The sequence below is a fragment of the Harpegnathos saltator genome, unplaced genomic scaffold (assembly GCF_003227715.2).
Source record: "Harpegnathos saltator strain DR-91 unplaced genomic scaffold, Hsal_v8.6 scaffold88, whole genome shotgun sequence".
Taxonomy (NCBI): Eukaryota; Metazoa; Arthropoda; class Insecta; order Hymenoptera; family Formicidae; genus Harpegnathos; species Harpegnathos saltator.
The window spans coordinates 1-72,089 of record NW_020230715.1 but is presented as its reverse complement, the minus strand read 5'-3'; the positions used below and the strand labels follow the sequence as shown (position 1 = coordinate 72,089).

The 72,089-nt window shown below is 38.8% G+C and overlaps 2 protein-coding genes and 1 long non-coding RNA gene across 3 annotated transcripts; 1 reads left to right on the top strand and 2 right to left on the bottom strand.

The window, feature by feature from the left end:
• The first annotated feature begins 45,445 nt into the window (after positions 1-45,445).
• Positions 45,446-46,078, top strand: LOC112590557 (histone-lysine N-methyltransferase SETMAR-like). The gene is made up of 2 exons (XM_025307470.1): positions 45,446-45,536; positions 45,723-46,078. Exons 1-2 carry the CDS (start codon positions 45,446-45,448, stop codon positions 46,076-46,078), a joined length of 447 nt encoding a protein of 148 aa, XP_025163255.1.
• A 3,570-nt stretch (positions 46,079-49,648) lies between these two features.
• Positions 49,649-50,288, bottom strand: LOC112590556 (uncharacterized). Its single transcript, XR_003114310.1, has 3 exons — positions 50,225-50,288; positions 49,935-50,067; positions 49,649-49,722 (listed from the first exon to the last, which is right to left on the bottom strand). It is a non-coding gene; the product is annotated as an uncharacterized LOC112590556 (long non-coding RNA).
• A 34-nt stretch (positions 50,289-50,322) lies between these two features.
• On the bottom strand, positions 50,323-52,113 carry LOC105190000 (uncharacterized). Its single transcript, XM_025307469.1, has 5 exons — positions 52,027-52,113; positions 51,472-51,678; positions 50,924-51,051; positions 50,474-50,837; positions 50,323-50,370 (listed from the first exon to the last, which is right to left on the bottom strand). The coding sequence occupies exons 2-5, from the start codon at positions 51,499-51,501 to the stop codon at positions 50,323-50,325; spliced, it is 570 nt and encodes a 189-aa protein (XP_025163254.1). The 5' UTR covers positions 51,502-51,678; positions 52,027-52,113.
• Positions 52,114-72,089: the final 19,976 nt, after the last annotated feature.

Below are 72,089 nucleotides of genomic sequence, written 5' to 3'. Positions count from 1 at the left end.
CGAGTGATCTCTCGAGCTGTTCGCTCGCCGGTATTTATACCCCCGGATAGGCGGTTTCGGGCGTCTTCGGTGGCTCGCTCGGCTATCTTCGGCTGGAAGCTCGCGTGCTTGCGCGATGCTTCCGGTGCTTATGGCGTTCCGGCATCTTCGACTGTTTTCGGCCGCGCCGGGTCTGCTCGACGGGTTGCCGGCGCTCAAGGGCCATGTCCTGTACAGCGGTTTGCCGCCTATTTGGCGGCCGTACCCTTAAGCGCGTAACGAGCGAGCATTTTGCTCACTCGTTACACATTCAGAGATAAAGCAATCACTGAAAATGGAAAAGTAGAATATTACAGTTAAATTGACATATAGTATCGACATAAGTAAGAGACGGATCATTACGAACTGCAATAGTGAAGCAATTGTCAAAATTTAACAAAAAGAAGAAAAGTTCAGAGGAGCAGCTCATCGGTAACGAAAAGCAACGGTTGGCGGAGGAGTTACCCGCTCCAGCGAGAAGAAATTTTCCTTATAAACGCGTCATAGTGCGTGGATACGATGATCTTTGGCAAGCTGATGTGGTGGAAATGCGTCCTTACTCGCGATTCAATGGAGGCTATCACTACTCACTATTACCGATGTACTGAGCAATGGCACGCATGGGCTGTGCTGTTAAGGAGCAAAAGCGGAAAGGAGGTAGCTAAGGCATTCGCAAAGATAATTCGAGAGGATGGAGGAACGGTTGGCGGAGGAATGTGTGTCCGAAGAACTTGCAAACTGATCAGGGAAAGGAGTTTTACAATACAGAGTTGTAGATACTTGTGAAGAAATACGTTGTCAATCATTATTCGATTTATTCAGTAATGAAGGCATCTGTTGTGGAACGATTCAACCGCACGTTAAAGAACGACATGTGGAAAATGTTTACGTTCAACGGAACTTACAAATGGATCGACTCGTTACCGTGCCTTATCGCGGAGTACAACACACAAAAAAACATCGAACTATCGGCATACGTCTCCTATCGATGTGACTCCTACGATTGCTAATAAGCTCTTAAACACAGTCTACAGTAACATAAAGATTGCAGCGCCTGCGAAATTCAAAGTGGGTACGTGTGAACAAATTCAAAACCATCTTTGAAAAAGGCTATACACCGAATTGGACAACCGAAGTGTTTAAAATCGTCAAAGTGCAGACAACTAATTCTGTAATTTACCTACTCGCAGACTCGCGCGGGAGACTTATCACCGTTGTACGAACACGAATTACATAGTGTCGTTAATCCAGATATACTTAGTAGAAAAAGTGTTGTGCAGGCAAGGTGCCAAGATATATATAAAATGGTTAGGATTCGATAATTCACACAATTCATGGATACAAAAGGATAATGTATTGTAAAGAAAAAATAATGCAGTGTTATTATAACATTTTAATAACATTTTTATTAAAAAAAAATAGTCTATAAACAATTATTTCATTATATTAAACCGCCATCATACTATATTAAATTATTCTATTGGATAAATAAGAAAAAACAATATATTTATAAGATAAATGTATTTATTATCCCATTTGAAATGTTCTTTATTATATTAAAAAATATACATATGTCCTAACTTAATCTATTATAAACTATTAATCTATTATAGTGGTATATTATAATGCCTACATGGTAATGTATTTATCGAGTCAGACATGATGTATCGCTTATCATCGTACGGACTCAGATCGGTTTTCGTTTCGAATATTGTGTATACCTCATGCAACTTGGATCTTATGCATGATTGACATCGACTCGTTTCAATTTCTTGTCTCAAATAATGCGTGTAATCATCAAAATTTATTGTTCGCGCTATGACATTGCTCTTGACACCATTTGTCTTTTTAACATCTTTTTTACTTTCTACTCTCAGGGCGTACATTTTTGCTCTGAGCCCGACGAATTCTGTCATTATACGATATTGCGTATCTACCGGAATATTGACTCAGATCACCGCGTATACCGCGTTCGATAAACATTACCATATCAATATCTGTGAGCAGCTCAAAATTAATTTTTGTATGTTTTAACATTGCGTCCCACGTGAAACCTGGCAATGTATAATAATACGTGGGATCTAGACCGTAACTTTTGATACAACTATCGCGAAAATTTTCGAAAATATCAGCTAATAACAAAATATCAGTCTTCAAGTATAAATCGCTATATTCGCCCAAGGTTTGAATAGAAAACTGTTCTCATATGTTCACAGTGTGTGTGTAATCGCTTTCAGATAATCTATCACCTGTCAACGAACTGTAGAATAGCTCGCGTGGTGGCAAATATTGATCCTGCAGCTTGGCAATGCAATCCACATATTCATACGGAAAGATACCTTTTCGCGTTAATAAATCGAAATCTTTGGATAAGTTTTTAAATTCGGATTGAACAATTTTTAATTTGTCTTTGCTAAAAAACGATGCTAATTTATCGAGATTGGTACTGAGAAATTTATACGAATCGATGAACTGCAATTTAATATGATTTCGCCAGTCTGATGTTTTACTCATTGTATCTTTAATATATTTGGTGAATGAAATATATTTTTCTTTTGTTAATTGTAGAACGTTGATGGAGCCTTCGAACGCGGTGACTATTTCCCTAATTATAAAATGGGCGTCATAACCTGACAAATTATGGAAAATTACCGGAATGTAGTAAGAACTTTTATAATTTAAATTGCAATTGTAATGTGCAGGGCCTCTGTACCGTCCGGTTAAATGACAATGATCGCGTACGCGTGTATCTTTAGCTGTAAATGGTTTTTTGCATATGTGACAATGCGTCGCGCTATAAAATGCTGAACATTGTTCTTGTGATAAATTTTCCATAGGGATATTAGTAGACAAAATAACTTTTACACGATGCATCAATTGTTCAAGTTCCTCGACGAACCATGAAATACAATTTGGATCGCAGCAACACTGATACGCGGATAATGATTCATCGTAGGAACATCGTACATAATAGGCTATACTATGTACCTTATGATGCTGATATAAATACGATTTTTTCTCTTCGTTTGACGTCTTTTCCAGAATACATTCCAGATCGATACACCACGAATGGAACCCGCTCCTTTCTGCTACAGTTAGTAAAGTTGAATCACTTGTTGTCCTCTGTTAGTAGGATGATTGCACAGTCATTCAATTTGCTGCAATCTATAATGCGACTCCAGTTTTTCGTTTGAATAAAAATAATGCAAACAACTGTAATGAAAAACTGATTATTATGAGTTTTTCTTTTATATTGTATTTTGATATATTGTATTCATAAAGTATCATTCATAAAATACCCTTACCGATCACATATATATATTTTGCATTTTTCTTTACTTAGTTCTGAGCTCACAAGGCGGGGTAAATTCTTAATCCATATGAAGTGTCCCACGTTGTGGTCTCGTGGATCTTGCATATATAACAAATTTACATGCTTTTCCTTCTTATCAGCGAGACGTATCGGAACGATCGCAGATTTTCCCTGCTTCTTTTTATCTTGTACAGTGTATATGTTGATAGAGATATTGTTTAGCTGTTCAAATTTTGTGACTTGTTTGAATTGTCATGGGGAATTCAATATCCTGAAGATTGAATATTCCGGTGTAGTGTAGATATGAAGATTGCCGATCTCCATGTCTTTCAGCTGGATATAATGCTGCGACCACCGACTATGCGAAATATGCGTTGTCTTTAGTTCGCACGTTTATCACAGTTTTCTTTAATTTTATATCGTGTGACAACTCAATGTTGCATCCCGCATGCAATGGATTGTACTTGTTCACATTGACTGTGAGATCAAGTATGCGCAACATAGTGCCCACCCACTATCACGATCTTGAGATTCTTCCAAAGATGCTAAGGTGGGCTCGATGACGCGTTGCTCGTACCATTTTTCCAAATCCAAAGCAGAAAAGAGTTCACAGTTTCTCGTGTTAATGCTTTTGAACGTGTGATTGTCACCCGCGATGAACTCACCATTGAATACAGTGTTCACCTTAAGATTGTTATATCTTTCCATAGCACTTCACACATGCGCGAGCACCGTACTCTTCGCATCTTGGAGAAATCGAAGAGATTCAAAATCGTTCGCATTGATAACCGCGCCGGTTGATATGCGGTTTTCGAACATCGAATTTAAAGATTTTATATTTCTATTTTTGTGCACGTACACATATGGTGCGGAATGGCTTACGTAACACTAGTTTATATTCATTTTGCAATGAAAATAAGGCTTGGATGAAAAAATGTTCAAGAATAAAAGTTTATTATTTTTAGTAGAATCGATTGCCATTATTTATTTTGCAAAATCTTGATTTTTTATACAATTTGTTTATAAAAAAGGGTTTAAAGCAATGTAAATTGAAAAAGAAAAAGACGGGTATTTTTGTTTCTGGTTACGACACTTTTCTGATATCAAGTTATGTATTATCATTATTCACGGAAGCATGGCCCGAAGCCGCTCTAATTTGTTTATGACCATTTTGCAATGAAAATAAGGCTCGGATGAAAAAATGTTCAAGAACAGAAGTTTATTCCTTTTTTAGTAGAATCGATTGCAATTATTTATTTTGCAAAATCTCGATTTTGTATATAATTTGTTTATAAAAAAGGGTTTAAAGCAATGTAAATTGGAAAAGAAAAAATACGGATATTTGTTTTTGGTTACGACACTTTTCTGATATCAAGTTATATATTATCATTATTCACGGAAGCATGGCCCGAAGCCGCTCTAATTTGTTTATGACCATTTTGCAATGAAAATAAGGCTCGGATGAAAAAATGTTTAAGAAAAGAAGTTTATTCTTTTTTTTAGCAGAATCGATTGCCATTATTTATTTTGCAAAATCTCGATTTTTATACAATTTGTTTATAAAAAAGGGTTTAAAGCAATGTAAATGAAAACAGAAAAAATATGGGTATTTTTGTTTTTTATTACGACACTTTTCCAACATCAAGTATTACGATATCATGGCTGTGGTAGCTATGATCTTTAATGGGTTAATAACTGCGTCGATAACTGCGTTGATATGCTTTCGAACACCGTATCAATTTCTCTCCATACTAATTCTGCATCTCTTGATGCATGTTCAGCACCCACGTGTATGAAGCGTTCTTGTATAAAGATTTTCAATCCCACGAGTCGCGCAATACGAGCCACCATTGATTGCGCTGTGTTAATCAACAATCGCGGTCGTTTTGCTCGACTTTGTTCTTCCAAACATCTGATACATTTGTCACACTTTTGCACCCACGCGTCGTAAGCCTCTCGCTAATTCAGACAAGTGGATTGCTCCAACAGTTCTCGTTCGGTTTGAGCGAAGTTTTTCATTTCTTTAACTATAGAGATCTTTTTAACTACAGAGAATATTCTACTTTTTGGAATATTTTACTTTATATTCCTTCCACTAGAAAAATATACACTCAAACGTAAAAAACTCGGTACACTAAAAATTTGGGAAAAAATTACAAAATTTCAAATGATCATAACTTGGTAAATAATGAAGATACAAATATGCGCAGAAATGCAAAATGAAGCTTGAAACGTCCTCTTTAAGAATATCTGAATGGCAATTATGCTCGGCCATTTTTTTCAAAATGGCGGATGATAAAGTGAGAGGATGCAAAATTGATAATCAAAGGTCCGTGTTTGCGATGGTACATGGTGTGCATCAGGTATCGCAGCGTAATGGGACCAAATGCACATGAAAGTATAGAGTGTTATCTTTAAAAGGCTACTTTACCGAGCTCGATGTGATCATTTTTCACTGAGTTGTTCCAAATTTTGCTAAAAATGCGGTTTTCTTGTTAAATTTGCATAATTCAGTGAATAAGTATCGCATCAAGCTCTATAACGAAGTATTTTAAAGAAAACATTCTATACTTTTAAGTACTTTTCGTCCCATTGAGCTGCGACACTTACTTTGCTCCATGCGCCGTCGCACGCTCGAACCTTTTTTTTAGCAACTTTTCATGTTCTCCTTTTTATCACCCGCCATTTTGAAAAAATATCGTTGCGCACAATTTCGATAGATCTTTCGAAAAGTACAGTTTCAAAGCTTTCAAACCGTTTTTGAAATTTGCTGCTAGGATATTTAGGTGTCGAGATATTCAATTTCGAATTTGCAACAAATGTCGATTCAGCGAGACCTAAGGGGCTAAGAGGCTCTGCGGTTCGTTTGGCTCTTTCATAACTTCAATAGCTGTGTTCATGTTTCTCTATGTAATAATTTACACAATTTTGCGAATTGGAAATTTAATTTTTATCAAAAGTTATCATTCTTTACCCTTCAGTTACATGATCACTGTGGTATACACTTTAGTTCGCGAAGCTGTCCCTAGCTTTCTACCTTCTCCGTACGATTGGCCATTATGGTACACAGCTTGAATATGCTGTTTAGGATCGCGCCTGAATTCGCGACACACGGGATGCCGAGTCGCTGGACGCCACCTGAACGTCGAAATTCCCTGTCGCTCCTAGTCCACGGAGCCGCCGCGACGCGACGATCTGGGTTATCGCGCGCGCGAGCTCCTCGGCTCGCACGCGAGTTCGAGCTGCCCATGGCATATAAGAGTGCCCGCGGAGACGATCAGAGATTGCCTTCATACAGCTTTTGGCCTTCGTATGGCCAAACGTATGGTCCACCGCCGATAGTGGCACTATTTCTTGTACGCTGGACTTCGCTAGTTTGTCAGTACGCCGGGCTTACGTTCTGGCTTGATTGAGATTCTGTCGGTGCGCCGGGCTTTAACGCCTGGCTTGACTGGATTTTTCTTAAATGTACGTGCCAAGACAATAAACAAAGACAAACAATTTTCCTTTTCCGAACGTGTTCACTCCGATAAGCGCTGCCTCGTGCGACTTTTCTTTTTCCGTAATCTTTTCCTTTCGAGGCGCGTTGCTTCGTGCAACTTCATCAATTTAAACCATAATTGATTGTTTCGCATCGAAATTATTGCGTCGATTATGGCGACGATAAATCCTGAAAAGGCTGGTCAAGTTATTGCTTTAATTGAAGATGGCAGAAGTCGAAGGTACGTTGCTCAGGCACTTGATTTGTCAGTGTCAACTGTGCAACGTGCTTATGTCAGGTACTTACAAACCAATTCTTTCCATAGAAGGCCTGGTTCAGGACGTCCTCGATGTACCAATCACAATGATGACCGATTTATTGTTTCAAATTCGTTAAGAGACAGACATCGAACATCTGTTCAAATTAGAAACAATTTAAGGGATGTCCGCAACATTAATGTATCCGTTAACACCGTTCGGAGAAGATTAAAGGAACAAAATCTGCTTTCGCGCAGGCCAGCAGCTGTACCTTTGCTTAAATGTCACCATCGCGTAGCTCGACTCAATTTTGCAGTTGAGCATAGAGACTGGACTTACGCAGACTGGAGCAAAGTACTCTTTAGCGATGAATCTCGTTTTTGTGTCTATTCTCCAGATGGACGAGAACGAGTTTATCGTCGCGGTGGAGAACGATTTGCAGACTGTACGGTAAGTGAGAGGCATAGCTACAATGGAGTGTACTCTGTAATGATTTGGGCAGGAATTTCAGCTAATGCTCATACAGATCTGCACTTTTTTGACAAGAATATGAACGCAGATGTATACGTGGAAGACATACTCATTCCATATGTTGTTCCGTACGCACCCTTCATCGGAGAGAACTTCTTGTTTATGCAAGACAATGCTCGACCACACACTGCGAGAAAAGTGCTTGATTTCTTCGATGAAGTTGGCATAAATCGACTCGATTGGCCAGCAAATAGTCCAGATTTAAATCCAATCGAACACTTATGGGACAACGTCGGCAGGAAAGTACGAAATCACGTACCTGCTTCTCAGTCACTGCGAGAACTGCGAATAATTCTCGAAAACGAATGGAATACAATTACGCAGGATGAAATTAAAAGAGTAATAAGCAGTATGCCTGATCATATGAATGAGGTAATACGCGCACGAGGCAGTCATACCCACTATTAGTACACACACACCACACACACAGCAGAGAGGGTTTGGAGTCATTAATTACTGCAGGAGTGACGAACTGCGGGGTCCTCATCTCTGCTGTAACACCACACACACACACACACACACACACACACACACACACACACACACACATACACACCACAAGGAGGGTGTGAAATCTTGAAATACTGTGGAGCTGACGAACCACGGGGTCCTTATCCTTGTGGTATACAAACACACACACACACACACACACACACACACACACACACACACACACACACACTATATACAATGGGACTTTTCCTACCAGTAAAACTCCATGCGGTTTACATTGGGAAGACTTACAACCATAATTTGAGCTAATGACAGCGGTATCTTAAAACGCAATTCATCTTTATTACGTAATATCGATTACGCAAAATGAAGAACCTAAATTGAATTTTACTTTCATTTCCCTGGCTTTCAAAATAATAAATGCAAATCATTGAATATATTGTGCAGGTTATGTAAATTATTATATAGAGAAACATGAACACAGCTATTGAAGTTATGAAAGAGCCAAACGAATCGCAGAGCCTCTTAGCCCCTTAGGTCTCGCTGAATCGACATTTGTTGCAAATTCGAAATTGAATATCTCGACACCTAAATATCCTAGCAGCAAATTTCAAAAACGGTTTGAAAGCTTTGAAACTGTACTTTTCGAAAGATCTATCGAAATTGTGCGCAACGATATTTTTTCAAAATGGCGGGTGATAAAAAGGAGAACATGAAAAGTTGCTAAAAAAAAGGTTCGAGCGTGCGACGGCGCATGGAGCAAAGTAAGTGTCGCAGCTCAATGGGACGAAAAGTACTTAAAAGTATAGAATGTTTTCTTTAAAATACTTCGTTATAGAGCTTGATGCGATACTTATTCACTGAATTATGCAAATTTAACAAGAAAACCGCATTTTTAGCAAAATTTGGAACAACTCAGTGAAAAATGATCACATCGAGCTCGGTAAAGTAGCCTTTTAAAGATAACACTCTATACTTTCATGTGCATTTGGTCCCATTACGCTGCGATACCTGATGCACACCATGTACCATCGCAAACACGGACCTTTGATTATCAATTTTGCATCCTCTCACTTTATCATCCGCCATTTTGAAAAAAATGGCCGAGCATAATTGCCATTCAGATATTCTTAAAGAGGACGTTTCAAGCTTCATTTTGCATTTCTGCTCATATTTGTATCTTCATTATTTACCAAGTTATGATCATTTGAAATTTTGTAATTTTTTCCCAAATTTTTAGTGTACCGAGTTTTTTACGTTTGAGTGTATATAGATTCGTGAAGGTATAATTTATTTCAAACACGAAACCCTCGATATGGTATCAATATTTTGAAAGATTTCAGGTTTAGACATGTGTGAGTCAGATGGGTCTAATCCAAAAAAATAGCCATATCTTATCACATGATGCAACACTAAGTTCTTCAGAGGATGTGACATACGATATGACACAAAATTTTTCCAACACTGACACATGTAGATCCTCAAACACGAAATCTTCGATGTGATTGTAACATTGTTCTAGCCATATCTTATCACATCACGCAACACTAAGTTCTTCAGAGGATGTGATCTACGATATGATACATTTTTCTAACGCTGACACATAGATCCTCAAACACGGAAAACCTTCGATATGGTGTGAACATTTTTCATCGATTTCAGGTTTGGACATGCGTGAGTCAAATGGATTTAAACAAAAAATGACTATATCTTATTTATTTTCTCGTTTTAAGAATGCATCTGCACATGAGCTACAAATGTTGATAACTTTGAAGAGTAAAAGGAGGGCATGTACTATGGCTATAATAATACTATAGCTATAATATTAAGCTTCAGAAAAAAACTTCTGTTCTCTCAGTCGTTCTGTGAAGACGAGATTCATCGGTTATGTGTCTGTATAGTATAGTTTAAGTGTGTCTACATAGTAAAAATGTACGCTGCCGGTGCTAAAGTGAACGCTATGGACATGAAATATTACATACCGATTCAACACGAGGACGAGGCACCGTGCAAAAGAATGTGTGAGAGGTGAGTATCATAATGTTGTTTCTTTTAATTTATTCGTAGTAATTTTTTTCCGAGATTCAGACCTGTAAATTTTCTATTATATCTTTTCAGTATTCCACGATCTCCTGCTAAGCATATCTTAGGACGCCGATATGCTTTGACTGCAACTGCTTATAAATATTTGGACATTGGGATCAGCGTAGGACCTGAGCCAGTCGTAGATATATTCATTGTTGATAATCGTGGCAACCAACTGCTATTACCGTTAAAAACTTGAAATGCGCTAATGGGACAACGTGTTGACATCCAAAGATATCTGCAGGTCAATTTTTACAAATCATCGTCTTCCTTGATGCGGTAAATATTCACCTTTACACAGCCTGCGTGAAATGACCTCCGGTTGACCTTGATGTTAACCTTGATCCTTAAGGATGTCAAAGTCATAAACTTTTCCCGTCACTCATTCTTAATTAAAAAATTATTAATAAAAATTAAAAATTAACGTTTTTGTCAATTATTTTATCAAATACTGGAAATTTAAAAAAATGTTTCAAGTAAAAATTGTAAGTCTCTTCAAAATATAGATTTTGTGTTTTATGCATTTTTACTATAGAAGTAATAACTTCTGAGAGAAAGAGTGATAAAGATTTTAAACTTTATACACATTTATTTAACTTATTATACATATACATATCTTGTATCATACATACACACATGCAGTGTGTGTATGTATGTAAGATAATGTATAATAGAAGATATGTGTTTATAGAGTATGAACCTTGACATTTTTATAACTCCAATTTTTATAACTCCATTGGACGTGAAAAGTAACAGCGGTAGCTAGTTTTATAATGATTGTTGCAATCTATAGTGTGTCTCTCCAATTTTTCGTTGGAAACGAAAATAATGCAAACAAGTGAAACGAAAAAGAAAAAAAATGATTATTACGAGTTTTTTCTTTTATATCATATTTGTTACACATTGTATTCATAGAATATCTTTACCGATCACATAAATATTTCTTGCATTTTTCTTTACTTATTTGCATGCTCATAAGGTGAGACATGTGCGTTCTTATCGGCGAGACTTATCGGAACGATCGGTCATGATTCTTCCTGCTTCTTTTTACCTTGTATAGTGTATTGGAAGAAGTTTTTGTATCGTATATAAGAATTGTTTTAAATATGTCATATTAGTGCATACATATTGGACACAGATTGCATGTCGGTAGACGGGGTTTCTATAGTTTGAACAAAATACATCATCAATCGCATCGTGTCTTTCGGTGATATGTTCTCGCACTACAAATATTTCTGTCACTGTGTCGCGTATGCCGTCAAGAAAACATGATGCGCAGAACCGTAGACGGCCTCCAGTATTATATGAAAAATAAGTGCAACACATTTTTGTTTGACCATTCAAAGTAAAGGGTGTCCCAAAATTCACGCAAGATTTGAATTTTGCGCCATTTGTGTAGTAAAGCCAACGAAAAAAAAGACAGCTTGACAGCTGACAGTTCAGGGTTTTTAAAATGAAGTGCTACACGAAAGAACAACGCGTTTTCATTGTTGAGCAATATTTTAAAAATAATGAAAGTTTGGCAGCTACAGTTCGCAATTTTCGCACAAAATATGGTCGGAATAGTGATTTAACTTCATCAACTCTGAAGAGATTAATTAAAAATTTAGGGAGACTGGATCAATTAGTAATCATAAACACTCTGGCCGTCCTTCAACAAGTCGTTTAACACAAAACATCGAAGCAGTTCGTGAGAGTGTTGTTGAGAGTCCAGGACAATCAATTCACATCAATTCGGCACCGTGGTCAAGAATTGGACATATCGAGAAACTCTCTACAGCGTATTCTCACGAAAGATTTGCATCTTCATGCTTACAAAGTTCAATTGATTCAATAACTGAAGCCTACTGACCACGCACAGCGAAGAGAGTTCGTTGAATGGATTATGGAACAAGTGGATGCTGATTTTTCGAACAAAATCATCTTCAGCGATGAGGCTTATTTTCATCTTGATGGCTTGGTTAATCGACAAAATTGTCGCATTTGGGGTTCAGAAAATCCACGAGTGATTGTTGAGAAACAAATGCACCCACAACGTGTCACTGTTTGGTGCGGATTTTGGGCTGGAGGCATCATCGGACCATTCTTCTTCGAAAATGCGGCTGGTCAGGCAATAACAGTTAATAGTGCTCGCTATCGCGACATGATAATCCAGTTTTTTATGCCTAAATTGCAAGATATGGATGTGGACGGCATGTGGTTTCAACAAGACGGTGCCACATGCCATATAGCTCGAGAAACAATTCAATTACTGCATGAATCATTTCCTGGTCGTGCAATTTCCCGTTTTGGTGATCAAATTTGGCCGCCCAGATCATGCGATTTAACGCCGTTGGACTTTTTTCTTTGGGGTTTTTTGAAGTCTAAGGTTTATGCCAACAAGCCCACGACCACCCACGCCTTGAAGGAGGAAATTGAGCGCTATTAAATATGATCATCGAACTGCTCTGTATCACTAGTAAACGCACACTGCTGCTTGCTCTACTGACGATTGTTCCGACGCTCGAATCATTTCGTCATTCCTAACGATCGTTTAGAATGACACAAAGGAAGTTTTTGGAGAGGGATTGCCAGAAGAGATAAAGAGCTTTAACACAATATAGAGAATTGTAACAGAAACAAATATTTTATATATTACGATATAAGATTACGAAAAATTATCTCATACTAGTTTATCTCATACTAGTTTATCTCATACTAGTTCATCATAGTTTAATAGCACTCCTATACAGGGTGAAGAAAAACCCTGGGACCCCTGAAAATTTCGAAAAATATACACTTTATAAAAAAATGTTTCAGACAGAAGTTATAGCATTGAAAATGATCTATTTACCGATTTTAACTATTTGACCTTGGTGGCGTCATCAAGGTCAGGACAAGGTCACCTCGGATTTCTTAAATGGAACTCCCAACTTTTTATTACATATTCTTATAGCCCTTCTTCAGACCTTTTCAAAGCGCTATGGCTTTATCCAATTTGAATAAGCTGTTCCACAGTTATCGAGTTTTTTAAAGTAAGATATCTAGCCAACTAAGGCAAGATCAGAGGATGATCCGACCAACTAAGGCAAGGTCGTAGGATGATCCGGCCAACTAGGGCAAGATCGGAGGATAATCCGGCCAACTAAGGCAAGGTCGGAGTGATCGAGCCAACTCGTAAAAATAATTGTGCAATTAACTTCCAGGTGTTGGCCCCTATTGGCTTGTCTTAATTTCGTTGATTACTTTAATTCAGTTATTTATTTATTTGAACTATTCTGCTGTTCGATGTTTATTTCTTCCATTTACTCATTTAATACTCATTACAGTTTAGTGAATCGCAAACTCGACTGAAATTCCTCTATTTTTTTGAAAATTATTAAGAAACAGTTTGAAGCTAGTTGTAAGCTGACATAATTGCACTTCATTCCGTACTCATTATTATTCTTTAGCACTGTCTTTAGAATAACTTTAAATTGATTCAAATATTAATTTAATCAATTAGACTGAATCTTACCACTTCTGCCTGTCAATATGGCAAGTCTTTCAGAAAGAGAACGCATATCTCTTTTGATGATGAGAGGATGGGATGATCGACTAAGGTCGTATAATGATGTGAGGTGGCTTTTTAATGAAACTTTTCGTAATCAGGGCAGTGTCATTTCAAAATCTACCGTTGAAAGAACGATAAGGCGTTCTCAGGAAACTGGAAGTGTGAAAAATCGTGCAATACCAGGTAGGCTAGTATCAGCAACAAGTGTAGAAAAATCATTAGATGTTCTACAATCCTTTATCGAAAATCTGCATGATTCGACCCGCAAAGTAGGACAGCAACATGAAATAGATCAAATGCCTGTGCTTAAAATATTGAAAATGAATAAATTTCATCCTTATAAGATCCATCTTGTACAAAAGCTAAATGAATGATTTTGATAGGCGCATTGAATTTTATGATTTGATGATGGAAAAAATAGCCGAAGATCCTAACTATTTATCAAATGTAGTATTTTCAGATGAGGCAATATTTCAGTGAAATGGCCACGTTAATCGACACAATTGTAGATTTTGGTCAAATACAAATCCTCACTGGATTGAAGAAACACACGCAGTATCCACAAAAAGTGAATGTTTGGATAGGCATTTTGAATAATGTTCTCATAGGTCCACTCTTTATTGACGGAAATCTAACAGCGATAAAATATGAGAATATGCTAAGAAACGAAATAGTTCCAGCGATACAAGCAATCATGGATGACAACTTCGAGCATGCATGGTTCCAACAAGATGGTGCCCCCCCCCACATTACGGGAGGGAGGTACGTAATTATCTGGACACAGTGTTTCCTCATCGATGGATAGGTAGAAGAGGACCTATAGAATGGCCTCCTCGATCACCCGACTAATCACCTAACGATTACTTCCTGTGGGGCCATTAAAAAGATAGAGTTTACAAAACGAAACCACAAAATTTGGATGTGTTGCCGCGTCAGGTGGTTGAACGGCCGTGACGCAGGGATGCCAGAACACCATTGTCAGAAGGATCGGAGTTAGAGATGCTAGTAGACTCGGATCTTGTGCGGCCTTTTCGGGTCGTAAATCCGAACCGAGAAACCCGAGCAACGCTCGTACGAAATAGATCGACGAGCGCTAATGTGAAACGACCTCCGTCGTTTCAGAAGACTTGCCCTTTCGGACTCAACGGCCAGCAAGATGCCACGGTAAAAAGGAAACTGTGGCCAAGCACACGAAAGTGCTGAGCTCTGTCACGCTAGAGGCGACTAAGTCGTTCCTGTGGCGAAACGCCGATGTCCTGTAGATGCTTGAAACGAGAGCTCAGCATGCTCAAAGGCGCGATCGCGTCGCTTGTCAAATCGCCAAGATCCTTGACGGATACTTGGAAGAGAGAGAGTTCGCAAACTCCGAAGAAGACGGCCCCGCCGCTCCTGAAAGCCAAGTTCCTCGACGGACGCTTGGAAACAGAGAGTTCACCTGTCCCACACGGAGGCGACCAAAGCCCGCTCCTGAAGCGTGGCAACGCAGAGAACTCACAGCTGAACACAGAAGATTCCAACCATAAAGCCTCAACCCAGCAGGGTATATTAGCACCGCAGTCAACTCAGCAGAGTGTAGAGTGCATTGGTTTGAATCTCGACTATGCACTAAAACTGCTCTAGGAAAGCCTAGAGAGAACGTCGGTAAAGACGGGCGCTACAAGTTGCACAGACCAGACACCATATATTGCCACAATCGGCGTTGGGCCATGCGAAGACACGCTGCTCGCGATCGCGCTCGGTTATATCACCCGGGCGGCCGATTTTTAGCTGCAAGCAGCGGAATCGGTGAGCGCGTCATGTAGCGGCCATGAACGGCACTAGTGGCTCCGCGCGGAGCGTCGGCGGGAGCACGGCGTGCTCGCCTGCGAGAAACCAACGGGAGCCAGGCCGTCCGCCACGCAGCCCCGACTCGATGACAATAATGATGCAGATTGTGGCAACGTGACGTTATGTCATTGCTTGCACATTTCCGAACAGGATGACTTACGAAATCGAATTCTTGATGAAGCTGCTCTCATCCCTGCTGATTACATTCAAAAAGCCGTTTCATCTTTTTACGATAGATTAGCTTATTATCAAACTGTTGATGGCGGACATTTTGAACAATTATTTTAAAGCTATCCAGTATTGCCTTAGTCGGCCGGACAACTTCCGACCTTGCCTTAGTTGGCCGGATCATCCTACGATCTTGCCTTAGTTGAGTGGATCATCCTCCGATCTTGCCTTAGTTGGCTGGATCATCCTCCGATCTTGCCTTAGTTGGCTGGATAATCCTACGATCTTGCCTTAGTTGGCCGGATCATCCTACGATCTTTCCTTAGTTGGCTGGATCATCCTCCGATCTTGCCTTAGTTGGCTGGATCATCCTCCGATCTTGCCTTAGTTGGCCGGATCATCCTACGATCTTGCCTTAGTTGGCCGGATCATTCTACGATTTTGCCTTAGTTGGCCGGATTATCCTACGATCTTGCCTTAGTTGGGTGGATCATCCTCCGATCTTGCCTTAGTTGGCTAGATATCTTACTTTAAAAAACTCGATAACTTCGGAACAGCTTATTCAAATTGGATAAAACCATAGTGTTTTGAAAAAGTCTGAAGAAGGGCTGTAAGAATATGCAATAAAAGATTGGGGTTCCATTTAAAATATTCGAGGTGACCTTGTCCTGACCTTGATGACGCCACCCAAGGTCAAATTGTTAAGATCGATGAATAGATCTTTTTCAACGCTACCACTTTTGTCTGAAACATTTTTTATGAGGTGTATATTTTTCGAAATTTTCGGGGGTTCAGGGTTTTTCCTTCACCCTGTATATTATTCACTACATGATAGAGACAGGGACTTCGCCTATACGTCTAGAGGCGGGGTCTCGGGCCAAAGGAAGATGTACTGCAGTGTCCCGCAGGGGTCGGTTCTGGGACCTCTATTATGCAACATCGCGTACGACTGGGTGCTAAGGACTCTCTCCCCCCAACCCCCCAGCTGCCATCGTTTGCTACGCAGATGATAGGTTAGTAGTGGCTGGGGACAGAAACTAAGGGGAAGCCTGCCTCCTGGTGGAGACGGCTCTAGTAGCCGTTGTGGGCTTTATCCGGAGCCTGGAACTTACAGTGACGCCCCATAAGACCGAAGCATTATACTTCTGATACGGACGCGAGCCGGAGTGCAGCGTGCGAGTTTATAGCGAGTGGCACTGCTTTCATTTCAGTTATCAATTTCTGTATTGGATAAATGTTGCGTGGAATTTATTTTCTTTATGTATTAGGTTCTTATGATAAATGATTCGAACGGTGATTTCACATATTGTGTATATAATTTAATTTCTGTTCAATTTGGCGTGCAATGTTTAACGCCTGGTTTAAATTAAGTCCACCGAACCACCCACCTCCTTTACATTAGTTTTTATTTTCTTTCCAGCACTCTCCAATAATAACAACCGAAAGATCGTAGCCGTTAGTTCGAATGTAAATAACGTGGCTGACGCGTCTCACCATATAAGAAAAGGATCTTATTGTGTTTCGGCGCGCAGCGAAATAAGTTCTAAGTAAGAGATCGGCGATCGACGAGCATGATTGCTCGGTGCAGCGAGAGGAGTAGAGCGGCGCGACGCACAGCGGTGAACAAGTCGCTTCGTTGTATACGTTTCGTTCGAAATGTCAGTGCGATTAACGTGTCACGCGGGAGAAAAGAGGTCTTCAATACTGACCGATCGAACTTTACTGATCTGGAGCGAAAGAACTCATAAGTGTTCAGTTGAGAGTCGGCAAGCCAAAAAGGATCAGGGGCATCAGACAACAGTCATAGGGAATTTCTGAAGCTGGCCTCCGCGACCAATCGGAGGTTGTCAGCTCCGAAAGGAACCGATGCATCCCAAAGCGAAAGTAATACGTCTACATTTGAAAAACCTTCATTGACGGCGGGCGCGATCATCAGTTGGAGTCGCGCTTGGGTCAGGAGGAGAGACGTTTCCGCGATCGGTATTCACTGATGGTCACTTCGAGAAGTTCGTCGAATTTGATAAGAGTCTCTTGATTGCGAAATTATATTTATTCGTCGAATTTCGATATAAGAGTTGAACCGGAGTCACGCGTGACAATCATCTTTCTTATGATTACATAACTGTGGACTCAGACGAGATAATAGAGAACGTTAAAATTTATTTTTGTTATTTGTAACCTGCCTCCCGCGCCCCGTACTTGGCGGTCCCAACAGCCGCATTGGCGAGAAGTTGACAAAGGATTTCGGACGCGGAGCGGCTGCCATGTACGACTGCGAGACAAATGTCTCGAGTCGTCGAAACAACTTCCATGATGGAGATCGCGGGGTACTACTTAAATCCTGGTTGATGGTGGACAATGTGCGCGTTCCCATCAAGCTCCACATTAAATAATTGAATGGTCCTGGACGGCCATTAGGATTTCGGACTGCATTTTAAGTGGCTGGCCTTCTCTGGCTGAGAAAGGTGGGGCTAGCGTTAGCCAGCCTCATGCAGAACCAGGGAGGTTCTGGATAGCACGCTCGCCACCTGTACGTAGGGGTAGTTGCGTCGGTCGCACTCTATGAGGCGTCCATTTGGGCACCCCAGCTTATATAGCTTATATAGCTTATGGCCGCTACTTTCACCTGATGCGCCAGACAATGTGGTCGGTAGTGGTTGCGGTCATGAGGACGACTCGCTGTTTTTGCACCACCTCCTACATGGCGGCGACGACCCTGGCCAGACTCCCCTCCGTGGAGCTCCTGGCGCACGAGTCGTGTACAGGCGCGTTATGATGCTCCCCGGGACGGCCGAATCAATGTCGGCCAGGGACATTGCGGCCCTAAGATCCCAGGCCAGAGCTTGGGTCATAGAACGGTGGTCGGATCGTTGACCGACTTAGGTCGCGTATCCAGGCTCCGAACGGTTAAGGCCTTCCAGCCCTGTCTCAGCCCGAATGGGCGAGCAGGTGCGGACGTGGACTCTCGTTCCACCTAGTATAGGTACTGATTGGCCATAGTTGTTTTGGCCGGTATCTGTATCGTATTCGGAAAGAGCCCATAGCACGGTGCTACCATTACCAGGAGCTGGAGGACATGGCGGAGCATACACTGGCGAGATGTGACGCATGGAGCCAGCAGCGTTGTGTCCTCGCTCGGGAAATCGATGGCGAAGACCCAGACCTTTTCCTTCCTGTCCTTTTCAGGGCCATGTTCGGGAATAACTATGAAGGGAAGAAGTCTTGTCGGCGGCAGTCTTCTTCGCGGGGGATGTCATGTCTTGCAAGGAAGCCGCCGAGTGGGAGCACCGCCCTCGTCGAGTTCGACGAAACAAGCGGCGCTCCCCATAGGAGCGATTCTGACTGGCTACTGAGGGCGGACTTTTCCGTTTAATCGGAGACGCACCTGGCTGTCCAAGGCTAGCTTTCGTCCAACGACAGGAGGGCGGGTTATCGGCCACCGTAGTGAGGGGGGGGTGAATTTCCTCTTCCCCTGATGGGGCCTGGACTTTCCGCACGTTGGTCAGGACAATAAAGAGGAGTGAATAACTCGGTTTTGGCCGAGTCCCAGACCCCGCCTCCCTCAACGTCACCAAGGAAGGCCGGGAAAGAAGGTGGGTGTCCCTTCTCTCCCTTCTACCAGAAAACCAGGACGGTCAACGCGGCCGCGCAAGCCTGCCTAGCTGGGACGGCGAGCCCCTCCTTCCCGCGCAATGCGGGGAAGGGGGAGCACTTGGACGAGGGGCAGTGCTGCGAAAATGTGCCCGAGCACACCGCAGCGTGCGAGGGGAAGTGTCCCCTCCATGCGCCTTCTCCGCACATAATGCTACTGCTCCGTCTATCGGTGTGTCGCCTCGCCGAGCCAGAAAGAAACTGATCTTCACTCCTTCTCGCTCCCTCTCTCTTTGACTGAACTGCGTTTAACGCGCGTCCGAGCATGTTTTGGCTTTCTTGGCGTGGATCTGAGTCGTGAGCGCGATTATGATATATCGTCGCTATCGTGAAAAGATCACCTATGTAAGTTTTTTTATTAAATCAAGATGTTTATATCAATATACAGGGGCTGGACAAAATAATGTGGACACCTGACTAATATACAATATTTGTTAATAATGTGTAGGGCCACCGTTTGCTTTTAGGACAGCTGTTATTCGTCGCGGAATAGATTCGTAAAGTGTACTGATAGTATCCAACGGAATGTTGTCCCATTCTTCCACCAACATCTCCGACAATTGCCTCAATGATGATTGAGGTGGAAATCTGCTCCTCATTCTCTGCTCCAAAACTCCCCATAGCGGCTCAATGATGTTGAGATCTGGCGATTGACCGGGGCAGATGCTTGATAATATTTCGATGTTCCTCGAACCAAGACTGAACTTTTTTGGCTGTGTGTATGGGCGCATTATCGTCTTGGAATATGGCAGTGTTTGGCAACAATACACTGGTCATAGTAAAAACTTCATCATTGAGGATGTTTACCAGGTCTGTAAATATGAAACCGGAATTTGCCCATAGATGGCCCTAGCTGTCAATGTAGTTATCGTCAAACCGCGTCATTGGCGCCATTTCCATTTGTTGACATCTGACAAAGATTTTCAACTCACAACAATACAAGTTTCATACAACAGCATAGTTTGTAATAGCGTTGGACATGTCGAATTTTGTGCCTGGAAGCTACGATTTGCGGACAGCATTGATTTTCTGTTACCATTTGAAGAAAACTGCTGCAGAATCGCATCGAATGCTTGTTGAAGCTTACGGTGAGCATGCTCTTGGTAAATCACAGTGCTTTGAATGGTTTAAAAAATTCAAACGTGGCGATTTTAACGTGAGAAACGAAGAACGTGGATGACCACCGAAAAAGTTTGAAGACAGCGAATTGCAAGCATTGTTGGATGAGGATGACGCTCAAACGCAACAACTCGCGGATCAATTAAATGTGACACGAGAAGCCGTCTCCATACGTTTGAAAGCCATGGGAAAGATCCAGGAGATGGGAAAATGGGTTCCACATGAACTGAATGAAAGGCAGCAGGGAAACCGAAAAACCACTTGCGAAATGTTGCTCGCCAGATACAAAAGAAAGTCATTTCTCCATCGAATTGTGACTGGCGATGAAAAGTGGATATATTTTGGGAATCTTAAGCGTAAAAGATCATGGGTAACTCCAGGTGAACCATCGACATCGACTGCAAGGCCAAATCGCTATGGACGGAAGACAATGCTCTATGTTTGATAGGATCAGAAGGGTGTGATCTATTATGAGCTACTAAAACCTGGCGAAACCGTTCACATTAAACGTTACTGACAACAAATGATCGATTTGAATGAAGCTTTTCGTGAAAAACGACCAAAATGTCAAAAAAGGCAATACAAAGTGATTTTGCTTCATGATAATGCACCATTACACACAGCAAAACTGGTTAAGGAGATGATTGAGGCGTTTAGTTGGGAAATACTTTCGCATGCGGCTTACTCACCAGACTTGGCTCCGTCCGATTACTACTTATTTGCATCGATGGGATACGCATTTGCTGAGCAGCGCTTCACTTCTTACGAAAATGTACGAAAATGGCTCGATGACTGGTTTGCCTCAAAAGAGCAACAGTTTTTTTGTTGTAGCATCCACAAATTGTCAGACAGGTGGGAAAAATGTATAGCTAGCGATGGGCAATATTTCGAATAAAATATTTTTTATCATTTTCATACAATAAATGTGTATTTTCTATACAAAAATTCCGGTTTCATATTTACGTACCTGGTAGATATTCATTCACAGTAATACGGCCATTGAGGGTAATAATCGGACCAACAGAATACTATAATATTGCCGCCCAAATCATCACAGAGCCGCCCCCGTGCTTGACAGTTGATAGTAAGCAGTAGGATCATAGGGGCTTCTTTGGGGGTTCTCCATTCATAAACCCGGCCATTTGTAGGGAACAAAATAAACGATGATTTACCAGACCATACTACATTCTTCCAATCATCAATCGTCCAAGTTTTATGATCGTAGCACCACTTCTTTTGCAGCTATGCGTTGGCATCCATTGTAAAAAGTTTTGAAATCGCAGCCCTGCCATAAATGTTACTTTTGTGAAGTTCCCACCGCACTATTTTTGTTGAAACAGGATTGTTCAGGTGACTGTTGAGTTCTGCTGTCACCTTTGCTGCGGTAGTTTTATGTTGCTTGGCTGCAATCCTTTTTAATATTCGGCGGTCCCTGTTTGTTAACGTTGTTTTGCGCCCACTCCTTCTCTTCGCAGATGTTGTTTTGCCATGTTTTGTATAGGCTGTCATCACAGTGGATACTGTCGCTCGTGAAACGTTAAACAATTCAGCCGTTTTTGTCACAGATACTCCTGCTAACCGAGCACCCACGATTTGTCCTCTTTCGAAGTCTGACAGGTCGCTCATTTCACCGTCTGATTGGTAACACGCAGAACATCGCAAAACAAAGCGAGTAGTATACTGAAATATAAACCAAAACGGTTACTACGTAAACTGCGCCACATATACGCGCCGCACCGTTCATACCTTGGCAGGGGGTCCAACTTAAACAAATATGTAATATTTAGAATGGTGTTCCCATTATTTTGTCCATCCCCTGTATATTCACAATTTTAATGTATTAGGTGTGTAAATTAATTCGGTCCATTTGGCGATCAATTGTTGTACTATGTAATTTTCTAACCTCTAATGTCTGCAAAAGGCTTTATTTTTTGGTTTTGATATCTGGCAATAATATTCAGTTGATAAACGTTTGGGTTTGTAACAATAACATCGTATTTATCTGATTCGAAAATGTCAAAATTCGAGTCAAAAGAGCATTATTTCCGGGAAGTTCTCATTTTCTGTTTTCATTTAAAGAAAATAGTCGCTGAACCTCATCGAATACTCGTAGAAGTTTATAGTGAAAGTGCTTCCAACGATAAATCATGCAGAGAATAGTTTCGACGTTTCAAAAGTGATAATTTTCAGTGTCGATGACAAACCTCGTCCAGAGCAGCCGAAGAAGTTCGAGGATGAGGAATTGTAGGCGCTAATCGATGAAGATCCGTCTCAATCGTAACATGAGCTTGCGCAATTGTTGAATGTTGATCGATCAACAATTTCTGTGCATTTGGCAGCCATGGAAAAGATTTACAAAGAAGGGAGATGGGTGCATACGAACTGAAAGAAAAAGACATCGAGAGGCGAAAAGCTATGTCTGAAATTTTGCTTGCCAGGCAAAAAAGAAAAGGTTTTTTGCATCGTATTGTGACTGGAGACGAAAAGTCGATATATTTCGATAATTCCAAACGAAGAAAATTAGCGACCTAGGAAAACCATCCACATCGATAACAGAGCGGAATATTCACGGCAAAAAAGTAATTCTTTGTACGAGGGTAGTCCCAGGAGTACCTGACCTAACAAAGAAAATACAAAAAATTTGGGAAAAAATATCTATTTCTCTACATAGTCTCCTTTTAGCTCAATACACTTTTCCGATGTTCAATAGCTTCGATACCTTGTTTATAGTGGGAATCGTCGAGCTCCTCAAAATAGCAATCAAGCCACCTTGGTCCATTGTTTTGACTATTCCTTCGTCTCAGGTGTGAAGTGATGGACCCATGTTTCATCTGTGGTTATGAATCGATGCAAAAACTCGGCTTTATTGCTGCGAAATTTCGCCAAACACTCGATTGAAACATTCTCACGACGCTGTTTTTGTTCCAATTGTGGCACCCATCTTGCGCACAGCTCTCTCATGTCCAAATTTTCAGTCAATATGTGATGTACAGCATTTTTCGAAATGTCTACCATGTCCTAACTCACGCACTTTCAGTCGACGGTCATCCAATACCATTTTGTGGATTTTCTTCACCATTTCTGGCGTGGTCACCTCATTTGGTCGACCACTGCGATGTTCGTCTTGGCAGCTCGTATGGCCTCGTTTAAACTCTGCAACCCAATATTTTACTGTTGTAAACGAAGGAGCAGATTCCCCCAGAGTAGAATCTAGCTCTTAGCTTTGATATTGGTTGGACTGAGACCTTTCAAATGAAAGTATTGTATCACATAACGATGACCAATTTTTTCCATGTTTACAAATTCACTGAGAGCGTTCACTATTGATGGTTGCCAAACAAATACTAAACAACGTAGCGTCGTCAAACTTCAAACTTAAGCCTTATAAGGTTGGTACTTTCTACCATAGTCATTCTTTTCAAACAACAACCGCTATCTATACGTCAAGTACTTCTGGGACTACCTTTGTATATGGTGGAACCAGAAAGGTGTAGTGTATGAACTATTAAAATAGAGCCAAACCATCACTGCCGAACTTTACCAACAGCAATTGTTCCGTTTAAACAACGCATTCAAGAATAAGCGGCCGGAATATGTAAAGAGATATGACAAAGTGATCTTCCAGCACGATAACGCTCGGCCACATGTTGGAAAGATTGTGAGGGCCACCTTGGAAGCATTTGTCTGGGATATTTTACCTCACCCGCCGTATTCACCAGACATTGCTCCATTCGGATGGAGCAAGTGATATCGGTGTCACTTGTTCAGATCGATAGCACACGGGCTTTCGGACCAGCACTTCAACAATTATGAAGAAATAGAGAAATGGCTCAATGAATGGATCGCTTCGAAGGACGAGTCGTTTTTCCGTCACGGAATGCAACAACTGCCAGACAGATGGGAAAAAATAATAGCAAGCGATGGCAAATACCTTGATTAGTGTACTTTTTCATGTTTTTTTATACTAAAGTCTTTTTTTGGAAGAAAAACGGACCGAATTAATTCACATACTTAATACATATAATAGCACAAGTATTTTAAAGTCACAAAACACACATAGGCTTTTGTACGGCAGCGACGATTTGTGACAAAATATAAAATAAATATAAGGCAAACATTTAATGTAACGTGCTAATACATCGCCCGGAGTCAAACTAACGTTCTGGCAATCTCCTGACGAGCGTTCTACGTTTTTATAGGATACTTTTAAGCCATTCGTTTATCGTTATGTTCATGGAATTGAATGCGGAACTGTTATTATCTGTTCAAGCAACTGTAGCTATGAAAGCAAAAATGTTAAGAAAAGTTTATCCAACGTGTAAATGTTTATCAAATGGCGTTGAGCAAATAGCTCGCTTTATCGTCGTTTCTACATCTAATGTTTTTTATATACTTGATGTCGTGGTATTACCCTGCCGCTTGATTCGGACCGTCAGCGGAGCGTCGATTTTTATTTGACTTTGACTGTTACGATGTAACAGCGCGATCGTGTGATGCGTTCGTCTATTGTTTTTCCGTTGCCTTTTCTCTTCAGTTTGCCTTTAATCCTGGCTTGTACGCTTTAGTTAGTTTGTCGTAATTCTGTTTGCGTATAATATAGCATTCATTTATTGTGTTAGTGTAGGTGTAGGCGTAGGGGAATACGTATAAAGAGCTTTGTGATACTTGGTTTGGTTAGTACGATTAACTTTGCATGCAATATTATGTGCATTGATTAGGTTGTAATGGCCGAACTCCGCTCGGCCGGTTCGTCGCTACACGTTGTGCGCGGATAAGGCTCGTCGGAGTCCGGGTTCGAGGAGGAGTAAAGCAGCGAGACACTTGAGAGTAGAAATATAGATAACTTAGTTTTATTCTATGGTTACTTATGTACAAGAGCTCGGCCCCGAAGGCGTTGTCGCAGGTCGCGTCTATTAGACGCGTCGGTACGGTACGGTGCGGTGCGGTGTGCGGTACACGCGCGTGCACGGACAAATAGGCCGCGCGGGAGGCAGAGCCTATTGCGCGACGCGTGTAGACGGTAACAACGGTAATGGCGCGATGATTGGTCTCGCTTCGCGACGCTGGGCGTCTGGGACAATTATCGCCCAATACTCGGCTCGCAATCGCTCGCGTATAGATGGTCGCCGGACCGTAGATTTTGACTCTCGGTCGAATGCACGCACGCAAGTCGCGGAATACGCGCAATGATTTCGTCCGTCGGGGCTGAGGACTCTCGACGGAGAAGGCGTATGCACCTTCCCTTTTCCCTACGTTCGCGGAGGAAAGCGACCAAGTGCTGCGGACACTTAGCGGAGACGGCGAACGCACCGTACCGGGTCCTTGGTCGCTAGACGGATCGCCTAAAGGCTGAGTACGCTCAGCGGAGTTCGCCGACGGACGAACCCATGACTCAAGGTGGCGGGTAAAGACTAGAGATTGTCGAATACGCTCGACAGAGCACGCGCACACACGAGCCCAGGAAGACGGGAGACGGCCAACTATCGAGCACGCTCGATCGAGATTGCGAACGCCCAATCCCATTTGCTTAGTCGCCGGTCGGGTAGTCGGAAAGCGGAAGGCAGAGCGAAACGGTCCGGATCTTCTAGCTATCGGCATAGAGCGTCTAACTAGAACGGCGGTACGGATCGGTCTCGTGCTCAGGAGCTCGATCGTCGCCGTTTTATAGTCGTATTCTCTACGACTGATATGGCGGCGGTCGAGCGGCGCGCCTATCAGCGCGAGGCACAGCGACGGCGCGTGATCGCGGCCGCGCGCGCTAGCGGCAGCGCGTGATCCCCGCGGCGCGCGATAGCGACGGCGCGAGATAACGGCGGCGCGCGATATTTCGCTCGATTAAGGTGGCGCGAAGCGCCGTTCTTCGACCCGACAGGTACGTCGGCGCATTTGCGCCCCGTTACAAGGTTATTTGCCACTTCCTTGTATTGTTTGAGGTAGTGTATGCTTATAAACGTATTTAAAGTTGCACTATTTCTTTGGCGAAGTGTTACTTCTTTTCGTTTCTTTTCATCTGTCTATAACTTGTTCATCTGTATTCTCTATTTATTCGTCAGCATGAATTCAAAATGTACAAAACGCTTACGATTTTCCTATGATTAGCTAGAAAACGAGCAATATAAATCTTGGATACAAGAAGTTCCGCCCGGGAATGTTGTGCCCGCGCGTGAAAGAAATAACTCGAGATATACTAAACGAGAAAAGCTTTATTTACAGCCTAGAAAAACGGATCTCAATCAATCCAAAATAAATAATCGCACGAATTCGCTTTACGTCCGTACGCTGTGACAGGACTAGAGCGACTCTCTTATTATTCCCAGTTGTTAGTAAACAAACTCCTTGACAACGATAACAGCTGTTCACATTCTCTATATGCCTTCTTCACAGAGCGTCTTCTCCCAAGAGCGTGGGAACAATACGTTCCCCAAAGGTGTGGGCACAACACTGTCCCCTCTCTTCCAAAATTGTCGTCCCGACAATCCCATGGAAAAAGTTGTTCGTGATGCTCTTCTTCAAGTCTATCTCCAAAATTTCAAGCCATCTTTGCTGCTCCAGGGCACCTTTGGCGATCCTTTGTCACAACCTGGACTGCTGTCTCAGGTTCTCTTGACTACGCCATCTCTTGTCCCAACAGCTATCAGGCCGAAAAGTTGTCGACGTGACTCTCGAAGTCCCAGCTCACCGCTCTTCAGCTTCTTCTTCGGATAAGGGGGGGGGTATAACCCGTGGACCCGACGTTCTTTAAAAGAACACCCCTAATCCCGCCCCGGTATTCACCCAAAGCCTCACGGAAAAACCACGGTCAAAAACCGTGGGAGGGCGGTCCTTAACGGATCTCAGTGGAAAAAACGTCAGCGACTCGGAAAACGGAAAAGGAAAGAGGAATGGGAAATTCTGAAAAAGGATAAGAAAACAAACAAGTATATGTATATACATGTATTAATTCTTTTAATTTTATTTAATATCTCTTTCTCGAAAAGGAGCCAAACGATCTGCATGAACCACTTTTCTTTTATGTTTGAAAGATTTGCCTATACAAAACACGACATCACTAAGTTTCTTTATAATTATAAAAGGTCCTTCCAAGAACTTTGCAATTTCGGAGCTTTTCCTATTGTCGACGAGGATTGAAAAACCAAACCTTTTGACCTTGTTCAAATGTCACTTGTCTAGAACGTTGATCATACCAAGATTTGGTATTTTGAGCCTAATTTGAAGACGACGTCTAGCAAAACGATGAATTTCATCCAGTTTTTTTCTTAATTTAATAGTGTACTTTTCTTCTTCTTTATCTTAACTGAGGGAGGCCGACCTCGAAGAAGATCTAAAGGTAAACGAAGATCCTGACCAAGATACATTTCGGCTGGAGAAACTCCAGTTGCTTCATGTTTAGAGGAGCGAAAAGCCAGTAGAAAACAAGAAATCCATTTATCCCAATCTCGTTGATTATCAGAAATATATTTCGCCAAATAATTTAAAATTGTTCTATGTTGCGTTAACTTGTCCATCTGACTGAGGATGAAGAGGTGTAGTACGAGTTTTCCTGATTCCTAAAATATGAGACATCTCAAGAATTAATCGTGACTCAAAATTCTTTCTTGATCAGTATGTAATTCTAAAGGAATTCCATGTCGAGAAAATACTTGTTCAACTAGAAACTTAGCAACAGTGGTTGCTCTTTTTTATTTCAAAGGAATAGCCTCTGGCCATTTGGTAAAACAATCTAGCACAACGAGCACATACCGATTTCCATTAAGAGTGGTAGGAAGAGGACCTAAAATATCAACTTGTATTCTTTCAAGGAGCACCTACATTATACACCTGAAAGAGGAGATTTCCCTTTTTCAGAAGGACCTTTCTTAGCTATACAAATTTTGCAGAAGCACCCAATCCTCTACGTTCTCTCTTGCAAGTTGCCCAATAAAAACGTTTACGTATCCTTTGTAAAGTTTTATTAATTCCAAAATGACCACCGGAAGGTGAATCATGAGCTTCTTCCAACACCTCCGAAACCTTCTCCCGAGGAACTAAATTTGATAAACATGGTTTAATAAATTAGGAGATTCCCATTTTTTATATAAGACACCATTTAAAACAACTATAGCTTCCCATTGAGACCAATAAATCTTAGAAGAAATCTCCATAGGAGCAACAGCCTGCCAAGAAGGCCTTTTATCAATCTCTTTAGCTTGATGAATTTGTGCCAACACTGAATCCTGAAGCTGAAAATCACGCCATTCTTGTAAATTATCTCTTTCTAGAGAAATAAATCCTATAATATTTTCTTTAAAAGATTCCTCCCGTGATTCTACTTTATAACAATAACGACAAGAAGTTTCCAAACAAGGACGTCGAGAGAGAAAATCTGCATTTTTGTGTAATTTCCCGCTTCGATAATTAATGTCAAAATCATATTGCTGCAAACGTTCTAACCATCTTGCCAACTGCCCTTCCAAATTTTTAAATGAAGTTAACCATCGTAAAGAAACATGATCTGTTCTTACTAAAAACTTCCTTCCATATAAATAATGATGAAAAGATTGTACAGCATCTACCACAGCAAGAAGTTCCCTACGAGTTACACAGTAATTCTGTTCTACTTTACTAAAAACTCGACTATAAAAAGCAATAACTTTCTCTTTTCCTTCCTGAAGCTGTGAAAGAACTGCTCCGATGCCATGATTTGAAGCATCAGTGTCAAGAATAAATTGACCTTCTCCAGAAGGAAAAGATAAAATTGGAGAAGAAGTCATCACACGTTTTAACTCCTGAAATGCCAACTGACATTCTGTTGACCAAGAAAATTTTCTATTTTCCTCCGTCAATCTAAATAAAGGCTTGGCTAAAAGAGAAAAATCTTTAATAAATTTCCGATAATACGAGCAAAATCCTAAAAAACTTCGCACTTGTTTCCGTGTCTTAGGAATTGGCCAATCTTTAAGAACAGAAATCTTATCAGGATCTGTAGCAACTCCCTCAGCAGAAATCACATGACCCAAGTATCTGATCTTTTTCCTTAAAAATTCACATTTCTTTGGATTTACCTTAAGATTTGCGGATTGTAACCGCAGAAAAACTGCTTTTAAATTAGAAATCATTTCTTCAAAATTCTTTCCAAAAACAATTACATCGTCCAAGAAAACGAAACATTTTTTAGAAATTAAACCTGATAACACTTTTTCCATTAAACGTTCAAAAGTGGCAGGAGCATTACAAAGTCCGAACGGCATCACTGTAAACTGCCATAAACCGTTTCCTATAGAAAAAGCAGTTTTTTCCCGATCCTCAGGAGCTAACCCCACCTGCCAATAACCACTCTTTAAATCAAGAGTACAAAACCATGAATTCCCAGCTAAACAATCTAAAATTTGATCAATTCTTGGAAGTGGATATGAATCCTTGATGGTTACTGCATTTAATTTTCTATAATCTACACAAAATCTTATAGAACCATCTTTTTTTTTTACCATTACAGCCGGAGAAATCCAAGGGCTATTGGATTCTTCTATTACCTTTGAGCTTTCATGTCTTCTATAATTTTATAAACTTCTTCTTGTAAATGAATAGGAATTCGACGAGGAGTCTGCTTAATAGGATTGGAATCTAAAAGTTTAATATGATGACAAAGAATATCACAATTACCAGCTATAACATTTTCAGCAAATAAATCTTGAAATTGAATAAGAAACTCTGAGAAAATCTCTTTTTGTGAAAAATTCAAATGTTTAGAACTTTGTTCATGAATTTCCCTAAGTAATTCAGGAAATTGAATAGAATGTTTCTCTATTCTAGAACAAATTAATTCTTGTTTTCCAAAACTATTCTTTGAGATTCCAAGAGCCCTTTCAAACAATCCATCTACTAAACCTGTTTTTAAAAGAAAATCTCTTCCTAAAATACAATCATTATTTATATCAGCTACATAAAAACATAATTGTACACAAAACTTCCCCAAAGTAATGGTAGCAACAACTTGTGAATGAACCTGAACTCTTTCTCCTGTAGGGTAAAATAAATTAACAGAACCTATCGGACTCAATTTCAAAGGTATTACCTTCCTAGAACTTATAATCGAGACATCGGAACCTGTGTCAATTTTAAAAGAACAAGTTGTATTATTTAACAAGCCCCTGAAACAACAAAAATTACTAAGGAACATTTTATCATTCAATTTTCCACAAATATTATACATGTTTTTATCAATTTTGCGCTTATAAAACGGAGCCTGAATCCTTTTTACCGAACCAGCTCCGTGAAGCTCGGCAAAATTTAGTTTTCCTTTTGCTGCAATGTCGGACATTCTGAACGAAAATGTCCTACCCCACCGCATTGCCAACATTCCCTTTCTTTATTCTTACTCGTTTTAAAATTTCTTCGTGCTTCAACTCTTTCAAATTCTTTTCCCTTCTTATATCCATTTCCTTTTTCTTCAAAACGACAGAAAACTCCCGTGACTTTTTGTTCTTTTATTTTCCGTGAAAAACAGTTTTCATTTATTGATTGTAAAATCTTTGCTCGTTCTATAGCCGCTTTAAGTGAAACTATTCCTTCTGTCAAAAGCGAACGCTTAATAAAATTATCCGAAATTGCAGCAATGAATTGTGCACAAGCAATCTTTTCGCGAACTTCAAAAGAACATTCTGGATAAGCTCCTCTCGAAAGACGCTCTAAATCTGCACCAAGAGTTGCATAATCTTCTCCCGCAAGCATCTTTCGATTTGTAAATTGTGAATAATAATTTTGCATTAATTCACCCTCTCCAAATTGTAATTCTAATTTTTCTTTTATTTCATTAAAAGTTATTTTTTTTAAATCATTTATATTTAAAAGAACCGTTCGTGCTTTCCCTCTTAAACAGGAAGCCAAAGCTACTGTTTTCGCGGAATCATTCCAACCATTAGCTTGCGATATTAGAGAAAATTGTGCAAGGAACTCTTTTAAAGGCACTGTCCCATCATAAATATCTGATTTCACTTTGACATCACAAAATATACGTTCTCTTTCAACATTCATTCTCGAATTTTCGAGATCGATAACATTACGAGATTCATTCCCAAAAATACTATTATTTGAAGGACTCATCTGTTTATCCAGTTTTTCTTCCAGGCGTTTAAAAGCTGAATCACGCTCCTCAAGCTGTGTTTTTAATTCATTTTGTATCCGTAGCTGTTCTCTCTGATCCTGCTGCCGTTCCTCCCTTAGTTGCTGCAACTCCTGAAGAACGGCTCGTAATGAATCATCTGAGGTAGCCGGCGTCTGAGCACGAGTCCTCCTCGGCGAATGTGCCAAAGCCATTTCTTTTTCTTTCACTTTCACACACAAGCACGTCTACGATTTCTATCGTTATTTATCCCGGACGAGCCCCCAAATGTTGTGCCCGCGCGTGAAAGAAATAACTCGAGATATACTAAACGAGAAAAGCTTTATTTACAGCCTAGAAAAACGGATCTCAATCAATCCAAAATAAATAATCGCACGAATTCGCTTTACGTCCGTACGCTGTGACAGGACTAGAGCGACTCTCTTATTATTCCCAGTTGTTAGTAAACAAACTCCTTGACAACGATAACAGCTGTTCACATTCTCTATATGCCTTCTTCACAGAGCGTCTTCTCCCAAGAGCGTGGGAACAATACGTTCCCCAAAGGTGTGGGCACGCCCGGGAAGAACGATAACAGTAAATATTTTTGTGTACTTTGCAGTAAAACGTTTTCTTGTCAAACACAAGTGTCGCGGCACGCTGATTCAGAGACATATAGAAAAAGTATGCGTTACAAGATTGCTTCGAAGAGACAAATGCAACAGAAATGGCATCACGCAGACGTGTGTTTTGCCACTCACGGCTTGAAAATTCACATTTCAAACCATAGCTGGAGAAAAGCTTTAATGACTCATATAGTTGTGTTTGTTCCTTCTGCAACATAACGTTTCGATGTGGTCTCGATTCATTGCAGAGACATTCTGACACGAAGAAACATATTTCAGAATTTCAGAAACGAGGCCTCACCAACGGCTTCAATATGCCAGACGAAAACTCGTCTCTGTCTTTTGAAGATCTGGTAGAAATCACGAAAATCTGATTTGCTGCATTAATCGCCGAAAAAAACATTCCATTTCAAACGGCAGAGACGATTTTAAACTGTTTTAAAGATATCGGGGAAGGGTCCCAAATTTTACACAGTATGAACATGAATCGGAAAAAGGCACCGCAAATTATAAATAACGTTTTATATACTCGCGAACAAGAGCGACTAGTTGACACTGTACAAAATGCTAAATTTTCTGTGTTCGTTAGTAGTATAGAGGTAGGCATAGCCAGTCAAAACATTCTTCCTCCACTCGACCCTCCGGCGCCGAGGGTCGAGTGGAAGGGGAATGTTTTGAGTTGCCATACCTACCCCTATAAGGTTGAAAATGGCGGAAATTTGAATTACCAGAATAAAAATTAGCGTAATCTATATATTAAATTTTTATTATTCATATTAGGCGTTGTTGTGATTCTAGCTCTTGGTCAGCTGGTTAATTTGCATATCACTTTTGGAAAATATCTCCTAGACACTCTGCGAGGCTCGAACCCGGGACCTCAGACTCTTGCGAGTCAAACAGTCTTTACCACTACTCTACTGCTATTCTTTGGTAGAAACTGGTTTCACTACGTACACGTAGACCGGAGAAGAGGTGTGTGTGTATGTTTGTGTGTGTATGCGTGTGGTTAGTGCGAAGTCTCTGGAGAATCCTGTAGGCGGCCCTGGCCGGATTCGAACCTGGGTCCGCTCTGGCTTTCGAAGTCAAACGTCTTATGCACTATACTACTGCTATACCCTAATGGAAACTAGCTATATTGTATACATACGAAGAGTATAGACGTCACGCGTGAAAAAGTTGGCAAATTCTAGAACCTACGGGACCCGGGCCCCCACCATGAGACCCCGGCTCTCGACTCTCGTGAGCGTGTGCGAGCATGTTCGAGCAGGTAGGGATCATTTCAAAGACAAAAGCTACTCAGCGATTGTTGGGAGACGATACCTCTGGTCTATGTCTACCCAAATATTTTTACCTGTGCGGATCTCCTCGCTTTTGAACTCGAAAAGTTTACAACGGGACTTGTTACCTCGAACTGGAAATCACAGAGAAGAGAGAAGAGGTGAAGAGAAAGGAATGCACAATATTTTTCATAGAATTAATTCACATTTTATTTTTCATGATTAAGATGAGACATTTATTAAAATTGCTCGTACAATTTTATTTAAATAAATCGAAGTAATTTCTTGAAATATAATGTGAAAATAAGTATCTAGAAATGTTAAATCTTTTAATTGCCGACGTACATTTTGCTCGATTTCTTGATAGTTTACGAAGAGCGTCTGTTTCACGATGTCCTCGTCTAAGTTTTTCTTGGGAAGCCTGAGTTCTATCTCCGTTACGAGAAACCGGGCGCAATCGTTTATAAGTTTTGCAAACGTTTGCAGTTGTTCACATCGAGCGTCAATACATATTGTTATAAGTTCTAGCCCGTCAAAAGATGTTGCCTGCATCACGATGTTTACCGTGTAGACTTTTCGTTTCTTCGTCGGCGGCTGCTGTCCGTGGTAATCGGTAGGCATCCTCTTCGATGCGGTGTTCACCTCGGTCGTTTTCGTATTTTCAGTCACCATGATCGCCCTTGCCCCATACGCCGTGGTAAAGGTGATGGTCACATCGTTGATATGGATGGTCTCCGGCACGGCCCTGGTTACCGAGTGCAAGTAATCGCCTATGTGTTTCATGTACTCCTTAAATTTTTTCCATGTGGCGATGTCGAACTGGATCCCTATAGAGGTATTGCCGGATAGTTTTATTGTAGGCTCGAACGTTGTCCCGTCGTTTGATGCCCGCAATCCGATTTGCATCCTCTTGGTATCCGAAGTGTTGAGGGGATAAGTAGTGGAAAGAAGCATATAGCTCTCATAGCGAGCCTTCCCAAAGTCACCATACGCGATCTTCTTAAATTCTGCGTTTGCGTTAGTATTCGCCATTATGTTTCTCACAAGAACTTATTATCCCACAAGTGAAAACACGAGAACTAATATACTTTGTCGCACGAAACGGGTACTAAGACTGAAGAAGCTCAAATGGTTTGGATCCAGTCCAATGGGCTTCTTATAGGAAAAAGAAAAGTGGAAGGGTAGTTCTGTGTGCATACAACAAATAAATTTATTTCGTAATATTTGTTAAATAATTCAGCCTAGAACGTTCTAGAATTTCTCAGAACGGAGCATACGTGTTCCTACAGGTTTCATGATGTGGAAGCAGGCGTTATATTTGTCGAAGCAGTGGATGGGAAAATACATTTTATGGTCTTTTGCGAAAGTTTCCAATCGGACTCTATTGTAGTCAAAACCGATTATATCGTCCATCTTTACATCTAAATTTATGTTTAGATAAATACATTTCTATAAATCGTTTATGTAGGCCGCAAAGGAATGACGCACATTGTTTCACATCTGAGAATTTATAAAAACGAGAATAAAGAAGGTTTATTCTTTTGTGGCCGCGATAAGGTTTATTCTTTTGTGACTGAACGGAATGCGTGAACCCTGCAGATTCCGACGGGTTTTATGTTATCGCGGGAATAGGCATTATATTTGCCGAATCAGCGGATGAGAAAATGCCCTTTATATCTCTTTTGTGAACCGGAGTCCTATCCTAGTCAAAATTGATTATGTTTCCTTCCGCGCATCTGAATTTAGATAAACAGACAATTCTACAAAACGTTTCTCGTGTAGAGCCTAAGGGAACCGCACGGAACTCGCATTTTTCACGTCTGAGAATGCGAAATGTAGATATGAGAAGAAAGAAGTTTATTCTTTTATAGCAGGATTAATGTGATCCTTTAACAGATACCAAATTCTGCGATAAAACTAAACGATTATATTGCCGAAAAGCGTTGGTATAATTAGTCTCGCCTTATTTACACGGGCATTCGAGATTTCCCAAAATTTTGGAAGATCCATGTTATATAAGAGTGTTCGAAGCTGTTGCAATGTATTTTACTGTTTCCATCGCTTTGAGCAACATTCCTATTCCGTGATATTCGTGAAAGTATAAGAAGTTGTCGCAGCTTTTCATAATTGTACGTGACTGTATAATCGCAGCGTAGCAAATCCAATAATCAAATGTGGGAAATATCTGTGCAAACTCGCGAGTGATAATGATGACAAGACATATGAAGTGTTTTATAAATTCGCGGCCATGTGCAGTAGTGATTTACTGGCGATGTTATTCGCTTGCGGGCAATTTAAAAATAATCCTCGCTTGCATGGGATCGCAGTCGAGATTGTGGAAGCAAGAAGATTATTCGGAGAGAATGAAGAAGATATCGGTGACCGTGTTTAGGACATGCTCCTTTCCGCATTGTAAGTAATTTCCTTTCGCTGTGATGTGACATAAAAAAATAAGTGTAATAAATGCTAGTGTTCACGCATACATTCTAGTATTCTTCATTTTCTCAGTTCTCACCAATACTGTACGAAGCGGAAATCCAAAGAGCCGCTCTCGCTCGAGTATAAGGCTTCCTCGTCAACGAAATCTGCCTGTGAGTATAAGGAAAAATAAGTATAAGATTATTCTCTCGTAGAGCCTTGTGTGTTTAATATCGAGTTAAATTTTAGCAAGTCGTAATAAAATAGCGAGGTAAATATACAGAAGTACACAGTCAGCTTTGATTTTAATGAGACTAGGCTCATTCGACGCGTTTTTGCATGAGAAACAACTTTTTCCTTTGGCAAAAAGGGGGCGTGCGGATGGGAGGCCGAAGGCCCACCCGCACGCCCCCTTCGGTGTGTGTGTGTGTGTACACATGCTCGGTGCAAACTCTTATCACTAACTTCATTTGTTATCAGTTATCAATAACTTTTTTAACGAACAGTGAGCACGGACTAAAACTTTTTGCATATTACTCGGGAAGTTTATGTTAGTTACGAGGCATGTTTGTCATGTTAAGAAATTGCTATTATTGGCGGGAATAATGCACGAATACACACACTTCTCTAGGCGACGAATGTATTACTGAGCAACGATATCACAAATCGGTTTAGATATCAACATCAAAGTCACGGAACACTCGGAATTAGTTACGAGGCATGTTTATGTCGCTAAAGTTCGTCGATATAACAGCTTTCGTAACCTGAATTATGATCTGCTTTAACGCTTTATATCTCGCTTCGCGGAACTGAGCGATGATTTTGCCAAAGGAAAAAGTTGTTTCTCGTGCAAAAACGCGTCGAATGAGCCTAGTCTCATTAAGATCGGAGCTGACTGCACTGATAGAAAAATATAGTTGAATTAACTATAATCTCACTATATTTTATAGTTATTTTTGGCGTCAACTATATTTTTATAGTTCGTGGAAACATGCAAAATATAGTAGAATAAACACAAATATATAGTCAATATTACTATACCATGAATTAATGCAACCATATAATATAGTTATGATAAAGCAAAAGGAAGATTACGTGTAGTTAATCTTACTATAAAATATGGTAATATAAACCATAGTGGAGAGTCAATGAAATATAAGTCATATCAAGAAATGATACTCACAAAAATAGTAAAATTGTATGCCTAGCGCATATGATTGCGTTAACTATATGTATAGTTCCTTTTATTTTCGATAAAAAATGTTAATTTTACTATAAAAAATGTTGGAAGTACATGTTTCATTTAAAGTAATTTTACATGCTGACATGAGAAAAACAATAAATGATCTGCAACGTTACATTATTTATTGTACTTTTTTATACATTACACTCTTTTATAGTTTTACGGTAAAAATACATATTATTTAGTTGTTACAACAGTCTTCTTACAACAGTTTCTCAGATTACAACTCAAAATTCAAACGCATGTAATATATGTTTACTTAAGGCTCCTGGATAGTCAGCAGATATTGTGTGGATTGTGACTTTATGACGTCAGAAGCGAGGAATTGCAAAAATTTCCTGCGATTTACGGCTAAATAAAGAAATATATCGTTAAAATGATACTTGCAGTCTGCTCTATATTTTTGTAAAATAGTCCGGACGGTCCTCCTTTGCCGAATTAAGTATTATATAACTTCAAAATAAATTCTATAAAATCAACTGATTTTAACCTCAAAAATCAGTCAATTTTATAGAATTTATTTTGAAGTTATATCAGGTGTAGTAAAAAAAATCCATTATTTTTCCAATAGATGGCTTTAGTTATCTGTATCTTGCGTTGTATAAGTCCGATCGGGTTCCACTAGATGGCGTTAGAAAGATGAGATTTCGTACTAAAAAACATTTCTGACAGTTTTGTGATTAGTTGACTCAGTTTTGTTTGAGCGCGCGTCAAAGATGGACACTACTAAAGAGAAAATACGCTATACTTTACAGTTTTTCTTCGATAAAGGCGAAAACGCAAGCCAGGCGGCTGAAAATGTGAATAATGTTTATGGTCCTGATACTGTAATAGCCAATCACGCGCAATTTTGGTTTCGTCGATTCCGTTCCGGTAATTTCGATGTCAAAGATGCACCACGCACTGGAAGGCCAATTGTCGAAAATATCGATAAAATCATGGACATTGTCGAGTCCGACCGTCATGTAAGCACTGTTTCGATTGCTCAAGAGCTAAAGATTGCACAAAAAACCGTTTGGAACCATTTGAATAAGGCTGGGTACAAAAAGAAGCTCGATGTATGGGAGTTAACGCAAAAAAACCTCATGGACCGAATTTCCATCTGCGAATCGCTGCTGAATCGCAACAAAATCGACCCATTTCTGAAGCGGTTGGTCACTGATGATGAAAAGTGGATCACTTACGACAACGTCAAGCGAAAACGGTCGTGGTCGAATCGCGGTGAGTCGGCGGAAACGGTGGCCAAGCCAGGATTGACGGCCAGGAAGGTTTTGCTGTGTGTTTGGTGGGATTGGCAGGGAATTATCTACTATGAGCTGCTCCCCTACGGCAAAAATCTTAACTCGGAACTGTACTGTCAACAATTGGACCGTCTGAAGGAAGCAATCGCCCAGAAGCGGCCAGCTTTGGCCAATAGAAGAGGAATTGTGTTCCATCAGGACAATGCCAGGCCACACACATCGATAGTGACTCGCCAGAAGCTCCGGAAGCTTGGTTGGGAGATTCTTATGCATCCACCTTATAGTCCGGACCTGCCACCAAGTGATTACCGTCTGTTCCTGTCCATGGCGAACAATTTTGCTGGTGAAAAATTCGCTTCAAGAGAGGCTTGTGAAAATCGACTGTCTCAATTTTTTGCCAATAGGGACGAGGGTTTCTATGAGAGAGGCATAATGAAATTACCTTCAAAATGGCAACAAGTTATCGAACAAAACGGCGCATATTTGACCTAAATCGGATCATTCTAACTATGGTAATTAAAGCCTTCAATTTCATGCAAAAATAATGGATTTCTTTTTACTACACCTAATATAATACTTAATTCGGCAAAGGAGGACCGTCCGGACTATTTTACAAAAATATAGAGCAGACTGCAAGTGTCATTTTAACGATATATTTCTTTATTTAGCCGTAAATCGCAGGAAAATTTTGCATTTCCTCGCTGCTGACGTCACAATCCATATGTATATATATATAAAGGGTTTTTCAATAAGAGCGGGTCGATATTGCAATGGAATAAAAGAAGCTGTATGTGAGGTATTAACGAAATTCTTTTTTTATTTGAAAGGCCCATGTATGCCATTATGTGTGGAATATAACATCGTTCAAATGTCTGCCGCGGCTTCTCACGGTGGTATGGATCCGAGTGGTCCAATTTTCAATGATTCTGCCGCATAGATCCGGCTGAATTTGAGCGATGGCCTGGGTTATGTTGACGTTAAGGGCATCGGTCGATTGCGGCTTATTGGCATAGACCTACGACTTCAGAAAACCCCACAAGAAAAAGTTTAGCGGGGTCAAATCGTACGATCTTGGTGGCCAATTCACGTCACCTCTGCGAGAGATAACCATACCCTCAAATCGTTCATGCAGAATGTCCATCGTGGCGTCCGCTGTATGGCACGTAGCGCCGTCCTGCTGGAACCACATGTCGTCCACGTCCATATCGTTCAATTTGGGCCAAAAGAAATTGGTTATCATCGTTCTGTAGCGCTCGTCATTGACGATGATGGCCTCATCAACGTCGTTTTCGAAAAAGTACGGACCAATGACGCCGCCGGCCCAAAATCCGCACCAAACAGTAACTTTTTGTGGATGTATTGCTACCTGTTGAACCTCGTGTGGGTTGGCGTCGTGCCATATACGGCAATTATGCTTGTTAACATAGCCATTCATCCAAAAATGCGCCTCGTCGCTACAAATGATTTTTCGACCAAAATTGGTTTCCTCTTCCAAATGCTCCGAAACCCAGTCAGCGAACAAACGGCGTTGTCTATGGTCATTAACTTTGAGCTCCTGGGCCAGTTTGATCTTGTACGGGTGCAGGCCCAAGTCCCGACGCAAAATTCGCCAAGTTGAAGTCTGCGAAAGGCCGAGTTCTTGTGCACGGCGAGAAATTGACTGCCTCGGGTTCTCCTGCACACTTTCACTTACAGCGGCGATGTTCCCGGCCGATCTGGCGTTCCTTTGACGTACAGGTGTTGGCTGATCGTTTACCGAACCGGTCGTTTCGAATTTGGCCACCAAACGTTGGAGAGTCGACTTTGAAGGGCCACTGCGTCTGCCGTAAAATGGGCGCAACGCACGCAACGGCTGCACTAACGAACACTCATTTTGATAATAAAGTTTTATCATTTGGACGTGCTGCTCAATTGTGTAACTTGTCATGGTGATTTGGCATCAGTGACTGAATAATAAACAACAGGTTAGACAGACGCCGCCAAAACAACATGGCCGCCACAGACTGCCAACATCGACGCCCACCAATTGAAAAATCCTGTATATATATATATGTATTGACTACTTAGGAGCCTTAAAACATAACAAAAATTATATATCTCATACTCTACTGAATAAAATCTAGGTATTACGAACTAGCGGTAACTGTATACTTTTCTTAAATATCTTTTAAAGAATAATTAAGAAAAGCATGTGTAAAGTCTACAGTTTATCTGTACGAAACAAAACATAATAAACAACTTTCTAAAGTTAAATCAGTGACAACACTGATTCGTCTTCAAAAAAAAAGCTTTTGAAGAAAAACACTTCAACAACTTATGTAAAAATTGTTATCTGGTTTCTGAATCAATGTATATATTTTATAATATATCAAAGAACTGAAATTTACAACATCGTATTTATCAGAAATATTTATAGCATAAGCTTGATAATGAACATTAAAATAGTTCGCAAACAAATATCGTACAGTTACAAAAAATCAGATACAGATAAGGTGTCGGATGCAATATTATTATTTTTCCAAATATCAGCAATTTCCGTAAATATGGGAGCACCATCGTCATCAATATGTAGCAAAACAACTAATCCTTTCTTTAAGGATATATTTTCAAAAGAAACATTCTTTAATAGAGTATAATTTGTATAGTTCTGTAATAAACTGTTATTATTGTTATATGATGTTTCGCCTAGAACCTGAATGACCACAGAGAGTGAAGCGGCCTAACAGTTTTCATAATGCGAGGATAATGCAACATTAGGTGATGTTTCGGTTTCAATGTTTCGCCAAACAAGTCAACATATAACAAATGATGTTCATTAATTAAGTTCTCTAATAGATCTGCTGTCGATTTTATAACACTGTCTTGAAGTGTTATAAGAAGGATTTTTCGCAATAATATGAAAAGTTGCCAATATTTGTCATCCGGATTGATTATAAGATCACCTACAATTAAACCAAAGTTTAATATCAAACTGAGCATTTCAGAAGCTGACATAGTAATGCTTTTGTTAAGCAATTGCGATTTAGATATTGTAAGAGGTCGGTTCGCCACAGGACCAAAATTAAAAAACTGTAAACGCCAGTTCAAGGTATCTAACGTGAAATATTGTTCTTCTATAATGCAGTAGCGTAAAATGCTATTCATTTCATATACACATACGCCTTCTAGTAAATCATGCATTACATCTACGCTATAATTTTCAACTGCATGAAAAGTATCTAAAATGTTAAATGCGCACATTTCTTTGATTCCTGTGAAACTTACATTGTTCGTTGCAATATCCTGTGCGTAATTGATTTTATTGCGTAATGCGCTAAAATTTTCGCTACATAATTTACAAGAAATATCTTTTGGTACTTTACAGAATCGACAGCAGAAAGTAGCAGAAAAACTTTCGACAAATCCTAAAATACTATGTAATCCCAAATTGTCTTGTAAATTATAATTAACGCGAGTTTGAAATACAGTTTGATATCTATAGATTTTACAACTAATGTAATGCCTTCTTTTTCTAAAAACATTAATTCGCCGATTAAATAGGAATATATTTTTTCTTTTGGAAATATTTTGCTATCTTGTGCGTGGTACAATTGTGCGAGAAAAATATTATTTAATTTGGAGTGCAATTCCCGTGGTAAACAGGGTATTGAAATGTACATACCACATTTATATATACCAGCATGCGATCCAAGTGGATTTGCAATCTTAAAGGCATCCTCGTACAAAAATAAAGGAAAAGTAAAGGAATTTTCTTTTGAGGTGTTCCCTATTTTCGGTTTCCAAAAGTCGGTTTGTATAATGTTGGAAACTTCGCCAGCATCATCTAATATTGCAATATACTCGCATGTTTTTGTAAATACATCACTTATTTCAAAGTATATTTCTAAAACTTTTCTCAACGGTATTAATTGCCCATACACGTTTTGAGTTTTTACTTCAATGTTATTTCTAACTTCCATTGTTCCAAAAAATATTTTTACAGGTTTAATATTATGTCCCATATCCGTTAAAAGTTTGTTTCTTTTATATTCGCTGTCTATGTCATTGAAAACATTTTGAAAGATGTTAAATTGTTCAATTATATAATCCGAATCTAGTGATTCCATGAGAGATATTCTTTCTTTAATATTATTTATAAATTTGGTGTTAAGAAAAGAATGGAATAAACACGTAATACGATCAATTTGTAGGCGTGATAAAGTTGCATCAGCATGTGACGAAGACATAAGTTGCAACGCAAGTATACGAAGTTCGTTATGTGCATTTTTATTGCTGCAATCTTCATGAACATATCTATGTTCGTATTATTGCAATCAGATTCGATTATATCGCTACAACTATTTACTTCAAAAGTCGTATCATTAACATTTTTCGAAATATTATTTTCAGATAATACAGCTGCTTGCAAATGTTTAGCACGCCTTTTATGTTGACAAATAGCTTTATAATCAGAAAAAGTACGATTACAATCCTGGAAAGTATAAGTGTATTTCACACTAGTAACACTGTTATGATGCTCAAAACGTGTATGTAGCTTTATATACCTTTTGGGAAAAGTTTTGCGATAATATGTACACTTCATCATTTTTACTTCTCTAAATAAGTTACCAATGCAAAAACTGACAACTGAAATATCTTACTCACGAGTAAGCATGAGTTGTTGTATATCATGCCACGTGGTATCGACAGTAATAAAATTTGGTTGGTACTTTTGTTTAGTAATACTATAGACACGCTTTTGCAAAAAGTACCAAACAACTTCCGAATCCGCAGGATATGATGCATTTAGCGCAAAAAAGGTTTGGAAACATAAATTGATTGCGTTCATTACACTAGTGGATGCGTACTTAACATTGTTAACAATGACGTAAAACGATGTTAAGTGTACAATAGAACCCACGATAACTACCGTAGGCTGAAGCGTTAATCCATAGATTTCTAGTTTTTCTCTTCGTTTCTGAAGTTTTGGTTCGAGGTCTGCCACGTTCTAACAAATAAATGTAACAAAAAACGCAAATCACTTGCTATTGGGTTGGCAAGAAAGTAATTTCGGTTTGCGCCAATAGATAGCGTTATGTTTGTGTCGTTATTCTTCTGTCAATGTTATAATTTTTTTCTTTTCAGATTTGGTAGTTGACACTCTTAGGTTACTATAAAAACAAATTCCGTATAATTTTGTTTACAACTGTTGGTTTACGGTCAATTTTAACATGGAGTGCAAAAATGATCATTTTCGACATATTTTACTTTTTTATTTTCGTAAAGGCAAGAAAGCGACTGAGGCTCACAAAGAGATATGTGAAGTTTATGGTGTTGGTTGCATAACAGAACGCACGTGTCAGAATTGGTTTAAAAAATTTCGTTCTAGAGATTTTTCACATAAAGATGACCAACGTTCTGGCCGATCTTCTGAAGTTGATGAAGACAAAATGAAAGCCATAATTGAATCAAATCGTCATATAACTGTGCGAGAGATTGCAAAAAGGTTAAATGTGTCACACAGAATAATTGAAAATCATATAAGACGCCTTGGACTCGTTAAGAAGCTGGATATTTGGGTTCCGCACGAATTGAGAGAAATTCACTTAACACAACGGATCAATATTTGCGATATGCATTTCAAACGTAATGCAATCGATCCTTTTTTGAAGCGAATTATCACTGGTGATAAAAAAATGGATCGTCTACAACAACATTAATCGAAAAAGATCATGGTCCAAGCATAATGAATCGGCACAAACCGTATCAAAAGCTGAATTGCATCAAAAAAAGGTCATGCTGTCAATTTGGTGGGATTATAAAGGTGTTGTGTATTTTGAAATTCTTCCAAGCAACCAAACGATCAACTCAGATATTTACTGCCAACAACTTATGAAATTGAAGGAAGCAATCAAAGAGAAAAGGCCAGAATTGGCAAAGTGTAAAGGAATCGTGTTCCACCATGACAATGCGAGGCCCCATATATCTTTAGCAATACATACGAAATTATTGGAGCTTGGTTGGGAAGTGATGTCGCATCCTCCATATCGCCCCGACCTTGCACCATCGAATTATCATTTATTTCGAAGTTTACAAAACTTTTTAAACGGTAAAAGTTTCAGCAACAACGATGATCTCAAATCGTACTTGGTTGAGTATTCCGCTGATAAGGACCAGCAGTTCTATGAGCGCGGAATCATGAAGCTACCAGAAATATGGAAAAAGGTCATCGAACAGGATGGGAAATATTTGACCGATTAAAGTTTGTATAGAAAAAATTGAGTTTTATTTCACACTAAAAAACCGAAATTACTTTCTTGCCAACCTAATAATTTACGTTGTAGCACATATGTGGAATTAAAAGAATATATGTAGTAGTAAGAGAGCGATCAACAAGCTGCGGATCTATACGAGACTACCTTACATAAAAAAAGAGGAAGAGAATCGCCGGAGAGTAGGAAGAAACAAGTAAAGCGACCAGCCGGCAGGGCAAGCACGTGCAGCGTTCACGAATATAAGTAAAGCAAACTTTTAAGTACGAAAGAAAATAAAGATAAACAGTTACGAGGGTTGCCTTTTATATTTCGGGAATGGACGATCCAGGTGCTGCCATCTGACAACCGACGTTCCTAACGTAAAATTCGACTTTTTGTCAGTATACTTACTCAGAACGTTTTAATGTCCATGCGCCATTTGTGTTGTTTACAGTGACATGAAAAATTGATGTCGGCCAAGAAATGGAATTAAGTCGTGAACATTTCCGTGCGATTATTTTTTATAACTTTCGACGTGGATTATCTCAACAGTGCATCGATGAACTTAATTCGACTTTTGGCGATGAAGCACCATCAAAAACCACTATATATCGATAGTATACGGAATTCAATCGTGGCCGTAGTTCGCTTAGTGATGAATTTCGTGAAGGTCGTCCAAAATCGGTTGTTGTTCCAGAAAACATTGATGCGTGAACTGATATTGCAAGATCGTCATGTGACTTATCGTGAGATTGAGGTATCCTTGGGCATTAGTGGGACCAGCATACATCCAATATTGCATTAACATTTGGCTGTCAAAAAAATTTGTTCGCGTTGGATCCCACATAATTTAACAATCGCTCAAAAAAAGGCTCGTGTTGATTGGTCGAAAGAAATGCTCAAGAAATACGATTGCGGTGCTTCAAAACACGTCTATGATATCGTAACAGGTGACGAATCATGGATCTATGCGTATGAGCCCGAAAGTAAACAGCAGTCGATTGTATGGGTCTTTCAAGATGAACCAAATCCAACAAAAGTTATTCGCGCATGAAGCACTTCGAAGCAAATGGTCGCCTGTTTTTTCGGAAAAACCGGACATGTGGCAACTGTACCATTAGTGCAATGTCGGACGGTCAATTCTGAATGATACACAACCATTTGTTTGTCAGAAGTCTTCGGAAAAATAAAGGAAACCAACCGCCGAAGACACATCATTCTCCACCAGGACAATGCGAGCTCTCACACATTGGCTCAAACAAGAGACTTTTTGAAAACTGAAAAAGTCGAATTGATGGGTCATCCGCCATACAGCCCTGATTTGGCACCTAATGACTTCTTTTTATTCCTGCAAATCAAAAATAAATTACGAGGTCATCGTTTTTCGACGCCTGAAGAAGCGGTTGATGCGTTCAAAATGTATGTTTTGGAGGTACCTCAATCGGAGTGGAAAAAGTGCTTCGAAAATTGGTTCAAGCGCTTGCAAAAGTGTATTGATCTTCATGGAAAATATTTTGAGAAACAATAAACCCATGTACGATGATTAATTTCCTTTTTTTGTTCTCTATTCCCGAAATATAAAAGGCAACCCTCGTAGAAACGAACAGTATAGAAAATTTTAAACAACCTAAGCGTGACAAAAATGTTCACTAAAATACTGCTGTTACGTCCTAGAGGAGGAGCGCAACTTTTCCGTTCGTGGTAAAGCGCGTTCGTACACGGGTGTCAGGGAACGGGTCAGGAACCCGACGAGCCCCTTTACTCGCTCGCTGACGTACGACGAGCGATCCGTTTTTCAGTCAGGAACGCGAATCCCTTTATCGGGGATAAGACCATGAGTCGACTGTTGGAAGATGGGGTGATTTTGAAATTAATTAATGGAAAATTAGATATTTAACAAATTTATTAAAATACAGATGACAAACAAAATGATATAACGGCGCGGTTTAAAATATGACAATTTATGGTTATGCGAATGATGGAATGTGTATGTGTGTCTGTTTGTACGAGAGGAAAGAAGAAAAGGAGAGAACAAGGAAAGGGAAGGAATACGAATTAGTAGTCAGGTGAAGAGGAACGAGAGCGGTCAGGTGAATTTAGTTCCGAGAATGAAATGGGGAATAGGATATCGGAGGGACAGAAGGAGTGGACGCGCGTGTAGGAGAAGAGGAAGGAGTACCCGGAGGAAAATGGGGGAGAAGGTAAAGAGGTAGGAGCGTAGGATCTGGGTGGTAGTCGATTCCTAGCGCTATGTTAACTATCGCTCGGAGATAGTGGACCCGAGATGCTAGTTGGTCGGGATCTCTGGTATTAAAAATCGATTCGAGCGTTTGGAAAATGCTCTCGATAGTTACTCCAATGTTGTGATAATAACCCACTAAAACCGGATTTCAATAATAGGGGGAATTAATAAAATGGTTATAGGAAGGGTAGATGATAAAGAAAGTAAAACTTACTGTTGGTTCCAAAGCAGAGAGAGAGAGAGAGAGAGAGAGAGAGAGAGAGAGAGAGAGAGAGAGAGAGAGAGAGAGAGAGAGAGAGAGAGAGCAACCACAAGAAAATGTTGCTGATTTGCGTAGGTGTGCAACGCTGGCTCTGTCGCTTTCGGATTTCCAATTCGTCAACGGCGATGTTACACACAACTATGTTCTCTTTTTTAGGCAGCGGATGATAATTAAACTTCGAAAGAACGTTTAGACCAACTCCACGTTTAAATGCCTGAGTGTAAAAATTAAACGACAAAAGAAAGATCTTTGGATGTCAAACTTGTGGTTCTAACTCGGGTGCTGGTCAGGCGAATAATGTGCTAGCCTTTTCGTTTTACTTAAAACGTCACCTCGGTTGAGAAGATGGGGTTGTGGAAATTGTAAACTTTGTTGTTAACATTTTCGGAGGTGGGAGTTTAGAATTGAGTCAAGGTCTAAAGTTTATTAGAACTTTTCCAGAGGCGGGATTTTGGAGTTGCGTTGCATTGTTGTATCTAAGGATGGAGTATCTATGGCGATAAGAGATTTCGTCATCCCGTTAGGTTTAATGAGAATTAGTGGGTAATATGACGGGACGTAGAAAAGTTGTGAGTTCGTGAGAATGTGATTCAATGGATTTTCCTGACAAACAACTAGAGGACTTTGGTCTAGGGGGAGATAAAGAAAAAAGAGAAATCGGTGTGTAATGATCGGTCATCGTGTTCGAAGGGTCGCGAAACATGTTTGTTGAATCTATCATTTAAAGTGTCAATTCGCTCTATTTATAAAAGATCTAGAATACGCAGAGACCGCAGGACGGAACACTGCAAAGGATGGATAATACAGAAAAGGAAAGAAAGGAAGAATATAAGATGTTAACCAAGGAAATCAGTAGCATACGCAACGCAATGCGGACAACACTGACGGTGCAAGAAAAAAAGATAGAAGATAAGTTAGATTACAAGATAGTCGAAACGGAGAGTCGATTGGCTGCAAAAATTGCAGAACTGAAAAACAGAATAGAGAAATGGAGAGAAAAGGAAAGCACACAAGAAGTACAAAACGAAATGCACACAAAATTACAGAATATGGAATGGAAACTAGAAATGCAGGAAAGAAAAGATAAAAAAGAAAATGTAATTATCAGAGGACTAGAAACAGGTCAAGATTTAAGTAAACTAAAAGAGAAAGTAGAAAAATTCTTCAAGGAAAGATTGAATATAGAAGCAGAAATAGAAAAAACGAGAATAATCGAAAATGGAAAATTAATACAAGCACGGCTGAAGGCAAAGGACAAAAAAGATTTGATTATAAGAGAAAAAAATAAACTGGGAAAAGAACCAATTTTCATAGATAATAGCAGGACGAAGAAGGAAACAGAAACACAAAAAGGAAATTGTAGAAACAGCTAAACGTGAAAAGAGCACGTGCCGTGCTTTTCCTTTCTTTCCTTTTCTGTATTATCCATCCTTTGCAATATTTTAGTGAACATTTTTGTCATGCTTAGATTGCTTAAATCTTCTATACTGTTCATTTCTAACTGTTTATCTTTATTTTCCTTTCGTACTTAAAAGTTTGCTTTACTTATATTATATTCGTGGACGCTGCACGTGCTTGCCAAGGAAAGAGAAGTTATTATTAAATATATGAAAATGAAGGTTGATGACGAATGGTACAAATAAAACAAAACAAACAACAAATTTGAAGTTATGACAAAATTTAGAAAGGAGAATGGAACACAACAAGCAAAAGAAATATAAAGAAACATAGGGAACAGATAACAAGAAAAGAAGAAAATGAAGAAAAAAAAGGAAGATATAAGATAGTTTGCAGAAATGTTTGCAGGAATAAGTAACAAAGATGAGAAATTTGGGAAATATATGAGAAAGTTTGATGTCGTCAAGCTAACAGAAATTTGGATATAAGAGCGACCTTGGAAGAAAACTGAACCAAATCTACCGAAAGAATATGAATGAAATATGCAACCATCAAGCAAATATTAAGAAAAAGAAAACATAAAGAGAAAGGAAGCAAACAGTCAAAATCAGTAGTGGACTACAAGAAGTGGAAGGTACAAGTAAAACAAAAATATTTAGCACAGAAAAGTAAAGGAAAACGGCTGAAAATGATAGCAATAATCAGATGTTGCAATAAGTGGAAGGCAAACAAATATTGGGAAAAAAAAGAGAAGAGAGTATGCAGAATATATACAAAAGGAAAAGAAACATTGCAACATTAAAGGGAAGAATGCAAAGATACAAAAGACATTAATAAAACTGAAACAGAATTAAAGGATGAATATAGAAAAGGTTCATATTGGATGTAGAAAGTAATTGGAGAAAGGGAGATGGAAGATAGAAGATGATGTATTACAACGTAATATTGGCAAGCAGTTTCTTACTTCTGACATCATAAAGCAGGACTTTTTCGGCGAAGACTCAGAAGTCTCAAGGAAAAAGTGTCGACACACTTGAGGTCTTAGGTCACCTTGACGCCCAAAAAAAGCATGTTTCTCTGCAATTTTTTTAAATAAATAGTGAAGTAAAATAAAACTCTAATTTAATATTATAAATATATAAGTGTAAGAGTATATAAAAAAATTTCTTTGATTTCTAAAGTGCAAAATAGCGGCGTAGGAGTCGTCCATTTTTGTGCCGTTTTAAAAAAGCTTTCTGCAGCACGCAGCAAAAGTCGTCGGCATTTGAACCTGGAACAAATTACAAAATTTTTTCATAATCTACATTAAATTGACTAGAGAAGTACATAGGGATATGTCAAAAATTGATTTTTATAAAAATGATGAGCATTCAAATAAGAGATACCATTATTAATAATGGCTCAAATGCTCACACAATGTATTCGAATTTTAAATCAGATTTGCCTGAAATTTTTGTTATATATAATGAAAAAAATATTTACAGGAACAAGAAAAATGAAACTTTCCGCAACCTCTGCTTTAGATGGTTTGCATTTTTTTTATTACCACTTTTTATATTATGGTATTTAAATAAATAAGGAAGTATGAGGAGGCTCAGTGTTTCTATAGATATATCTGCAAACAAATTTTACATTATGTTATGTTAAGCTTCCCTTCCCTTTTTCACGTATTACTTCAATTTTAAAAACAACTTCGAAAATAAAATAAAAGATTTTATATGAAAAAGTTATTTATATTCATTAGAAAGTTACAGGTACTTTGAGATACATACCATTTCTTAGCTCACACAAGGATGGACATGCTTCTGTTTTTTCTGCATAAAGCAATATATACGGAGCAATTTCGGACCATTTTTGAAAAATATTGTATCTATTTTTGCCTTTTAAATATTGTACCTGTTTCTGCTTGAAAATCAATCTGTAAATGTATAACCACTGATTTTGTACATAACATATATTTAATACTTATTATGACAGTGAAAACTGAAATATAAAAACATTAAAATAAAATATATTATTACCAACTTAGCACCAATGGCTGTCTTTAAAATGGGGTACTCTTCATAATACTCTGTAATTGAAGGTTTCCTGTCTCTAGCTTTAAATCTCTCTTGCCACAAATGTTCCACATTTTTATCTTCTGGTCGAATAGCACGTAATACAATTAACGTATCTTGACAATCAGGTGTGATGTTTTCTTTTTCTTGGCAAACATCTCTGTGTTGTTTGACGAACTTCTTCAAATTATTATATTTGTCCCACAACTTATCATTTGCAAAACGTTTTATTTTTGCATTACTTGATACGTAATATGTGGACGCCTTTTCGCTCTTAAAGAGGCTTACAATTTCAATAGTCCACTCTTTAAATTCCTCTGTCCTTACCCTATAATAAAAAATAAAACGAAAGAAAAGAGTACAAAGAGAATCCCGTACATTTCGATGCTGTACTATAAATACATATATACATACTTGATAGATTTACTAAGAAGCTTCTCAATAATTATTTGACATATTTTATTTCGATCAGACGGACTTAATACCGTTTGTGACAGTAATTTTTTGCCGGTACCAGATTCTGTCAGTAATTGTCTTAGTTTCTGCAAAATATGTAATGAGATTGACAATTCGTAAAATGTCTCTTTCACTCTTTCAGTACTTTTTCACTAAGTAAAATGCTAGGAAGTTGACAATAACTTTAATGAGAACATTTCTTGTCATTGCATCTAGTTGTATCTTATTAAGTATCTAGTTAAAAACATATGAGGAGCGGAAAAACCAAACGCTTTAATAGCGTTAAGATCGTATAAAACTCAGACAACGGCAATATAGAGAAAATAATTTTAAAATAGTGATAATTTTGTCAAGAAAGGAAACATGAAAAAGAATATAAAATGCCAATATATAGAATATAAAAAAAGAATATATAAAGCCAATGATATAGAAAAACTAAAATACACATATATATATAGAATATAAAAAAAATTAATATGGATACTTAAAATTATTAGTATGTATACCTTTCCACAATTAAGAGATGTGTTTGTCATTGAACTACTGGTACTTGGACATGAATCATCATGTTCATTAATATGCGACACATGTATGTCAATCCTGTTATCCTCAGTTTCTATTACATAGTCTTCAAGTATGCTTTCTTGTGGCAACGTTTGTGGTATTTCATTTGTGGTAAGATTATCCTCAAATTCAGATAGACTTCTAATATCCTAAAATGACAATATTTACATTCCATAAACCCCACAAGAACTTGAATAAAAACAGTTAATCTTTGTCTGACATAAATTTTCAATTGGAGCTATATTCTGATGCTTCTGTACTGTACACTGATAAATTGTTTTATGATTTTGTTACTTTGCAAGATCTAGCATGAAAACTTGGTCACACTATAATGTGCAACATTCCAACAGGGCGTATTTAAAAGTATTAAATATATGACTGCGTTAAGATCTTATACAACCATGCTACTATATGAGTTACAAGAATAAGCGATATATATTTCTTCACTTTTATCATTACACAATAAAACATAAATATATGTAGGATTTGACGAATACCCGACAGGTTGGGAAGTAAGCGTGAACCTTTTGAAGCGATAGAATAGTATATTAGGATACAATCAAAGAATGAGGTTACACGTTAGCTTCTTGTATATCTTAACTCGAGCGACGACTCCCTCCTCTTCCTATTCTAGCCTCTGGCCCATGTCCCCACGCGCTAGCTTCCGCGGGGCCCTCTCTCGACGATCGACTACACTTCTCAGTGCAAGTCGAGGAGAAGCGCGAATCCTACATTTGGCCAACCCTGACTCTCCTTCGGCCCCCGAAGGATAATTAACATAAGGCTTCATGTAGTCCGCCGCCGACGTCGTAATTTCTGGCTCTTCGTTTCCGCTAATCTTAACGACTTCGTATCTATCATTGCCTATTATAGAAGACACTCGGTACGGTCCCAAATATTTTTGTTTAATCTTCGAGCCTGGAGCAAACTGAGTGCGTTGAATGACTACTAAGTCTTCCTTTTGATACTCGGTGGCTTTTTTTTCGACGTTTATCGTAACAACGCTTGTTCTCCGCTTGAACCTTTAGGATAGTCTGTTTCGCCGTGTTACGCAGTTCATTGCGCTCGTCATTAAAACATTGAATACATTCTTGCTCTATTAACGAACATATCTGTCCGTCTTCCCGATGTTTCATTTTTACGCCGAATAGTACTTTGAATGGACTCATACTCAGCTTCGCTGATATGTACTATTGATACATAGTTGCAACTTAGCTACGTGTTGATACCAACATTCGGGATTATCTAAGGATAATTTTGTTAACACTGGGATGATAATCCTATGAATGCGTTCAACTTGCCCATTACCGCGGGGCACACCAGTGGTTATAACGACGTGTTCAATGTTCTCGTTATTACAAAAATACTTAAAACTAAAAGAAGTGAAGGCCGTACCTCTGTCGGTTATAATACGTTGTCGATTGCCGAAAACTGACTGCATTTTAATCAACTTATCTAAAACCTCTTTAGTGTTCGTTGCTTAGTGGGATAAATCCACACGAATTTCGAGAACCCGTCGACTATCACTAACAGATATTTATAAAGCTTAAACGTCGATGTCATAAGTCCCAAGTGGTCGAGATGATATGTGTTTAGCGGAACATCACCTTTTGGAATAGGCCTTAGTTCACCTTCTTGTTTACCCTTCTTTTTCTCCGACAAAATACATGGAATACAACATTTTATTAAATTCTCTACTTTCTCTTTTAGTCGCGGAATGTAATATTCGTCTCGAATGGCTTCTATTACTTTTTTAGCCCCAAAATGTCCATTTTCATGCGCTTTTCTAATGGTGTCGTGATACATATTCGAGGGCAGAACGACAACCGTTTTATCGCCCATTTTTTTCATCAGCAGACCGTTTTCCATTACGTAATCTTCGTAAGGCTTCTTAAGTAGCAAATGTTTAATAACGCGTAATCGTTCTTCCTTATCTTGTTCATTCCTAATTGTCGCCAGCACCGTATCCTCAACGATCATGACCGGGAATCGACTGAGTGCGTCCACGTGTTTCATGCGTTCCCCTGGTCGATGCTCGATTTCGTAATCGAATTCTTCAAGAGCGAGTGCCCATCTGGCAACCTTAGGGGGTAAGTTTTCCTTGCACAGAGTTTTCTGAAACGCTTGGCAATCGGTTACAATCTTGAATCTAATACCATATAAATATACACGAAACTTTTGCTCGGCTTTAATTATCGCTAGGATCTCAAGTTCGTAGGAACACCATTTCTTTTCGGCACTTGTTTTGTGATTCATATAATAAACGGGATGGAAATCCTTCTCATCAACTCTCCTCTGAAGGAGTGTAGCCCCGTAACCTTGTTTACTGGCATCAGTATGCAACTCCGTGATCGTTGCCGGATCGAATATTCGGAGGACTGGATCTCTCGCCAAGACGTTTTTTAACTTATCAAATGCTAGTTGCTGAGTCGCCCCGAAATCGAAAGGCTGATCCTCCTTTATCTCTTACAATGGATGTGCTATTTTGGCATACCCCTTAATAAATTTCCTAAAATATCCGGTAAGTCCTAGGAAACTCTGTAACTGCTTTAACGATTTTGGTTTGGGAAAGTTCTATACGGCGTAGATTTTAGCTGGAGATGGTTTAACGCAACCTCTCTCAGTGACGTGGCCCAAGAACTCAACTTGTTTCTGTAAAAACTTGCATTTTTTCTAATTAATATTAAGGCCGTTGTTTGCTGCAACCGCCAGAGTTTTGGATAAATTCTTAAACGCGTCTTCATTATCATAGCCTCATAGATGATTAAGTCGTCCATATAAGTAAAAACTATCGATCTTTGAGTTAGCTCTTGGAACACCTCATCGATAAATCTTAGAAAACTAGTTGGACTATTACATAGCCCAAAAGGCGTCTTTATAAACTCGTATTGACCGCTCGGCGTGACGAAGGCAGTATATTTTCGACTTTCGGCTTCTACGGGTACGTGAAAGAATCCATTCTTAAGACCTATAACCGAGAATACTTGAAAATTCACCAGCGCGTCTATTTTATCTTCTATTAACAGCATCGGATACTTATCACGGATAATCTTTCTATTCAACAAACGATAGTCGATACAAACTCGAGTCGGTCCGTTTTTTTTTACGCACGATGACCACGGGACTGGCATATTCACTCTTGCTTGGTCGCACAATTCCTTCAGCTATCCACTCACGTATTTGCTGATCCACGATGCTCTTTTCTTGTAGGGCGAGTCTACGAGGGCGGAGATTGACCGGTGTTTCGTCCCTCAGTATGATTTTAGTCCACCGCCGTCTTCACGTCCTTCTTCGGGGTGTATTCCTTAATCAGCGCTCCGATCTTGCCTTTGTAAGGTTTGGCGACTTCCATCTCGTCGACAACATCACAGTTCATGACCTTTAGATCTTCGAACGGCGATTCGTCTGCCTGAGTTTCGTCGGTAGCTGGTTTTTCGTCTATAACAGCAACATCTCTCCTTGTTCTAAGTCGCTTGATTTCTGTACGTCCTCCCCGTATGGTGATCTCAGCAACTTTGAGGAAATCGCGTCCGAGAATTAGCTCCATGTCCGTCGGTGGGGATCACATGTGCTTCAACTTCATAGTCGTCATTCTCGATGGACACCCTTAGAGGAAGAGTACCGCTGGGTCTGATAATCGCGCTTCTTGGTTCGGTGAAAATTCGTGATGTGCCGCGTAATTTCGGTCTGCCTATCTTCTCGTACCAATCGTTTCGCAGCAGGCTTACATTACTTCCGGTGTCAATCAGAGTACGAAATTTCAGTCCTGCAATATCGACAAGGATAAATTTATCGTCGATGCTGCTCACGTAATTCACAGCGGACACTGGTGTCTCCTGTTGCTTAGCTTGAGGACATTTCGGCGCGATATGCCTGTATTCGTTGCATTTAAAACACTTGGATCCTTTGTCGGCCTCAGCACAACTTTTGGCGTCGTGCTCGGCTGATCCGCAGTTGAAGCAGCGCTTCTTAATTAGATGTTTATTTCCTGATTTGAATCGTGTACTCTTAGCGTCCATTGTACTGTCCTTGGCGCTTTCTTTTTTGTAATTATCTTTTCTCTGGTCTGCCGTGTCCTCCTCTTGATTCGATCCTACACTTCGAGACACTTCTTCAGTTCGCGTAACGTTATGGCACTATACAACGTTATTTTATTGCCTTCGTCGTCTTGTATTCCATCTACGATGTATTGGATTAGTGCGTCTTCTTCAATGTCGCCTTGGTCGGCTATTTCTTGCATCGCGTACTGTCTGCTGCTTTCATTAGGTTGACGTCTCCGTTTGTATAGCTGACTATGGACCATGGCGCTATTCAACCTAACCTTAAACTCTCTCTTTGGTTGATACTTCGAAATACTCCACGAGACGACACCTCTTTCAAAAGATATAAAACGTTTCGCCGATCCTGTCAGCATTCGTTTGCCGTACACTACTTTCTGTAAGTCATTCCACCTAAGCAGCGTACTCATATCTTCAAATTCAGCGATCTAATTCTTAATGGATAACTTGTCGTCACCCGAAAATTACGATAAGCTGCCTTCTGCATCTTTAATGGTGAAGTTGTTTTGCGGGGAAATCGTCCGATGTCGCGCTTTGCACCTTCGGCCGATAGGGGCGTTCATGTCGTCGTTATCGTCACTCATCCTAGCGGATGTCTGAGTCCTCCTGCACGTTGCGCGCTGACGTCGTGTGGCGCTCGGTTCGTCGCGATCGCTACGCCGCGCCTGATCGGCGCGCGCTTTTCCCCAGGCACCCCATATCCTTTCCGGCTCATCTCGGTCTTCTTCGTCGCTAGTCGCTTCGCTGTCCGTCGTTTCTTCGTCGTCTGCATTTCCTTCATCTTTATCCGCTTCGTAGTTCGTCTTTATCTCGCTCACGCGTCTTCCAGCTCGAGTGTTCTGTAATCTTATATGCAATTGAGCCTTGTTCCCTGTCGTCGATAGGTTCATTCTTCCCAATGCATCTTTTAACTCGGATATCTTCATTTCGTCGACATTCTTTTCAGCGATCTTCTTCGACTTTTGCATCTGATGCGGCTTCTTTCGCTCGATTGCGGCGCTGCTATGTGCCTCACCATCTTGGCCGTCGGTTCGATCGTCACGCATCTTGCTTTCCGCCATCTCTGCAGCCTTTCTTCCTACTTCTGATGTTTTGTCCGTTTCCTGGGCTTCGCTTCTTCTTCCTGATTCTTCGTCTGTATCGAGATCATCCGAAACTCGAATCGCGACCCGGTTGGTCGACTCAAGATCGCGTAAACACCTTTCGTCTTAAACGCACGACTTTACGTTGCAGTCACCTCACAACTTTTCTCTTCGCCTTTTTCAAAAGAGTTCACTTAACCACTCCGCCAGTTCGTTTATCTATATATCCCGGAGAGGCCCCCAATTTCTCTTATGTAGGATTTGACGAATACCCGACAGGTTGGGTATTATACAGTAAGCGTGAACCTTTTGAAGTGATAGAATAGTATATTAGAATATAATCAAAGAATGAGGTTACACATTAGCTTCTTGTATATCTTAACTCGAGCGACGAGTCCCTCCTCCTCCTATTCTAGCCTCTAGCCCATGTCCCCACGCGCTAGCTTCCGCGGGGCTCTTTCTCGACGATCGACTACATTTCTCAGTGCGAATCGAGCAGAAGCGCGAATCCTACATATATTAGGAGTACAAATAAGTTTCCGCCGTTTGACAAAAGATGGCTCCACCAGAAGGTTATGTTGAAATTGTCAGATGTAAAACGTAATATCGTAAGTTTGGATATCTGGTAACAACATAACCTTGAAGTATTAGTGACTTCGAATCAGCATCACATAATTTTTTTCGTGCGAACATGTCAAGTTTTGTGCCGAATAAGCGTCATTTACGGGAACTTTTGATTTACTTCTTTAATTTGAAGAAATCTGCAGCTGAGGCGCATCGATTGTTTGTAGAAGCATATGGTGAGACTGCTTTAAATGTGAGAAGTTGTCGTGAGTGGTTTCAAAAGTTTAAAAACGGTGAGTTTGACGTGGAAGACAAATAACGTAGTGGAAGGCCGAAATTGTACGTAGTGGAAGGCCGTAGTACGAAGACACGGAATTGGAAGCATTATTGGAGGAAGATTCGTGCCAAACGCAAGAAGAACTTGCACATACATTAGAAATGACTCAACAAGCAATTTCACATCTTTTAAAATCGTTGGGAATGATTAAAAAACAAGGAAATTGGGTTCCATATGAACTTAAACCGAGAGACGTTGAACGCCGATTTTGCACGTGTGAAATGCTGCTTGCCAGGCATAAAAGAAAGGGTTTTTTGCATCGTATAGTCACTGGTGATGAAAAATGGATCCACTACGATAACCCAAAGAAGAGAAAATCATGGGGACCACCTGGCCATGCTTCAACATCGACAGCCAAACTGAATATTCATGGAAAAAACTCATGCTGTGTATTTGGTGGGATCAGCTTGTTGTCATGTATTATGAGTTGCTCAAACCGAGCGAAACCATTACTAGAACTCTCTCCCGAACACAAGTAATAAGATTGAACCGAGCACTCAAGGAAAAACGTGTCCATTACTACTCCAAACACGACAAAATTATTCTCCTACATGACAATGCTCGGCCACATGTTGCAAAACTGGTCAAAACCTATTTAGAAACACTTGATTGGGAAGTCCTACCCCACCCGCCGTATTCACCAGACATTGCCCCTTCCGATTACCACTTGTTCCGGTCGATGGCACATGGCCTGTCTAAGCAGCGCTTTACATCATATGAAGATACTAAAAATTGGGTCGATTCGTGGATAGCCTCAAAAGATGAAGAGTTCTTCCGACGTAGTATTCGAATGCTGCCAGAAAGATGGGAAAAAGTAGTGGCTAGTGATGGACAATACTTTGAATAAAACGTAATGTACCGTTCTTTCACAATAAATTCCTAATCTTTGATAGAAAACGGCGGAAACTTATTTGTACTCCTAATAATTGTTTCCTTGTATAAGTTATATAAGATGTTGTATAAGATCTTAACGCAGTTGTATATTTAATATTTATATATATAAAACAAAATACAAGAATACAACAAAAAATATATATATAAAATAATTAATTAAAATCTTACCAATATGGAGATATTTTCTGCGAATGTCTGATTTGTATTCCCAAGTAATTTGCGTCTATTTTGCATAAAAGTAAACTGATGTCCAACGATAGGTATCAATTCCTTTAGCATGCCTTCAGACATGCCTAGAAAGGCGTCTTCATCAATCTCCTCTTCTGAAACAATTAAAAGTAAAATGTACTATTGTTTCTTTTTGTATTAGTATTATAAATATGATTGATATTTACCTTTAAATTTTTCAATATACTGTGAAACTGCCCCACTTTTGGAGTGTTTCCTCTGCAAAGGACATTTTCTTGAATAATATTGAACTGGATGTAATGGATCAAACTGGAGTACACAAAAAATAACTAAAAGAAAGTAAATTAATATAAAATAAAATGAAAGTAAAGATATTTTACGATGTAATTTTCTGAACTGTATCACAAGTGTATCAGAACTGTATCAAAACTGTATCAGAACACACAACTGTATAAAAAAAACCTATATACCCTGATACAATAAGTAAAAGTTAAGTAAATATAGTGATCCTAATATATTTGTCACACACAATCTCTACTTCTCACTTACCCTCTCACCTACCCTCTCACCTACCCACATAGCACCGCAATATTGCAGGAATATTACAGAAATGTTGCAGGGATATTACTAAAATATTGCATAAATGCGACAACAATATTGCAGAAATATTTAATGTCCTAGGCATAAATCTCGCAAAAATATTGCGGGAATATTGTTATGATGTTGTAGGAATATTGTCACAATATCACAGGACGATTGCCACAATGTTGTTGAAATATCGCCACAATCTTGCAGGAATACCTATGCAATATAGCCACAATACTGCAGAAAAATTGCAAAATATTGCCGAAATATTACTGCAGTCGTGCAGGAATGTTGCTACAATATTTCTTAAATGTTGCTGCAATATTGCAGAAATATTACTGAAATATTGCATAAATATCACAGCAATATTGCAAAAATACTTAATGTCCTAGGCATAAATTTCACAAAAATATCTCAAGCGTTATCTACAATGGCAGTAAGCAGTAAGAAGTAAGCGTAAGCGGTAAGAAATAAACCAATCACAATCGATTATGACAAAAATAATCAACTGTGGTTGGTCCATTTCTTACTGTTCACGCTTTCTTCTTATTGCTTACGGCCATTATAGACCACGCTTTAGAAACACTGCGTTAAATAAAATAATGTTTCAGACAAAAATTGTTTGACTTGAAGGGGGACATAAGACAGCGATAGCATTTTGTTAATAGATGGCGCCACTTTCAAGATATTCACTGACCATCAATTTTTATAAATGAAAATCCCAACTTTTTATTATATCTTCTTTTTCTACCAATTAATTTGAACAACTTTTGTCTGAAACATTTTTTATTTGCTTCATATTTTTTGAGATATTTAAGGAAAACTTGGTAACTTTCCCAACATTTATCTTACGATATCTCGCTAATTATTCGTTAACAAAAAAATAGTATTAGACTTTTTTACTTTATTTAATATCAAGAATATATTAATGGTGCCCTCACTTTTGTTAATTTAATAATTTTGAAATTTCCAAAGGTCGATAAGTTAACAAAAGTTAGGGCACTATTATAATAGTACATTCTTGATAGTAAGTAAAGTAAAAAAGTCTAATACTATTTTTTCTTTCGACGAATAATTAGCGAGATATCGTAAGTTAAATGTTGAAAAAGTTACCAAGTTTTCCTTAAATATCTCAAAAAATATTAACCAAATAAAAAAATGTTTCAGACAAAAATTGTTCAAATTAATTGATAGAAAAAGAAAATATAATAAAAAATTCGGATTTCCATTTATGAAAATTGATTGTCAGTGAATATTTCAAAAGTGGCGCCATTTATAAACAAAATGCTATCGCTTTCTTGTCCTCCTTCAAGCCAAACAACTTTTGTCTGAAACATTTTTTTATTTAACGCAGTGTTTCTGAGATATTTGTGATGTGACATTAAAATGGGACACCCTGTATATAAATTGTTTCACACTGCAGTATTACGATAATCAGAAATATTACGTGGCGGTCTGTCATGCTGGAATATAGCGGCAATATTCCTGTGATATTGCAATGAGATTTATCATCGCGCAATAATGTTGTAATATTGCCACTATGTTGCCATACGATAGTCACATTGCAACATTGCAGTAATATCCCAGTGATATTGTAATATTCCAGTGATATTGTCTGATATATCGCTCATCTGTTAAGTCAAAACGCAAATATTTTCGGTAATCATAGTTTCAGAATCATGAATTTTATAAGATTTGTAAGAAATTGCTATAAACCATAATTGCTAAAAAGTTTTTATTAAAATCAATATCTTATCATTATCATTTTTATAATAAAAATACAGATGTAATATTAACGTATATATATATAAGACAATTTTCAATAATAAAAATATAAATATAATGATAGCATAAGGAATAATGTTTATAGAAGTTCTCAATAAGAACTTTCCGCAAATTGAAAAAATTTTATGTCTTATTCAGTAAAGGATTCTGAAACTGAGTACAACAACCGTCAATAGCGTGACTATAAACTTTGAGCTAACAGATATTAAAGAAATCGCTAATAATTCTTTTCGGGAATAATTTTTTTAAGTTTTCGGGTAAGCTTTTTACAATTTGACCATTTAGATCTAAACAAAACGGCGTATTTTCTTCAGTCTGTTTTTTATGAAAATCATTGATTTCTTAAAAAAAATGTTATTTTATATCGGAAACTACAAAAATCGCTTTATTAACATTTGTACCTTAAAAATATGTGGGTAGTTTTTTTCTAAATTTTTTTTCAATATGGTAGACTCAACATTGCAGCCGAAATCACGAATTTCATCTAATATCGATTTTTCTAACGTTTCTCCACTTTATAATGCTGATTTATTCAATCTGTCTGATATATCACTCCGCAACATTGTTATAATATTCCTGCGATATTGTAGATTGATATATCATATTTAATTATTACTGCGATACTCATAAATATTACGTAGTGGTCTATCATGCTGGAATATAGCGGCAATATTCCTATGATATTGCAATGAGATTTATCATCGCGCAATATTGTTGTAATATTGTCACTATATTGCCATATGATAGTCACATTGTAACATTGCAGTAATATTCCAGTGATATTGTAATTTGATATATCATTCCGCAACATTGTTATAATATTCCTGCGATATCGTAGATTGATATATCACATTGAAGTATTACTGCGATATTCAGAAATATTACGTAGCAGTCTATCATGCTGGAATATAGCGGCAATATTCCTGCGATATTGCAATGAGATTTATCATCTCGCAATATTGTTGTAATATTGTGACTATGTTGCCATACGATAGTCACATTGTAAGTAATATTCCAGTGATATTGTAATCTGATATATCACTCCGCAACATTGTTATAATATTCCTGCGATATTGTAGATTGATATATCATATTGAAGTATTACCCCTACAGCACAAAATATTTCTGAAATATTGCAGAAATATTGTAATATTTTAAAATATTACAAATATTGCAGAAATATTTCAGTAATATTGGAATTGTAATATTATATAACAAATGTTGCAGAATATTATTGCAATATTATTTTGAAATGATTTATTTCTAATATTTCAAAAATATTCCAGAAATATTTTTTTATTATTGTATTTCTCCAAACAGTACATACTTCCAAAGAATGTCTGCAGGACGTTCTTTTTGAGATTCTGTACTGTTTAGGCTGTATTTTGACGAGTGAGTCCCAGTTAAAGATATCCAAGCATAGGGGTATGTGATTGGCTTATTGTACCAGGGAATAAAGCGGGAAGCATACACTCTTACATAAAGGCATAACGTACAACGCATAAGGAAATTAACTAATCAGAGTCTTCATTCCTATTGCTACGATTGAAATGAAGGATACTGATTGGTTCATTTCCCTGTGCGTTATGTATTATGCCTTTATATAAGAGTGTGCTTCCTGTTTAACCATAACTGATCTAATCATCCAATCACAGTTGCTGTGTCCGTTTTACACTGTGTTGCATCTGTGACCACCCCTATTTTAACTATATTGATAAAAATAATAATAAATGACACACAGTATGTTTATAATTATAATTATATATGTAATTCTGCTTCTATTTTTATTCTATATGTGTCTATCTTAAGTACGCACTAAGTGGGAAAGGAAACTGTAAGAATCAAATTATTAAAATGTTATTCTTTAATTTTTATTGTGTCGTAGTGGTATTACAATAAATTCATTTCTTGTGTTCTTAAATGTCCACATCTTACACATTATTTGTGTAATACACGAATAAATTAATTTATCATCTTTCACAACGGAAAAAAAGGATAATATTGCTGAAGAACATGGTCTTCCATATATGCTGCTAATAATATTGCATTTGTGCCCTACAATATAAATATCATTTGTTCCTTTCTTCACTATATTTAGAACTCTTACAATTGTCTTATTGTCTAACATAATGTTACGTCCTGTAGATTTAATTAGTAAAAATTCTTTCCTCTCGCAGATTTATATTCTCCTAATATAACTATAATAGGAATATATACATATATAAATATAAATTAGGAAACAGACCCATCTGGCGAACAGCTGTCGCGCCAAATGAAAGGCGATTCGGGAAAATTCCATAACAGGAAACAGTGCCCTGTTGTAAAAATCTACGTCTTCGTTTAAAGTTTATATCTGGGTAGTGTTCGCCAAGTGTGTCCGTCGTCCTAGCCACAAAAATTTGAAACTCCGCGCTAACAAACCTTCAGTAAAACAAAGCAACACAGAGCATTCCTGCTCTAAAACTTGAAACTTATATCTTCCCAATCCAAAACCATATGTGCCCTATCAGTCAACTAACAAAGCTTACTTCACTGATAGTCGTAAAATCTGATCTCAGCCTTTGATTTACGGCATTTTGATTTTTCCAGCCGGCCACTTGTATACATTTCTCTATCTCAAGAATCCACCACCTCCACGCTTGTCGCGCCTAATTCATTCAGCCAATCATATATCCACCTAAAACTATGAGACACCCACGCTCCACCCTTTAGCCCTTCCATATTCATATCTCCAAAAACTAACTGTCTCCTCCCACGATGTCTTTTAACTTTGCTAATGGCTGAGACTTTTTCCCACTAAGACCAATTCACCCCTTCCTCAAAGGCCATCTCTCTACCCACCCTGATAGTTTCTGCCTCCGATTATCACTATAAAAACCGCGGTAATCCGCCTCCGCGACACTACTTCTGCTTCTACCATTACTTCTATTCTGAGAGACAGGAAAAAGAGCAGATTCACATTCACTTAGATTCTAGATTCAAAAGTCAGACCTGTAAAAACGCGTCCTTAGACTCAAATTCGTCTTCGGTTTTGTTTCGGCACTACACATACTCTTACGTCCTCTGCCTTTTTTTTTTTGGGGACAAAAATAAAAATTTAGAATCAGTGCTATTGTGCCATAATTGGACAATTGGAAGGGAATCGCACAACCCATCCCAACCTACAGAGCAGGAGCCGCCTATCAACCGTTATATCTTGTTCATTTCTCGCATCCTAGGAATCACCAGTAAGTTACATTTTCTTTGCTTACTAACTCTTTACTCATATTCCTTCCTTTTTTTTTTATTTCCTCCTCCTTTCACTTCTCATACACACACACATACACATACACAGTCATTCATCAATTGTATTAAACCGCGCCATAATTCATTTTGTTATTATACTCATTTTAATAAATCTGTTTATATTTCATTTTTTCCAATTGATTTCAAAATCACATATACCCTTCCAACAGTCAACTCATGGTCCTATCCCCGGTAAAGGGATTCGCGTCCCTGACCGAAAAACGGACCGCTCGTCGTACGTCGGTGCCCGAGTAAAGGGACCCGTCGGGTCCCTGACCCGTTCACTGACACGCGTGTACGAACGAGGTTCGCCTTACTCGCGAACGAAAGGGTTGCGTTCCTCCTCTAGGACGTAACATACCAAAATTTTGGGGGCTCGTCCGGGATGATAAGAGTGATTGTTGAAAAGGGGTATGAATACGCGGTCTAAATCTGATAAAGACGAGGTGGAAAAAACTTTCCGCGGAGCTGTCGAGAATACACCACTTCGTCGTCCTCGCGAGTTAGAATCATCGGAACAACCTCAACATACATCTACACCATTCGTGCCACACAACCAACAAACTACCACTAATATCACTGAAACATTTCCTGCTCCTACATCTGACGTCGATACTTCAACTATCCGGAAAATTTTGAGTGATAGCTCACTTTCTCTCAGCGCATTTGGTATAACTCATTCACCTCAAAGAACTAATAAACCCCCGAGTCCTATCGCAGAAGTATCTGTCGAAGAAACTAGTTTTTGCGCTGAATCTACGCGGTATAAATCTTTTGATAATTCCTTATATTCTTTCCGTCTGGTTGTCACAGATAGTGAAATTGATCCCAGCAGTAAACTTACGGTAAAAGATCTTACGGAACAAAGCAATCATAGAGAACAATCTAATTTAGAACTTATTACAACCACAGAAACCATGAACGATAACGTAGTAACAAATAACTCTTCCGCTACTTTACGATATGCCGTAGAGGCTGTTCCTTTCTTTGATGGTCAAAATCTACCTGTAGAATATTTTATAGAAGGATGCGAATTAGCAAAGTCCATGTTACCGCCCGAAAACGAAAAATATTTGAATAAAATAATTCAAACTAGATTAACTGGCGACGCTCGTCATTCTGTACAAGACCAGGATTTCTCGCGGATTAGCCAGTTAACAAATTTTTTGAAACATGTATACGGCTCTTCTAAAAGCTTAATGCAATTACAAGTTGAATTAGGACGAAATTACCAACGGGCCGATGAAACGGTATTCACATATGCAAACAGAACGAAAGCAATAGGCAAACGTATATTAGAGGCACACCGAACCACGAATAACGGAGCAATAGATCGCTCTTATAAAACATCATTAGAAAATGAATTGGTTCACAGTTTCATCAGAGGGCTGAAGCCTGAAATAGAGCAAAGAATTGCCAGAAATTTAGATGTAACCGCAATTGTAGAAGAAGCTTTAATAATTGAAAAAGAATTACGGGATATTTTCGAAATACGTGGGTTGCAAGGTTTTCAAGTCAATACAGATTTATGTCAAATATGTAAAAAATCCGGTCACACAGCAGATAAATGTAACCTAATATTACAAAATACAACAAGATCCTTGGGGACCGAAATCTTAGTCTGCCAAATTTGCAAAAAACGGGGCCATAGTGCAGATAAATGTAGATTCCGAGAAACTATCGGACAAAAGCCGGTAAAAATTGTACAAAGCGATTTCGTCTCATGCCAAATATGCTCTAAACCCGGTCATACTGCTCAAAATTGCCGTTCACTTAATAATCAGCAGGTTATATGCCAAAATTGCCAGAGACCTGGTCACGTCTCTAGAGATTGTAGAGGTAATTCCTCTAATTTTACTAATATTATTTGTCAAATGTGCAATAAACCAGGTCATAACGCGAAGAATTGTTATTCAAATCCTAATCGGAATAATATTCCTAATAACGAAGTATATCAATGGTGCGGGCGACGTGGACATCAAGCATCTCAATGTAGAGAAAGACAAGTTATTAATAGAAATTCTCCGAGAAATAACATCCAAATTATTTGTCAAATCTGCAATAGAACGGGACATAGTGCTCGTAATTGTCGCGAAAATCGGTCATCGGAAAATACTTCCAATTCTACAACACAAGATTTAGCAAATCAATGTAGATATTGCAAGGAAACGGGGCACACAATAGAAAATTGCATTTTGAGAATCGAAAATAATCGTAAGAAACAGGGAAACTTTCAAGGGTCTCCGACGGCGGGCGCGAACCGGGGAGCCGACGGATCGGGGCGCCCAGTGATGACTGCACTAACAGAAAACACAATAATCGAGCTCCAATAATTAGACCGGTAGAAATTAATTTGAATAAAGAAAGCTGCGTGCCTACTGTTCAGTTAAGTTTAAATGGAAATAGTTATTTTGAAACTTTCATGTTAGATACAGGATCGGGACCCAACCTTATTAAGGAAGCTCGCATTTCAGGAACTCCAGACTTAGATTCAACGCATATATTAAAATTAAACGGAATTAATAATTCACCCGTGTATACTATCGAAAAAATTACTAAGATAATTTTGGGAATTCCTGTTGACTTTCATGTAATTTCCGATGATTTTCCTATTCAATCTTGTGGGATATTAGGCAACAATTTTTTTCAACAAACTAAAGCTAAAATTGATTATTCAAAAGGTCACTTAGAAGTCTTAACCACTAAAATTCCTTTTTATTCACAAGAATCTGTAATAATTCCTGCGCACTCTAAAGCATTGTTTTCCGTGCGCATCGGAAATCCGCATATTAAAGAAGGATATTTACCTAAGATAACTATAGGAAAAGGTGTAGAAGTAGAATCAACCGGCTTAATAAAGAATATTGACGGTAAGGCTTACACTAACGTAATTAATTCTTTGGATACTGAGATAGAAATATTAATACCAACTATCAATATACGACCCGCGATTTTAAAGGATAACGAGAAGGATAACGATATTAAAGATGGAAATATTGAGAATAATAGAGATAACGAAAAACCTAAAGATAAAGGGGAATATATTCTTGACCGCGAAGAAAGAGAACCACGAAATGCGGCATCATGCGACGGCCAAGGTACATTTAATTATATACATATTAACTCACCGGAGGAAAATCTCGCAACCCCTGTCGAATCAAGAAATGTTGAAAACAAAAATTTTGAAAAGGGGAATCAATCTCAACTTCCCCGCCTAGTGACGAAAATTCAGAATAAGAAGCAAGGAGCGACCTTCCATGCTCCTATTAAACAAAAAGAAAAATTAATCAACAAAAAATGTTCGAATCGACTCTTCTTGTAGGATTAGGCAAAGACTTAGATAAGATTTCAAGGAAAAATTCCCAATTCTCCTATCCAAACCTCCCGACCAAGGGGACAATTTCCAGATTCCTCGTCCAAGGGAGAAAGTGGGTAACCAGGAGGAAAAATCTCTTGAAATACATAATAACTCTAAGGAAAATACTCTAAAAACTAATGAAAGTATATATATTATCGAAGAAGAGTCACACGATAAGATACAATCGTATTATCCAGAATATAATTTCTCAAATGTAACTGAAAAGATATGTACAAAATTTAATGAAACTCAAGAGGGAGTATTTAAGGCTTCCTATGAAAATGTTAAAACTCAAAAAATTAAAAAATGCAATGAGAATTATACAGATAGAAATGAAAATATTATAAATGATGCTAACTGTGTGCCAGTAATTGATCTTTCAATTTTCCCTCGTAACCAGGAATCTTTACAATCTTCCGACCAAAATAATGCAATTGAATTTAAATGTAATCACGCTTCTAATAACAATACGACAGTTCTAGCTCTCCCAGTCTCAACTACAAATGCTGGAAAGCCTGCAGCAGCCGATTTCTTGACGAACGGACGAAACATTGACACGTCTCAATGATACGACGGAACAAAACAACAGTGCGATATAGACACTGCCACTTATCTCAATAACAATTTCATTAATTCAAAGTTGCATACAAACGTTCTCCAAATAAATTCAACCGACAACCATGATGACGAACGATTAGACAGACTATTTGACCTAATGGATTTTAACCATTTAAATAAAAACGAAACTAGTAGCATAATTGCATTGATACAATCTCATCAAGATTGCTTCTATTTGCCTGGAGAACAACTGACTTAGACGCACGTACTGCAACATCGCATACCGACTATAGACGAATATCCAATTAATACAAAACAATATAGATTTCCTCAAATTCACAAACAAGAAATTGACAAACAAGTACAAGAACTATTAGCCAATAGTATTATTCGGCCTTCTCAATCGCCGTATAATACTCCAATTTGGATTGTACCAAAAAAGGCAGATCAATTGGGCAATAAGCGATGGCGTATGGTATTGGATTTTCGTTTATTAAATGATAAAACTATTGGAGACGCTTATCCGTTACCTAATATAATCGACATCCTAGATCAACTCGCTGGAGCTCAATATTTTTCTGTATTTGATTTAGCTTCAGGATTCCATCAAATTGAAATGGATCCTCGCGATAGACATAAAACCGCGTTTACCACACCTTTTGGACATTATGAATTTAATCGTATGCCTTTCGGTTTAAAAAATGCTCCTGCAACTTTTCAGCGATTAATGGACATCGTTTTATCGGGAATACAAGGACAGGAAGCATTTGTTTACTTGGATGATATTGTAGTATACGCATCATCTCTAGAAGAACACAAACATAAATTCGAAAAATTAATGCAACGACTCAAAGAAGCTAATTTAAAATTACAACCCGATAAATGTCAATTTTTACGCAGAGAAGTCAATTATTTAGGTCATGTGATTAGCAATGGAGGAGTGAAACCGGATCTTAAAAAACTAGAAGCTGTACACAAATTTCCAATACCAAAAACACCAAGAAATATTAAACAATTTTTGGGATTAGCGGGGTATTACAGGAGATTTATTCCTGAATTTTCTAAACTATCAAGACCTTTAACACAACTATTAAAAAAGGAAATACCTTTCCAATGGGGATTAGAACAACAACAATCATTCACAATACTAAAGAACGAATTATGTAAGGAACCTGTGCTGCAATACCCCAATTTCTCAAAATCATTTATTTTAACAACCGACGCATCCGGTTATGCCATAAGCGGAATTCTATCTCAAGGAGTTATTAATAAGGATCAACCTATAGCTTACGCATCTCGTACCCTGAGTGAGAATGAAATAAAATATGATACTTACGAAAAGGAAGCTTTAGCAATAATATATTGTGTTAAGCATTTTAGACCGTATTTATACGGAAGAAAATTCACTCTTGTAACAGATCATAAACCTCTAATGTGGTTTAAGAACGTTCAGGATGCGAACATGCGAATACTTCGATGGAGATTGAAATTATCTGAGTATGATTATGATGTAGTTTATAAGGCCGGGAAAACTAATGTAAATGCGGATGCATTGTCACGGAATCCTATTGACTCACCTTCAAAGGATTGCAAGATGATAAATACAAGAAGCAAATTAAATCCAAATGATCCAAAGGATGCAGAAATTATCCAACGCCTTCTTGAAGAAGATAGCGACATTGAAGAATCACACGTAGAAGACGGTCACGAAGGACATCTCACAAATGATCACCCACATATCGAGGAATCAATCGAGGAGAACGTTCGCGACACGCATCCTTCCGACGACCGCGCACTGACTGTAGACTCTCTCGAGAATATTTCGCCACTGACCGACGGAGAAACAATGGAATTACCAAAAACACAAACAGTGGAGGCCTTGGTCCATATGCCTGGACCTACGAATACTGAATGCAGGGATTCTGCACAGGGACCTACCGAAGCCTCTCGGGCTATTATGACCCGAAGTCGAGCGAAACAGCTGACCCAAACAGCCGAACCATATGAAGAGGTCGTAAAACCGAAGAAACAAAACCTACCGCCGAAACCTCTACCTGAGGACACGGACGAAGAAGACAATGACTGCGAACCACTTGCAACAATTAATACGAAATCACAAAGCAAAGAAAGCAGTTTGATAGACTCCAGAGATTTACATTTCCTACGCAAAGATAATTTGCTATATTTTACAGATATCTCAGGGAATCCTGTGGATGATGGAGGAAATAAATTATTCGAAAGACAAGAAATGCCGAAAGTTACAAATCTATCAATAAGCATCGCAAAATTTATAAAAAGAAACAAGAGGTATCACATTATATTACCGATTAGCGAAGATCAGAAGGAAGGCCCAACTATGATATTAAAAAATATAACACAAGCAATAATCAATTTGCGACAGACTGCTGAGAGTATGAATCTCGCAAGTATAAGTGTAGCCAAGAGCGAATATATTCTGAATGTACCATGGAACGATATCAAAACTAAATTTCAGACAGGATTCTTGGATTCAGCCATACGAATAATTATTTGCAAAGGCTTGATCAAATATCCACCAGGAGATATACGCGAAGCAATACTTCAGGAAATGCATTGCACTCCAGTAGGAGGTCACAGAGGAGTAACTAAAACATACAACAGAATTTTCGTAGAATTATTATTGGAAAATCTGAAATCAGATGTCCGACGTCATATTCGACAATGTCTGCAATGCCAGTTAAAGAAATTGGTCCGAATAAAAACTAAACAACCTATGGTAATAACGGATACTCCAGGATGGACATTCGATAAAATTGCCATGGATATAGTAGGACCATTACCACGTTACTAAAAATGGTAACGAATATATTCTCACAATGCAAGATCAACTAAGTAAATTCAGGCTTAGCCGTACCATTACCGGATCAAACTGCTGCAACAATAGCCGATAAATTTGTGAAGAGATTTATCGCTATTTTTGGACCACCTAAAGCTGTGCTCACCGACCAAGAAGAAATTTCAATCAGCGATCTAATAAGGAAAAGTAGCCAAATACTACAGAATACGAAGGTTTGGCCGTACAACGCCTTCATCCACAATCAAATGGTTCCTTGGAAAGATCTGCACCACGCACTAGGAGAATATTTGAACAATACGCAACCAATGAAAAGGAATGGGCATGAATGGGTAGACTTAGCGATACATAATTACAATTACTTGCATACATGAAGGCACTAAAACACACACCCATTACGAAATTAGTTTTCAGTAAGCCCGCCGTCAAACGAACCATTACTCGACAGACGACAAAATAAAAACATATGATAATTAACTTGATAACAACTATTTACTCGATTACACAAAATGCAATTACAAGCAAAATGACAAATTTGACTGACGCTAAAGTAAAATCTAAGGGCTATTACGATAAAAAAATTATCCTCAGACTTTTAAACCGGGAGATTATGTCTTCTTTTAAAGGGACCTAACCCGGAAAATTCGGAGAATCAATACACTGGGCCACACGAAGACTAGAATAATAAACAGAAATAATGTCAGAATCCAAATTGCAAAAAGAACAACCTATCGTTCATCCTAATAGATTTCGAATATCTTACATCATTTCCAGTAAACAAGAATGAAGTTTAATGATTAGGATAATCACAATTTCAGATTGCATCGTGGATCATTCTGCTTTATTCTCACCTTTATATCTTTCCCGCTATTAAGGAATAATCGGATATGATTGCGGTTCAGCTTCATCCAACATAAACCACCGTATCGCTTCTCACTATCGAAGAATAGCGACATACCGCCACAGAAGGTCAACTCCACCAAATTAAAATTGCAATTATTGCAAAGCCAACGATCTTCCATTCTGTAATGT

Excerpts from the sequence above, each read along its gene's own strand:
- LOC105190000 (XM_025307469.1), bottom strand. The coding sequence starts at position 51,501 with ATGACAAACACATCTCTTAATTGTGGAAAG. Across the intron at positions 51,052-51,471 it reads CATCTCTTAATTGTGGAAAG|AAACTAAGACAATTACTGAC; the intron begins GTATACATACTA and ends CATATTTTGCAG. Across the intron at positions 50,838-50,923 it reads CTTCTTAGTAAATCTATCAA|GGTAAGGACAGAGGAATTTA; the intron begins GTATGTATATAT and ends TTTTTATTATAG.
- LOC112590557 (XM_025307470.1), top strand. The coding sequence starts at position 45,446 with ATGCTCAAGAAATACGATTGCGGTGCTTCAAAACACGTCTATGATATC. Across the intron at positions 45,537-45,722 it reads CTATGCGTATGAGCCCGAAA|AAGTCTTCGGAAAAATAAAG; the intron begins GTAAACAGCAGT and ends TTTGTTTGTCAG.